This window comes from Dufourea novaeangliae, unplaced genomic scaffold (genome assembly GCF_001272555.1).
Source record: "Dufourea novaeangliae isolate 0120121106 unplaced genomic scaffold, ASM127255v1 scaffold125, whole genome shotgun sequence".
NCBI lineage: Eukaryota > Metazoa > Arthropoda > Insecta > Hymenoptera > Halictidae > Dufourea > Dufourea novaeangliae.
This window is the reverse complement of record NW_015374020.1, coordinates 2,605,305-2,677,393: the sequence shown is the minus strand read 5'-3', so window position 1 is coordinate 2,677,393 and position 72,089 is coordinate 2,605,305. Positions and strand designations below refer to the sequence as shown.

At 40.8% G+C, this 72,089-nt stretch overlaps 2 protein-coding genes across 21 annotated transcripts; one reads left to right on the top strand and one right to left on the bottom strand.

Moving 5' to 3' along the window:
- Positions 1-19,157: 19,157 nt before the first annotated feature.
- LOC107189121 (LIM and SH3 domain protein Lasp-like) lies at positions 19,158-23,976 on the top strand. The gene is made up of 4 exons (XM_015577595.1): positions 19,158-19,423; positions 21,699-21,905; positions 22,764-22,903; positions 23,080-23,976. The coding sequence occupies exons 1-4, from the start codon at positions 19,180-19,182 to the stop codon at positions 23,257-23,259; spliced, it is 771 nt and encodes a 256-aa protein (XP_015433081.1). The 5' UTR covers positions 19,158-19,179; the 3' UTR covers positions 23,260-23,976.
- Positions 23,977-29,039: 5,063 nt separating this feature from the next.
- Positions 29,040-66,142, bottom strand: LOC107189100 (tropomyosin). Of its 20 annotated transcripts, none has more exons than XM_015577547.1 (10): positions 64,332-64,498; positions 62,534-62,700; positions 62,033-62,158; positions 49,176-49,309; positions 46,156-46,273; positions 41,790-41,860; positions 39,730-39,805; positions 38,538-38,600; positions 37,188-37,257; positions 29,053-29,472 (listed from the first exon to the last, which is right to left on the bottom strand). In XM_015577547.1, exons 2-10 carry the CDS (start codon positions 62,645-62,647, stop codon positions 29,390-29,392), a joined length of 855 nt encoding a protein of 284 aa, XP_015433033.1. In that variant the 5' UTR covers positions 62,648-62,700; positions 64,332-64,498; the 3' UTR covers positions 29,053-29,389. The 20 variants fall into 20 exon arrangements, with proteins under 20 accessions (XP_015433025.1, XP_015433040.1, XP_015433038.1 ...); XM_015577542.1 differs by lacking the exons at positions 29,053-29,472; positions 64,332-64,498 and adding exons at positions 30,180-30,647; positions 66,000-66,142; XM_015577544.1 differs by lacking the exons at positions 29,053-29,472; positions 64,332-64,498 and adding exons at positions 30,180-30,647; positions 64,920-65,125.
- Between the last annotated feature and the right edge of the window lie 5,947 nt (positions 66,143-72,089).

The following is a 72,089-nucleotide window of genomic DNA, read 5'->3' as shown; positions in this document are numbered from 1 at the left end:
GTAATTGAGTAATTCGAGTCGTATTCGAAGGATCGTCGAGAGCGCGCCTCGTCGTGTAATCATTCCTCGATTGCATTATATCCGATCCAGGATTGACGCAAACGAGAAACTTTTTTTTGGGAGTGATATTGGCTGGGGCCACGTCGAATTTATAAAAAGAACTGTAGTTACCTTTATCTTCATCGCTGGACGCTCGACGATTCAATTAACCTCCCCTTAATATGATTCTACCTTTCTTTGAAAGTAAACAAATTTTATAATATTTCATTTCGAATCACAGTGTACGTGTGAGACGTGTAATTTGCGAAGAGATTGTTTCATGCCTTTAAAAACTTGCGAGTTCTTTTACGTGGAGCACGTAGTACTTTTATGATTGGTTCGCGAATTATTATTGTTACAATATGTACTTTCCATCTTTGGGATTGTGAGATAGTAACTGATTTATAGATGCTATGTAAATCCATATTTTCCTGAATTAATTTGCATCTCGTTCATTAGGTGAGTTTCGTTAGAGTGAAGATGAAAGGAAACGCTTCGATAAATTTTATTTATCCTACCGATGTTAGCTCATTACGTTCTACAGGTTCGTGCGTACTCGAGATGGCGTGAACCGCTACTTCTGAATTACGTGTGATTCGTCGATCACGTTCGTTCCCAATCGCGGTGGGTTTTTCACAGTGATTCGTGATTTTTCGTGATCGTTTCTGATTGGTGGGGAACATAACAACAGTTCTTTGCACGCGTCACATAACCTGCATATTCTATATCAACGACATCAAAACAAAAGTGCGAGTTACATCGTATAAAGTAAAGGAATGATAAAGAACAATGAAGAATAATGAATAAATTAACACTAGAACTACCAGCGTTGAATGTACATTAAATTAAATTGTACAATATCGTGACATACAGAATATATAATACAATCTGGCATAATAAACTGTAATGTAAAATTCATAGTAAATTAAAAGTCAGCATAAATACCGCCAATAGCACCATTGTAACTTCAGTAATGGTAAAATAAAAAATCTGCAATCCGTCAGTTTAACGGGTTTGGTAGTTCTAGTGTTAAGAATGATATATTACATAAAATATTTTTACAAACGCAAATAGTAATGTAGAATTCATCTTTCTTATTGAATACGTCTTTTCTTAAAGATCAAGAGTTACTATTACAGTGAGCAAATTCACTCAAGATAAAAAAATCACTGTCGCGAATGAAGTTAAATCACGACCGTGATCGTGATTCTGCGATCACCGTGTTAAATCGCTGTCAGTTAAATCTCTAGTCCATACTAATAACTGTATAGAACATTTAATTTAGCACCGACACGCGAAATAAGATATTCAATACTTCCCAAGAACCGCTCATCGAACCGTGGAAGGTCTTTAATCTTTTTCTCTATCTTTTCAATATCTAAGTAAACAACATTCACTTTGAACGAAAGAAGCTTACAAACTGGCTCATAATTATCCTCGTACATTTTTATCAAAAATCTTTATTGAGCATACTTAATCTCAGGCAATTAAACAGTAACGAGACTATACGGAGCAGTCGAGTGAATCAGAAATCGAGTTTCGCCGAACGGCCAACTGTTTCTAAGGCGACTCGAAAAGCGGGACCACGGTAATTACCGCTAATCGCGACCAGCGGCTAATTGCAACTAAATTGAAGCAACGAGAGCCACGTGCTCTCGGGTCTCGCCGTTCAGCGGCGGTGGACGTTGGATCGAAAGGAACGAACGACTTGGAGAGGAGCCGCCGCCTCGTGGCGCGATTAACATTGGCCGCACGATACAAATAAGGTACCGTTGCAACTCGTTGTACGTTGCGTTCGTTCTACGTTGCATTCCGCGCAGCCCCGACTTGACGGATTGACACTGACGACCTGCATCGTCTAGAAATCGAAACGTGCCGGGAGTGCGAAGGCTCTTGGCAACGTACAAACTGGTACACCGTGTACGCGTCCTTTGTTAATTTTCTTTCTGTGAACGACGACCATGAGTTCTTTCGATCGAGGATCTTTTCGATTCGAGTTAGATATTACTGGTTCTATTAAATGATTCGTACACCTTTGAGTCTTTTATGATTTTTATATTCTATCGGTTGGACTCTTACATGGCGAGTATTCATCTTTTGCAGCCATTGAAGTCATTTAACACTAATCGTACCGACCACCGGTCAAATGACCGGTTTTACATACGGTATAAATAGGTATATAAAAGTCTTGGTACGGTTAGTGTTAACTGTCGAAATTAGTGGTTTATTACAATTTGCAAGGGGTGTAAATTAGGGGAAGGTGGCCGAATTTGGACCATTGCCTAAGTTGGACCACTTTGTAACTTATGTGTAAGGAAGCAAAATTTACCGTATGATAGGTAATATGTAAACTCGGCTTCCATAGGGGAATAAGTAACGTAGGGGAAGGGCCTACTACCACTTTGTAAATTTATTTCAGGTACTGAAACAAATGTTAAATCGAATGTTAATTTGAAATTGTTTATTGTATCCTACGTATTCGTACAGATTATAGAATGGCGAACAGAAGTCGGTTTATATTTTTTAGTTTTAACGTAACACGTTAATTCCGAGCATTTTCAATTGCGATAAGAAATTACAACTTTCTAGTCGGGAGTCGTTACATAATAATATCGAGCCACGATACTTTCGCACGCCACTGTAAGTACACTTTAACCGCTGGTAATTATATTACTAACTACACAATTATGTCTATTCCTAATTACATACATACTCTACATTGTTTGCATTAATGTATATTACATTGGATTCGCGTTTACTGCAGGATTACACGAAACAGAGTTCCTTTTTATTTATTTTCTTAACTGTGGAAAGTTGCACGGTGAACAGGTTCATTTAAATCGACGAATATTGATCCTTTTGAACTATCAATTATCGGAAGAATGTAGTAACTGTTACCCAAGTGCATGTTTTCGAAACGATCGTTAGCGCCGATCGGCAACGCCTTTCAGTTTCCGGTCTCTTATTCGCTAGGTTTTGCAATTTCGCTGCTACTCGTAGGGAAACTGAGCCACATGATGCAATTTCGAACTGTCTTTTTTAAAGCAATCCCAGAATCACCAATTTATGTTCCGAAGTTTGTTCGCTTGAAAAATGAGCACATTGGCCTGGAAATTGATTAAAAACCAATCAAGCTCGTTCAATTTGACATCAGAATCGAAACGAAAATCCATTTCAAATCTATTTTTTCAGTAGCTAATAGACGTCCGTATTTCGTTCAGACATTGATCCAAATCCAATAAAAACCCCAACAGGTCGTTCATCGAATCCCTCTCAAACAGCTCGCAGCCATAAACGCAGTATAAATAGAAAACAGAAGTTGTTTGATACCGTAGAGCTCGGAGTACTCGTTATAAAAGTCATAAATAGAAGCAAGGGTTACGGAACGATGGGAGAGCATTTTCGCGGGAAAACACGCGATAAGACGACTTTGCGTCTGACGAGGCAAAACCATCGACTGGGGCAAACCGCTACGAATAATTATAACCCTTTGTTGACCGCGATCAAAAGTTGACTCACTCGATCGTGAGTCATTTCTCTCTTTCCGGGTGGTGTACCGTGTTCGTAGAGGAGGCCTTCGAGGGGGCCCGTTCCCTCCTCTGTTCTGGGCCCAAGATCCGTCCGCGACCTTATTCGACATCTTGACAGGCAGCCTTGCCAATTATCGAGCAACGACGCACACGACTACGATGGCCTTCGGTTATCTCTGGGTCAAACCACGAGACACCGTGTATCGATGTATCGACAGCTTCTTAGAAACGGAGCTAATTGTACATTCAAATTCTCGATCCCTCCCCCTGTGGAACGAACTGTCCCGAGGAGCTGTTGTTCAAGGTCCTCCGCCGCGGTCCCTGAAGCTGTCCCATCGAGATCGGCCCTCCGACCTTGAGCACCGGAATGAAACGATAATTGCGCTTTTCACTTGGCCGTTGATCGGTCGACGATCTTATCTGTGGTATATTAAACGATCGTGCTTCTTGTCTCGCTGTATCGTTCGAAACGGATCTATTAGCTGGTTAGTAAATCAATATTCCTTTGGTGGGATGACAGTGTATAATTTAGATTCGTAATGTCTTTCTTCGACATTTCGTTCGGTAAGAATTGACGTGAAAAATGAGAATTTTGTTTAAATAGATTCTGATTCTGATGCGTTGTAAATGTAATAACGAGAAATTTTAACTTAACCGAGGTAAATTATTATTTTTCTTAAGCAATCTATACAGCTGAGAAAAAAATGAATATTTCAAATGGTAGTGCTAAAGATGGTAGATAAACAATGTGGCGTATTGGTACGCTTACGGTCTTTAGTGGGTTAATAACACGCGGTCAGAGTGTATCTACGAAGTGCGATGGACTCTCGAAGGAAAACGTGCGATTTGAAAGGCCTGCATAAGATAAATAGATGCTGACGATGAGTAACGGTGTAACAAAGGTCGTCGAATGCTTTTGTTTCGCCATATGGTTTGGAAAGTTCGCGAATAGTCCGTACAAGAGCGATCCATTTCGAGCTGATTTTGCTAAATTTTGAGATCTTTCACTCTAACGATACTTCAAATGTCTTTTTAGTATTTTATTAATATTCTCATCGTCCATCTGTAATGTTCACATACATGCAGTTTTCAAAGATATAATATTTTTTTTTTTCGGCCATACGATTTGGTGGTTTCTGTTTTAATTGCTACTCGTACGCCAAGGTTAGGCGAGAACCGGTTGGCTGATTTTGCAGAGAGTAATTTTTAACGCTTGGTTGTTTCAGACATGGCACAAACAGTGCTTCAAGTGTCAGGGTTGCGTTCTCGTCGACTTTTTTTTTTTTTTTTTTTATTTTCCTTTCGTGCTCCTGCGTTTGCTCGGTACACAGCTACTTCATTTATTTCACTTTAAACCCGAGTCCGGGATAAAATGCTATTTGACCAATTTTTTCAGACAACGTTGAAGATTTACATAACGTTTTTGTCGACGTATAATTTTCTCCCATCATTGTGTCATTAGAAAATAGTAGTGACACATAAATGAAACTGTTCTTTCATTAACTAAAATCTAAATCGACTGTCTTGTCATGAGAATCTAGATTAGAGATTATCCTGCGACTAATTACCGTCTTATCGTGTACCTTTTTTTTTTTCTTCCGTTGCTGCGTTAAAAGTGTGCAGCCACTTTGGTGTCGTGATTACGCGAACGTTATTACGCGACATTACGATCATTAACAGACATTTACCGAGCCGACGCATCATTCGCGACGGTATAAAAACGACGGACGAGCCCACAGGGAACGAAATCTGTGACCTCGATAGCTCAATTGCTGGATCGAGTATCTAACAAACACGTCCGGGTACCCAACCGACGGGTTGTGCTCTTCTTTTTTTTTTCGCTGATAAATCATCGTCGTACGATACGCCGAAATTGATCTCGAGTTCCCGTTCAATTTCGTATCGCTGACGTAGATCAAATGGTACTTGTACATGGAGAGGGCCGAGGGAGAAGCGTGCACAGTACAACGCTACTCTGTGATTACCTCTCCACAGTAAAATTATTAAAAAAGCCAGAATATTATTTGTAGGGACGTAGAGAAACTTTATTTATTCTAGTGATGGAAATTAATCCTCAGAAAGAGAACGGTCACGATGGCCATACGGGTAGGTGGGTCCATTTTGGTCCTCTATGAATCTTTCTGTTTAACGAACTCGGAATTTGCTTCTTTTTTTTTTTTTTAGAAACAATTGTTAAATATTTCAAATTTCGAAAACGGTTCCTATGTCTAGACTACTCCTATTCTAGTTTTGTTAGATTCTTTCGAAGACTGTTAATTATAAAATGAATATTAAATATAAATTATATGACACTATACGATATAAGTAGCATATTTCGATCATTTAAAAATCGATGCCAGTCAATATGCATATTTTAATCATAAAGGTTAAGCATATTTTGAATGATGTAAATAACTGCTAACTTAAATTATTTATCATAAACCAAGGAACTTTGAAAATTTGGGTCAAAGTAGACTCCCGATGGTTAAAGACGTACATATCCTGTCCTCTTTACTAATCATATATAACTGTGTACCGACGCATAACAATGTATAGAAATTATAATAAGTTTTCTATAGATACCAATCTTGTTTTTTAAATAATAGTAGATGTTTGCATGGTGTTTATTGTTAAGTAGAAACTGGAAAGAACCGTTTCCGGTGCCTAGCAATTTCACGACAGGTAAGAACATCGTCCCAAAGCGTCGGAGTTGGTATCCCTCCTGTCCCATTCTATGACCAACTAAGGAACGCTGGTACCCCCGTACGTCGACGACTTAATTCACAAACAGGGGAATAATCAATTTATCGTGGTAAACTCGCGGGACAGGTTATCGGTATGCAGCACTGTGTTTTACCGTAAACTGGGAACGGGTGACTCGCTGAGTATTCAGAGTGAGCATCTGCGATGACGAAATCCCCTCTGTCGCGTTTCGAATCTGCATTTCTCTCCTCTTGCGTCCTCTTGTCCGCGCGCGTAATTCGCTACGTAACCGGGCCGCCATTCACGGACGGAAAGATTCCTCTTTGTAGTCCTGCGAAATTTCACGGCACATTTCGATTCTACTTCCCTAGAGATCACAGAAGAAATAGACGGCACAGACTTTGTCACATTCGCTACGTCGAAGATAAAAAAACTCGATACCTAATTTGCTGTCAGAAAAGAAAATAGACGAATTTATAATCGCTATTTTTATGCATAGCAAGTTACACTCCATGTTTCTTTATTTTGTAGGGTAGTTTTTCAATGTGTTCAGCCCTTCTTTTAATGCGTGTTGATATAATTATTTGAAAATTCATGTAATCTTCTACTGTTTCATCAAGTTTTTAAATGTTGTACAGCAAATTCGTTTGTACTTACCAGTCCTAGAAATTATGGTTTTAGAAAACCACCTAAATTTGGTAATCCGAATAAGGGTTAACACTGTAACTACCGAAGATAGACGTGTAGCTATTTCTATCGCTTCATTTTCATATTGCTATAAAAATTATGGAATATCTCCAAATCCGAGATGTGGAAATTCATTATAAAGATTTTCGAATAAAAGATCAAAAAAGCGTTTCGCCATTTGTAATCGATTAAACGTAAAAATTCAAATTTCTATCATAAAATACTACTTCTTAAGTGAGTAGACACCGAGCAAACAATTCTGCTCAACACTGCTGCGAATGCAGTGTAATAGTGCACACATTGCCTCTGTTTTTTTCGCGAGAACTCGGTTCATTGTAAGTCTGTCTTTTTTTTTTCCAAGTCTGTGGTACCGTCAATGTGGTCGTAGTATTACTAAATCCACGTTTCGAACGGTAAAAGTATTCGAGCGATTCGAAGCACTCGGCCAGCTCCGCAAATTACGCGCGCGGGGCCAGCGATCTTCGGGCTCGAGGCTTCGTGTTCCTGGACAGAAGCCCACAGCCAAGTGCATGTGTCAGCAATGCGTGTCGAATCAGACGAGATGGGCCGAATAAGCAAAGCAGAACACGTGTGAGTCGTGAGATTCATTCATTCGTCTGGTTGCCTCCCCTCCCTGCGTCCTTTACACCCTCGCCTTCATTTCCCTTGCTCTTTATCTTCCCCCTTTCTCGGGTCTGTCCATCGTTCATTTAATTTTTATAAGCCCGTATGTACGAGCCCGGTGCATGTTACTGAATGACCTCTTTCGTGTACGCATCGCTCGGACACCAAGATGAACATACAGAATCGAGAATACTTATCGAAGATTCGATTGTATCGGTAGGAAAAGTTATGAACTTTCAAAATAATCCAATAGACTCTACGGTTTCATAAAGAATCTTTGAGATTGCAAGTCAGCGATCGTAAGGGGACAGCTTTACTCCGGATTTCCTGAAACGTTTGACGGTTCGGATTATCGAGGCACAAAACGATAAGTGATTGTTCGAAGAAAAATCTTGGAACTTTCTAGAGCGATCAATAGGGAACCTTGGAAATTGCCAGTCATTAATGTATATAACAGGACAATTTTAGTTCGTATTTCCTTATCCACGGTTCCCCATGATTTGATATTCAGATCACCGAGGCTCCCAATTAAAAGGAACAAAAAATACAGATTTATAAGGTGTAACGAGAGTTTCGATTTTATTGGAAAAAAGAAATCTCCAACCGTGTAATTTATCCACTAAGGAATCTTAAAGAGGACAGTTTTGATTCAGACTTCCTGTCTCGCGTTCTCCATGATTTGATATCGAGTCCATTCGTTCTCTTCAGGCATCATCGGTGCGAACGACCCCGTTTTCCATCCACCAGATGTTTCCCACGTCGTTGACCCGCGAAAATCGCTGGAATCAAGTGAGACGTCCTTTTCGGTTGACGAACGCACGTCTGAATTAATGTCTTCAAGATCTAAACACCCGATTTACACCACTTCCGTAGATCTCTGCGTGATCCCTTGAGCTACTCGTGTCTCATATTTCTTTGCTACAACAATGTCGATTGATCTAGTTAACCCTTCATTACAGACCACTCGTTTTAGACACGATTTTTGAATTTTTCCCTACATGGGGTAATTTTAATATTTTGGGATGCAATTAACAAATCACTGACATATGTCACCTCATCGGCAAAACAGTTTTACTTATGTGTCTTTTTTATTTAAATTGCTATTAATGTTTCATTTTGTCAGAACTTTCTTGTACTAAAATAACGAAGTTTAAATATTTTATTTTACAATTACTGAAATCCTAGAGATACTTTCATCGGAATTTATGTTACCTCTAATTTCTTATACACTTTATATTATAGCATATTACGTTATATTGTATTATATATTACACAATTTAACTTAGCATACATTCAATGCTGGTAGTTCTAGTGTTAAGGGTTAATAAGTTAGTGTAGCGAATGGAAAATTGTCTTCTGTAATTTTATATACTGTACGATATAGGATAAAATCGATGACTTTAGACTTGGTTACTTCAGAATTCGTTAAGAAATTGTAACCAATTGATCAAACGGTCTTATCTCAGATGTTGCATAAATATTCACTGTTCTATGGAAGATAAATTCAGCACGTTGATATTAAATACGATATCGCTCTTATCGCAGCATGTTACGTTCCACTAACCGTTTGCTGGAAAGTGTCGCTAGACGGTATTCGCAAATTTATTATTTCCTTCCGCGCGTAATGGCGCAAGAAAAGACGCGTAATGACCGAGAGGACGTATTTTACGGTTCTCGAGTTTCCGTACGCCTGGTGGTATTTCGCTCCGAAACACCAACCGTCGTGTCTCTTGTTACGCTAATCGTCGTCACCTTTTCACCGACCCGGTCTACTATCAGCGGAAACGTAGATTCCCAGCCAGGAGAGGAAGAAGACGAAAAAAAAAAAAAAAAAAGAAAGAAAAAAATGGAGGAGCAAGGAAAAGAAGAGAGAAAAAAATCCAGTCGACAAACCGCGAAACAGTATCCAATGCCGTGGTTCTGGCGAAACGGAATTGACGAGACCCTGGGGAAGGGTTATGACGGTGTAATGACTCGCGATAATTAGAAACGTTTATCGTCGTTTGAGGTGAACCGCAATGGCGTTACGCAGCCACGGTGGTGTACATATATTCTAAATAGAGAAGAACGAGGCGAGGGGAAGTGACTCATTCGTGGCGAGAGCCGATGATGACGATCCAACGCGTGGATGACATCACCCTCCGACCCCGGGGGGGGGGGGGAGGGATTTATTAAAATTTCACGGAGATACTCGATTCCCCGGTCGACGACGGAACGAAGCAGGAAACTGATAAATAAACCGTGTGCACCGTGTTGCGGTTGCGATGGTGTCGATTCTGGCCCGAGTTGCCATGGGTAGCTACTTTTAACCATGAATTTGGCGAATTTTTTTAGAGATCTAGGGGTCTATTTCGCATAGACAGACCATCATCATGTGCCCTGCACACCGTGTGGCGCTTATTTTATTATTTATTAAATATGCAAATAACTTAATACAAATGTACACATAATAACATTAATATATAAATTTTAATATAAATTTTTATATAACTTTTTCACGACATTCCAGTATTTCCTTCGAAAATGAATAAAGAATGAAAAATATGGGTCTGGTTAGTATCGATATTTTTGACTTCAAAATAACAAGATACAATATATATATCAGTCTCATAATTTTGAAAAAACGATTAAAGGGTTAATTACGTCGTCGTGGATTAGTACTAATAAGCGCCACACGTTGTGCAGTACGCACATGGTCTGTCTACTCGAGATAAGATCCTCAGATCTCTACGAAAGTCCTACAAGTTCATGGTTAAAAGTAGCTACCCATGGCAACTCTGATACCGGCTAATGTCAGAAATCACCTGACGCGGCGAGTCGTAGAGGAGGAGGAGGAGGAGGAAAAACGGTGTCGAACGAACGGAACCAGTTGAACACGTGTCGTTACCTTTTGCCATAGGCCAAAGGTACTTAATTCAACGCACGTCGGTCAGGCTCACAACCCGGAACAAGTGTCCGTGCGCATTTGTAAGCAACAAGTTCCACCACTGTGTGCTCCGATGATTCCTGACGGGTACACGCGGGTCCGTTCGCTGGAGGAAGCCGTGGAGAATCATTGGCGAGTTCTGAAGAATTTCGAACGATGAATGAAAGATAAGACATTATCTTATCCTAGTTTGTATAAGAAATAGTTTGTATGGCAGACTATTTCTAAACGATATTGTAATCATTCTTGCGGAAAGACAGAATCTTAAAGGATACAGTAAATTCTGGATGAGTGTTCAAAGACTCCCCAGGTGTAACGCAGACTTTTTAATGAAATTTAGCACATTGATAAAACTTGGAATTCTGAAGCCAATGATATTTATTATTAGTTTAAGAAATATTTAATGTTCAGTCCCGAGGCGTCTACGAATACTCATCGAGGATTTACTGTAGTGTTGAGTCTTCTAACGTTGTGAGTGTTAACACGTTGACTAATCATTGGCTTCAGAATTCCAAGCTCTATCACTGTGAAAAAACCTCATTAAAAAGCCAGCGTTACACCTGGGGATTTATTCTTGTCACTGTCGAGGAGTCTTCAATCACTTATCGAGGATTTACTGTAGTCGAATAACGGTGATCCGTGAATAAAGCGGCATTCGCGATGTTTAACTGGCTCACATGAGAAACGCTCGGACGAAGAAGAGGGCCGGAAGCGTCGCCGTCTGTCGCGGTTGCAGTTTTAACTTGGAGCAATTTAACAGCCAGTAGTAAAAGGGGGTGGCCAGCGTACCGTGACCCGGCTCCAGCGGCTACGGCGGAGTGCCCGACCTTGTCCCACAATGCACCTCCGAACCCCACCACCACTGAGACTACCGGCGGCCTCCCAGTCGTATGTAATTTTACAACCCTGTGTGTCACACGCGCCTGCACTCGGTGTCTGCTCCGGCGGATTGCGCATTACAAGGATGCTGTTGAAGGCGGTAAACGCTCTTTTAGGTGCGCCATTCCAACACGCGTCGAGCCGACTCTTGCTTATAAGCAGGGACTTCTATCGAAACGTAAAATACTGGTATTATACCGGTATTTTCCGTTGTACCTTCGCCCTATACAAGCCCTACCCTTATTATTTATTTCGGTTTTCGGTAATATATCGGTTTCGGTGTGGTTTTACGATACTTATGCAAGACTTTTCGTAATTTTTTGACACCTTTCTGTAGGTTCGTTTCATGCTTTCGATGATAGTTGTGGTATTTATAGACATAGGAAGTATATTTCTATGAGGAAAATGAGCTGTTTTACTGAGTATGTACATATAGTTTGTGCTATTTCTATTATCTTGTATTATCTGTTCTTCAATACAGGGCAGGCAATGTTTACATTATCGGTGATTTTGTTGATACGTTTCATATTGTAATAGAGTCGTGGTAGTTATAGAAGGGGATGTAGCGCAACAAGTTGGAGAAGATTCCTCCGAGATTATCTAACATTCCGAATCTTGAACATCGTTCCAACCAGGAATTTTCCAGTAATCGTATTCTTTAATCGCGAAACATCGTCCTATCGATCTTTAACATACCCCAAACAATGCATAAAAGGGATGTTAAACGTACTATGTAACAGAAGTCAAGTGTATCAGTCGCGATGAATCGGGCTTCCACTGGGTGCGTTTCGAGATAAAAAAATGCGATACGAAATGAACGCTATAAATAGTAAATAGCGAGAGGTTTTAACCGGAATTTGTACACCAGACGTTAATTGACGTGGAATATGCAACACGACACTAGGAAGTGGCTCCCGGGGGGGGGGGGGGGGAAATTCTTGTGTTCTATCGTAGGCGTCCCGCATGAACGGGAACAAAACAGGCCCCCCGTTAATTGGTGCTCGTCCCGTGGATGAACAAAATCCTTTGTATACAAAATCGAGAAACAGCGAAACACCACGGTACCGTGGAACAAAAATTAATATAATGAAGTGATAAATAGTTAAATATGCAAATACTTTAAAGTAAAAGTCACGAAGCTTCAGCTTAATTTACTTACACATGACAGAATAACGTCATTTCTTATGAGAAAATATATGTTAGATTGACACAAGGGACGGATGAAGGTTAATACACAGAATTTCAGAAAATTGGGTACGCCATAAATGCATAAACTCCGCAGTAGTATTAGTCACCGAGTTTTCTGATCAGCCCGATCGAGGGTCCACGCGTTCGACGTTGTTGACGTCTCATGGAACGCAGATTCGTCGATATTTTTAAGCGATCGCGGGGTCAACGGGAAGAAGTCTGGAATCTCGTTTCGGCCTTCGTTGGAATTCGAGTAATGCGGTCGAAGTAGGGTTTCGTTCCGTTGGTAGGACGCGGCCGACGAGTTCCCGAAGCCATTCGCGACTTAACCGCAGTAACGGAATCCAATAAGACCAGTCACGGAAAAATTTCTCCAGCCAGAGAGAGAGAGACGTCACTGGAAAAAGGGGAGAGACCTTGTGGCTCTATGGCCGGCGAAACGATACCTGTTCTATTACGCGCGCGAGCTCACTCGCCGCTTCTAATTACGCGATTTTGCAATCGATTCCAGGGACTCCTCTTATTCGTCGTATTCAGCAGCGAACGTTTCATCTTCGAGTGAAATTCATTAATTCAAGGAAGTTTAGTATTTTCAAACAAGTAATCTGTACCGTTTCTTTTTTATAAAGACAATGTGTAAATGTGAGTCTGCTTTCAGAATGACGGCGACTTAGTTGTCTGATTTGCTCGAAAATAAGTATTGAATTTGAGAAAATATATTCGATCACTTGTTGGTATAGCTAATAGAATTCAAACATTTTTTTGAACCTATTTTTTCTTTCATCTATATTGTCGTGGTTTGTGTGGCTTCGAAGAATCATGTACAAGGGTAAACATAGCAAACAGAATCAGTCAAGTATTCGATGCGTATAATAGAAAGATTCTGAAATCCCCAACAAAATTTTAAATCATTAAAACAATTGATTCACTATGACCCTTTTGAAAAGAATCTAGAGGGTGTTCAAGAAAATCTGGAATGACGAAATTGTGGTCCCAGGCTTCGTTATCGAGTTATTAATTGTTGAAAATACAGGTGGAATACTTTTGACGTGTTGGGTTATACTACACGAATTATTTCCGCTGATACAAGTGCTCGATCGATAACCTAAAGAAACTAATGAATGAAACCAACTGTTTGTGACACATTTGGCGAACGCGCGCCTTAAGTAGAATAAGCCGTCGCGTCAGACATATTTCACGCACATCTCTCCCATATTCTCAACAATAAATTAATAACTCAGAAACGAAGTCCCGAATGGAATTTCGTCATTCTTGATTTTCGTCTTGGTCAAGCACATAGAACCCACCCAGTGAAAGTGTTCCAATTTCTTATTAACCCTAGAACTACCAACCCGGTCAAAATAACACATTACAGAGATCCTATTTTACCATTACTGAAATTACAATTTTGCTTTTGAATTTATGTTGGCTTTCAATTTACTACAGATTTTATTTTATGGTACATTATTCTCCTATATATTATTGTATCGTACAATTTAATTTAGCATACATTCAATGCTGGTAGTTCTAGTGTTAACACCCCATATATATCGTCGTGAAAATAATAAAATATAGAGTACAAACGGCCAACGACACAGAATACCGCGGGTTATCCGGTGCAGCGATATCGACCACGGAAATCCAGCAGGTTCGTTGCATATATGCATCTTCGAACGGCGGCATCTCGCGCCAGTCGACCAGCGTAGGTGAAGTTCAAACAGCAAAGCCGTGGTTGTAGTCCCCGCGAAACTCGGTCGATTTACATATGTATAGTTTCGCGTGGTGGCGTCGCATCGATTCCGAACGCTGTGCGCCGCTTTCTTGCCGCGACTATAACCAGGTGCAGTTGCACTATCACAGCGCCGTTCGGTGCACTGCTCGCTGCACGCATGTATGTATACATATACATATAATACGCGCGTCACACGATTCGATAAATCACGTGTAGGTACGCTATCGCCGGTTGTAAACAGCTTGTAATCCAAGGAAGCTTTTGTCCGCGACTATACGATACGCTCGTATCGTGACCCGATAATGACGACGATATTTGTATAAGGAAATCCGTTTAAGGTGTTATATTACGATTTTAATTCTCTTTTATTATTTGGAAATTCAACGTTTGCCAGAACGGTGAAGAAATGTTTGTAGAAAATAAGGGTAACTATCTTGAATAAGGGATGGTTGAAGTGAATGTTCGATATTAATTCTTTACAGTAAAGCATCGATTAGTGTTCCAAGGCTTTTCGGTAGGAACATTAAATATTTCATAAATTAATGATCATATGCGGCTGAAATAAATACCATTGGTTTCAGAATTCCATGCTTTACCACTGTACTAAACGTTATTAAAAAGTCAGCGTTACACCTGGGGACCTCTGGTTATCAGTGCCCAGGAGTTTTCTTTCTCTCCTTCAATTTCGTATTTTCTGTTGAACGTTCTATACTACGTGATAATCAAAAAGTAAAGCCACTTTTCCGTCAATACTTCCAAACATTTCACAGTCACTATAACTGTTCTTCTTTTTTATTTACAAACACTAAACACAGAGAATCGTCTGATACTCTGTAAGAAACCGTACGAAGTAATGGGTACAGAAGCTTCCGTGATGACTCTCTTTATCACGGAATAATCGAATAACAGATCACGTTGCCTTTTATACTATCGCAAAGAAACGACGACAGACCGGTCGGGCGTGACGGTTTTTTTCATCTCGTTTCATCTATTAGATATGCATAGTATACGCGAGCCCCCGCATAAGAATGCGGCGAGAGTTCAAGTGTATATCCGCGACCGAACGTTAACGAGCGACCAAGCGGCAGCGTGCTGATTAGTCATTGCATTACCACGCGCGGAAATAAATGATATTCAGCCGTTTCATGAATCACGGTGGCGCTGTTTCGCCGGGATACACATACCCACACACGTATAGTCCTTCAAAACCGTTCCTGGATTCAGGATCAGGGCACCCACGCCTATTTTCACGTGTGAATTCATTCAACTGATCGGATCCGATCCCCTCAAAGACTCACTTTGTATCGACCGGTGACGCGTATATGAACAGAATGAGAAATAGACAGCTGATAATCCAATTTAAACGTAATGGTATTTAATCGATCGATTGATTTTAATTTTAAGGACGTCGACCTGTGATACGTCGTTGGCTCAAATGGCACTTAACCCTTTCCGACCTGAATTATTTCTTTGAAACGAAGAAAAAATATTTTTTCACATACAGTTATTTCTTACGTGTACACATAATATATATTAATTAATACAAAGAAGAATCTTTGTAATAATACAATATTTATTTCGTTTACGTTTTTCCCATTCACAATTCAGATAACGATGCTTAGAAACAATTTTTCTCTCGCTGACACGATAGGGGGACACAGAAGAGTAAAGTATAATCGCGATAATAGTCTTAGAAAAATAATGCCTCAACAGGATTGGAGTCGACGGGTCAACGGTAACCCAGCCATCGGAATACACGAAGGTGTAGTGTCCATGTTACAGATTCTGTGGAACACCAAATCCCTATAAGACCAGTGTTCTTCTATCATATACATCGACGGTGGCGTTACGTAATACGGCTGGCACAATTACCGGTCGGTAGACAACGTTATGGTCACCGTATATGGGAAACGAACTCGTGACACAAATCTCGATTACGCCCGTGTGCGACGAAGTGACTCGCGGCCTCACCTTCGTCGTCTTCGGTTCTGCACGTCACCCCGCGTGTCGTCTTGAGAACGCGCAACAGCTTACCCGAGCATTTCCACAGCGTCGCGACTTTAATCTTCTTATGGATCGTATCGAGAACAAGAATACGATACGAACGATACGTCTACTAGAAGAAAGAATTTTCAGGTACACGGAATGATAAAGAAAAAAGGGTCTAAGGCTCATAGTACTCATTGAGGGGAGGACAAAAATGAGCAGTATACAGTAAATTTTCGATTAATGTTCTAAACTCGGGTCTGCTTTGAAACAGCTATAAAGGAACACTAATTCCACATAAATTTCAGGCTTAGTTTCAGAAGCTTGCTTTTGTATTTTGCTGGTGGCCGACAGAGATTAAAAACAGTAGTGGGGATGAAGTGGAAGCATTTAACGTAGAGATTCTTCCGGGCATTTATCGAGAATTTACTGTATATGTCCTAAAATTAATCTTTTCGGTGTAAAATTAACTTCGTATTGACGAGCGTTCGATATCGTAAGTGAGCTTCTCATTGAATGTGAACAGAAATATTTGGTTTAAAGGTACATTAATTCAGGATTGTATAACAAACGGGCGATTGAGTATTTTGAAAATATATGTCGATCTATGTTCCGTACATGTCAGTTTTGTATTGAAATGAAAGGTAGATACATTGAACATAATGTGGAAACAATCTTTTATGTTTTTCTTTGAAAGGATTGATTTTACGACGTATGTTGATTAAACAGTTTTTTTTACTCTTTTTGGTGAGTATTGTAAACTCTTAGATCCTTTGTTTTTTGTCAACTTGTATATCGTTAGACAGAAGTGTTTATACATTCTTACTCGTTCGTTTTATTAACTCACTGCGAAAATACAGTGACATTTGTTCTATGTACATGCGTTTAGTTTTGTTGCAATCAAGGTAAAATAAAAATACAAATTTGGTATGTATTTACCTAATGATTGGACTGTGGATATTTATGCACATATCTATAGATTTTCATGGAGTAATTCGAAGAAGGTTTATTACAGGATTTGTCTGATTCTAAATGAAACGAAAGCCTCTTTAAACATCGTTTTACACGATTAGGATTTAAGTAATCGTGTTAGTGATAAATGCAGAAAATCCACCATCGAATAATGATGCCCGATTAAAGAAGGTTGTTGGTCATAAAACAGCTTGTATAATCTTGAATAATGGCTCTTTTTGTTTCAAGAATGTCGTAACCATATAATAAAACTAGAGAGTAAAAACTCTAGTAGTTAAACCCTGCTATGATGATTTTACCCGTAGAAGATTGATCTAAAGTGTTAAAATTAAATTCTAGGTTAATTATGATTATCATACTGCAGATAATATTAACCCCCGTAGGGGAAGAAATTTTAGCACACTGTGGAGTCATTTGACTTGAAAAACTGGCTAAATTTCGCTGCGAATCGTCTGAAAATAATACGTAAATCTTCTTTTACAGTTACCTCAAACGCAGTCGCGATGATTTCCCCTCGATCTTCTCCCCGTTCCCTTCCGTTCTCCGGCTTGCACCGTTATCAGCTTTGCTTCGCAAAGGATGTTCGCGATAAGGAGCAGCGTCATTGACCGCTTGTCGTTGGCTCGAAACTCTTCTTCATCCCTACCATTCGCGATTTCCATATTTTCTCCACGGAGGAAGTGGTCGTTGGAAATATTTTCCTCGATCGTAACGCGTGTCTGAGCTCGCTGGATAAAACATAACGATCGTAATCGGGATAAGGGGCGATCTTTCAACCGTGAATATGGTTTATCATTATTTCACTTAACGCGTCGACGCGTGAATGTATGTATTCGAACGAGCCAATTACTCCCGTATTTTTTGCTCACGGTATTACGATTGTGTTCGATCGATCCTGCGGTAGATATGTGTTTGATAGTGATTGCTGTGAACTGGAAAAGAATGATTCGTGGAGAATCGAGATCAGATGTTTGTGATCGATGTAAAAGGCACTGAACAATCACCCGATCGAATTGATATCCTGAAAGGTGAAGAGTCATCGAGAAATCTAGTGAAAGATACGCAAGCTCATTAATCTTGCCTAAGTCTCCAACTATCGATAATTAATCATTGGTACATTAATCGCTTCGTCACTATCGATTTCTCTAATAATTAAAATTTCTTTATGTTGTGTAAGTACAATCACGTTTTCCGAGATGATCTTCGAGGTGATGTCTGTTTGATAAATATTTATTAGACACAACGAAGTCAAGGTACATTCGCATCGCTTGGAACTAGCGATAGAATTTACGATCGTTTCATTGGATGACGACTTTTTCTTATCCTCTTCCTTCGCTATACATCATCCATTAGGGGAGACTCGTAACACGGGACGAATATAACTCATAAAACAAATGACAATCGACCAACAATTGTCTTCTTCCATTTTTATATAAAACTTTTATTTGGTGTTACATTATACTTATTATACTTATTTATGTTTATATCTATAGAATCAATAAAAATATCATTTAAAAGCATCTTTTCTATTAGTTGGCTTTTTTTTTTAAATTAGATACATTGTTACAATAGCCCCTAGGGGTATGAACAAAAGTAACAAATCATTTTTCCTGTAATCGTGTACGAATTTTTAAAAAACCTTACAAAATGTAAAAGTTACCGACTCGAGAAAAATTGTTACGTTTGTCCCCCTACTCTCATTACAAGATAGAGATGACCATACCGAAAACTACGTAGATTGGAATATTTTCCATATAGACCATATAGAAATTATTTTCTACCCGCGAAAAATACCATATGAAACTAAAACAGCATAAATTGACAGACCAGGTGTGTATTATCGTATAGTTTCTGTTGGTAAGAATTTCCTCCGTGGATGTTACAGACACATACCAAAGGCGAAAGCCACCACAATGGCGGAGACGCCCGAACTGAAGCGTATCGCGGAGAACACGAAGATCCAGAGCAACGTCAAGTACCACGCGGAGTTCGAGAAGGCGAAGGGTAAGTTCACCCAGGTGGCGGACGACCCGGAGACACTGAGGATCAAGCAGAACAGCAAGATCATCTCGAACGTCGCGTACCACGGCGAGCTCCAGAAGAAGGCGATCATGGAGCAGAAAAGGACGATGACCGGCGAGAATGGCGAACAAATTGGTGAGTCAAGCCCCTCTTCTCTTTCTTTTCCCCTCCATCTCCTGGTCCTCACCCGTCTCTGACGTGAACGCACTTCTTTGTCGTTTCAATGTTTGCATCCATTCTGGCGCACTGGGTGAACGGGACCATTGAGACATTCACGATCTGTTGCTGAACGTGCTCTAGATGACACGGGTGTATCCATAGTGATGTGTTTACCCTACGTGTCGATCCTTTTCGTCGAATTGTTCGCGAGATCTTCAGACTGCTCACGTTCACGTGGAAAACACGGGTTTTGGAATTTACTACTTTTGCGGAAATTTTATGGAATCTTGATATCTGGTTTTTATTCTACTGATTCGTGGGACCCAGGTGTCGGGATTAACACTAGAACTGCCGACGAGAAACGTATATTTGTTTCTATGGGATCGATATAGAAATTTTTATAAGTCAATATATATTCTGCATTTATATATTGCAATAGACGTTGTAAAAGATCTGAGAAAACCGGAATCTTGTTACGTTTTAATTATCGTTGTAAGAGTACAGTAATGTCTCGATAAACGTTTCTTGTGCTTTAATCCCACTACTGGTGTGTTTTATGTTGAATCCAGTCAAGCTGGACGAATTTATGACGTGTAGAAATAGTGTCCCTCTACGATAACTGTTCCAAATCTGTTCCCAGTTTCGAGCATTAATAGAATATTTACTGTATACTAAAATTTTACATTTTGACGGCGTTGGTAGTTCCAGTGTTAACGGAGAAATTGGTTTGCCATAAATGAATGTGCAAATAATTTATATACCTGGTGATTCCATAAATTTGATTAAATCGTAATATCTTATTTTTTCATAAACTTTAAAACCTGGTGTCAGTTTCTTTTATTGTTAATACCATAAACGGTGAACTTTACAGTCTAGACATCGCGCAGAACCGCTTGCTTATGCTTATCGTGTTAATACATGCACGGGGTGTGGTGAAAATTGTGGTACAATTGTGTTCACAAAGGTCAGCGGTTTGTCGCGTGTATCTGGAGCAGCTTCTATCGAAAAAGAAACTTCATGCAAGGTGTGTGTGCACTCTCGGAACAACTGAGCCTACTTTCCGCGAGGGACTGGCTTGTATCACGATTTTTGCTGTACTTTTACGTATTGTGCTCTATCATAAATTAATTGCTGCTGCAGTTGTTACGCGCAAGGAATTCAAACGCGGTGACCGTGAAGCGTTCTCAGTCAAAAGTAATACAAAGTGGCAACATTATACCTATATTATCGTTAACAGTACCATCGAGAAAGGAAGTTGCGCGCAAATTCACCACTTCTATCGCGATTTATTTGAATTTTTCACACTAAAGTTTTTCAATATTCCATCAAAGTATTATTTAATTAGAAGCATTCTTTAACCCTTTCATTACTAGCGGTTACTATAACCACCCAACGTCGAGCGTTTCTTGTCTCATAAAGATGACTACAGTCATCCTTCAAAATTGCGAAATTAGTTAAGTATTCATTTAAATTCAATTAATTTAATTAATTACACGCTTTAATTAAGCACATGTTACACTGTTTCCGGTAAAATGTAGTCGACTCAATGGGCCCGTACATCGGTAGCACAAAGGCGTAACCTCGCCGTAACGAAAGGGTTAATTACAACTTGTGAACGATGAACAATATCCTGTAAATTGCAACTTTAACTGTAAAGTCTCTCAACTCTTAAGAATATTTAACCTAGTAATAATGAACGGCTCATGCATTTAAGTTTCTGCATCAGATCTAGTATTAACCTTCATCCGGATAGAAAATCCTATGAGGTTCTTTTAATATTTCATAATGAACAATACAATAATATACACAATAAATACCTAAAAATTTAATATTACCATTTTACTAAGAAAATAAACTGAACTAAAAGAAGTAAATTATTTCAAACATATTAATTTCAGTTATTCTATACTGAGAGCTTCTCCATTCTATCCTGACGAAGGTTAACCAACAATCAAACAACCCTAGAAACTCTAACTAACAAAAGTAACTTCTACAAAATCTTTTGCACGTTATCAACTTTTAACAAAAACGATCCTTCTTCGATTTCCTCGGTACAGATGCTCGATAAATGCAGTACGAATGCCTCTCTAGTCGGTCTATCGATGCTATATAGTTGCTATCCGTAGTCGTTCCCCAAAACTATTCTAAATCTCTCGTAAAAGTGTGTCGCCCAGAGTTGAATACAACTCCCAGGGCGTGGATCGTCGTCGAACGCACCACCTATCCGCAGCTTGTGCTTTGTTGGATATAGAGTACGTAGAGTTTACGGACGGTACGATCGCGCCAGCATCGGGCGTGAACGCGAACAATCCGCAGGCCGCGAGAAGCGCGGGCTCGCCGGTGCAAAGGACACCAGGTAGGATCGCCGATTACGATCCCCTTAGCGAGGCAAGACCCAGCCCCTATTCCGCCAGACAAGCGGCCACCACTGTGATTTATACGAGCGACAAGGGACCAGGTGAGTTCTCGCCGATTTTACAGGCTAGATCCCCCGAGTACACTGACGTGCAAACTCGGCTTCCTCTACGGGAAAAAGTAATGTTAGAAGAATGATAAATGTAACGATAAGGAGAATATCTAAATGGAAAATTGTATAAAAGTTTTGACACGTAATTGTTATTTCAGAAGTATGTGAACAAATGTGCGATACACTGTAGGTGTCCTCCTTCGATTTTTTTATATGCAAAAACGAAAAAAATGGAAGGAGAGCATCTACCTAAGGTATCTCCTGAGTAGAAGTTACCCCAACTTGCGGTATAATGATAGGAACAATTACACGAAGCTCATTTAGAGATGTTTATTCTGATAAAATGGAGCATCACTGAACTTAGGTATATAGATACACACTTTCGGCCGCTCCTGTTGTAACGTCAATTATTTACCCTGCCCCCGCGATAAAATTTATCGAGCCGACCCAACAAACGTCGGATGTTGCGCCTCTAATTCCCGCCGTGTGAGCATTGTCTCGTATCATTTAATTCCTGTGTGTGCAGTAAATATAATCGGGAAAGTTGTTTTGTGGTTAACGGTGGCTGGTCAGAGAGTGTATTTTTTGTTTCATGTGAAATGTGTTCCGCATATATATATATATATATATTTTTTTTTTCCATTCTGCACTCACCGCTTCCGTGGCGTGTTATCCACCATTTTGTTGTACTTCAGCCCGTGACACTTCGTTGAACACGGTTTCGAACCTGCTGACGCGATTCTCCAGAGATTGTTAACCATATCGATCGGTTTTTCATGATTGATTTCGATGTATGTAAACGTGGCGTATCGATGTTATTCTTGTATTTAATGAGACGAAACGTTCTAGTGACGAATCCACCTACCAGAAAGATCGGCTCGGTTGCGGACATAGACCCTGTGAACGAGTATTACGGATCGCTGACGCCCGCCACGAATAACAACCACGTTCCACAACATCAACCGCCGCCACCTCCACCCACTCAAGGGGTAAGTTCCTTAAATCCAAAACTTTCTTCCCTTTATATAAAAGAACACTAAAAAAGACGGATGTAGGTATAAGAAACAAAAATCATCTAGAACACTCATCGAGAATTTACTGTATCACGTCTTTATTCTTCATCGTAAATCACGACCGATCGATTGATGGTCCTTTCGTTTTCCAGAGAGTATACAGAGCGATGTACGACTACGAGGCCCAGGATCTCGACGAAGTGAGCTTCTGCGACGGCGATCTGATCGTGAACTGCACGGCCATCGACGAGGGCTGGATGACCGGTCTGGTACAGCGTACAGGCCTGCACGGCATGCTGCCCGCGAACTACGTCGAGCCGGCTCAGATTTAACGAACAAAAAAAAAAGAAAAGAACAAAAGAAAAGAAGAAAAAAGCTTTCTTCGCGTGTTACGTGTCCTCGTCGTCTTCGTTTCCACCCTTCCCTGCGGTGGTCAAGGGCACTCGATTAAAACAGAAAAAAAAAAAATGGCAAAAGCAAATGACAAAAGTGGCGCGGACCTGCAGAGACGGACAGTGAACGACGGATCGGAGAGGGTTTAAAATCGTCGTGAAAAAGCTCTCTGGGAAAGGAAGAAACAGCGAAGGAAGCGTCCTTTTTTTTTTTTTTCTAAACGACCGATCTTCTTTCCTGTTGCTCGACGTTGTTCTTTTGAACCTTCGATAACCACTACGAAGTGCGTGGAATGATCGTAAATACGTCGTCTCGAGGAGGCACGACAAAGATCTCTCGGTTTTCGCGTCGAGTAGAGATGTAAGAGCAAGAGAGATCGGATATACAAAAGAAATAGTCCGAGACTAGCCGCGTGTCGCTGTGCGTTGTTTTCGATCGAATCGTCGAGCCTCCTTCTCTTCGACTGGGCACAACGACGAACTTGAAACGGGATCGAAAACTGTTTTCCGCGCTACGGAATTGTGTTTACGAGCGAAATCAATTCACAGGTCGATCAAATCGTTCCCTTGTATGGTACACTCCGGTAGCCGAGTGCCTGTATCGTTTTTTCTTTTTTTTTTTTTTTGCATTTAAGTCAGCGGAGACTACGAAGTAATATTCCACGTTGGGACCAAATTCTTACTCGTCCTTCGTCGACGAGTAACACCTCAGAGTGCCTTTCGCTAACAGTAATATTAATATTAATACGAGGAGAACCGATCAAACTTGAGGCACCTGCATTGTTTCTTACAGTTTCTCATATAGCGAGCTTTGTTGAAATCATTCCGTTGCTTCGAGGATTCCATTCTTACATTTCTTCTGTTTTTTTTTCCTTGTAAGGACGAGTTATAACGTGACCGACAAACACCAGAATACCGAACGGTTACTGGTGTATATATCAAAGAATATCTATTTGTTTCCTTTTCTTTCCATTGACATCGTTTTAGGTTTTTTAAAGATACATATATTCTCGGTTGAATGGAATTGTTTTTATGTATTCTGCATGCGGTGTCGTGTCGATGATTCACGTTTTTAGGTGATTACCGTCCCCGCTCAGTCCTTTGTCCATCCTCGCATGCGTTGCTTACGCGTCTGCTCGGAGAACGAACGTTCGTGTTTGTCGACGTTCAGCGGAAAATTGCTATTTATTCACGGGGTTAGATAATGTTTCGAATGTTATCGTTGTCGAGAGGAAACCTCCAAGACACGAACGCTACGCCGCTACCACCCGTTCATTGTGATCTAAGAGGAACAACGATGTGCCTTATCTATACGTAGACCTCTAATTGGGGCGATCGAACGCGAGGCGCCCGGCGTCACGATCTAGGCGAGGAGAGATCGATCAAGAACGAAGATAAAAAGTTCACGAGCAATGTATGTTCGTTGAATGTGTCGCGCCGCGAGTTGAACAATTTCAGCACCTACTTTTCATATTTTTTTTTTTTATAGAAATATATTTTTCGAATGTGAAATCTAGTTAGGTTAACGATGAATATAATAATATTGTTGATACGAGAGTTTTTTTCGTTACACTTGCCTTGGTCGATTCGATGCACGAAAGAAAGTAACTTTTTTTTTTTTTTTTTTTTTTTTTTTGACTAATTAACGACATTAACCAGCATTTACCTAATAGCTGTTAAGTTTTATCACGCGAGATACGCCTGTATCGATATGCTTATTCAGCTTTCTAGAATCCTTTCGGCGTTGGACGATGCGATTCTCGAGAGTTCTCGCGGTGGGGAAGAGTATCGATTTACATTCGTATCGTTGTTTGTGAGATTAGAAATGTATATAATTCGTCGAGAAACGTGTGTCTTTCAATTGTATCTCAATAAGGAGTAAATTTTGTATCGGAAAATTTACTCTAGATTGTCGAATTAAGAAGTTAAGAATCTGAATATAAGGATCGAAACGATAAGAAATCGTTTCTATGGTCCGTAGAATTATAGAAAGTGAATTAAATAACGCCTGCAATGAAATTATTATGTAGTTAACAATTCGGACTTTACGATGTCGTTTTACCAGGCGTTGAAATCACCAGAGCCATCTTCCTGGTGACAAGTGACGCCATCTTGTTGGCGATAAAATACCGAATATCTTCACGAATTTCTTTAACAGAACTTTGATTAACTTAAACGATACTTTTTATTACGAATATAACATATAAGAAAAAATGTTTCAATAAGAAACATTATGTAACTAAATCTAAGCGAAGAAAATGGCGTCATTCTTTACACTATCACCGAGTATAATTTCAACACACAAGTCTTTTCTTGTTTAAATTTTCTTACAATTTTATTTATCATAAAAGTTTCTTTAATTAAAGGGTATACTGTCGTATAAAGTATATATATTTAAGTAAATATTCTTAATTTCGTCACCTTCAAGATGGCGGAATAATCACTTGAAACTGAAACAATTCAATTACGTACTCCAAGAATTCTATCGTACTACGCAATTTGTACAGTTGATCGAAATACATGTTCCGCGCTCTTGGTCATTTCATTCGATCTTTCGTCGTAGTAATAAGGCAGCACCGAAAGGATTCGATCGCTTCCTCAGATATATTCCCGGATCACGGGATTCTCGGCGATGTCAGATCGTTCTCCGCGATGCCGTCGATCCTTAATAGATAGCTTTATACCCGTCTGATGTCCAGTTAAATGTACAGATAAATATAACGATCGAAGGAGATTCGTCGACGACGAGAAATATCGTGTCGCCATCGCGGAGTCCGTTTTCTGGCGGCCCTTCTCGTTGTCCATTTTCTGTTCTCTATAAGCCCTATTCAAGAAATCAATTACTATACCGCTCGAAATTCGCCCCCCCCCCCCCCCCCCCGAAAAACGTATTCACATTGCATTTTTTACCTGAATAGAAGAATAGAGAATTTATAACGATGTAAAGGAACTAAACCGGACAGCAATGTTTTTACGTGAGCACGGGGACGCCGCCCCCGTTCGACTTCGTGATACAGAGCGAGAAGATATATTCATATTTTTGGAAACGTGTTAACAATGATTTTTCTTTTTCTTTCTTTTTCGTAATTACTAGACCGCCGGATAAGGACGATCTACGATTATGTTTGAGAAACATACAGAAATATATATTAGTGTTGTTTAAAGCAGATAATATTATATTATGAAATGAGATCATAAACAATGAATATGTTATGTAAGTGTCGACTAATCATTACCGTCCCCATTTTCTCCTCGAGTGTTACATATGTATACTATTTATTAAGAGCATACTCATTGATGCTCGTCAACGAGTTTATCTTTATTTACCTCTTTACCGGAGGATAAGAACGAAATGAAAACAGCGTGAAATAAAAATAATTTCTAGCGGAACAGAAACTGCGATAGCTTCGACAACATAGTGTCGAATGAAACGATTCAGCCTTCAGGTATAAAAAATGCACATTTATTGAAAGTGATATAAGTACAGTAGAAGGGTAATTGTATAAAACTGAAGTCGCAGCAATCGGTGCGCGTTTTTAAATTCTGAGCTGGGTCCGTAGGGGACAGACTTGGGCAAAATTCGATTCTAATAAATGAACTATACGTTTAAATAAAATCGTAGATCAGTTAGAATAATAATTTATTTCACTACTCATTCGTTAAAGTACGCATTGAAAAAAGTCGTCGCGAGTGTTCGAACGCTGAAGCGATCGACTCGCGGAATTTGAAATTTTTTTTATTTAAAATGTGTACACTAATAATGCCCAACTCTGGTACACAGCCTCTCGCAATTAGCTGTTAACGGATAACGCGGCGAGAATTCGAAAAATTCAGCTATAGAAAAACGTTCAAGCTCGAAGCTTTATTTTTTATCTTATCAATTCGCTATCAATTATCACGATCGTTTCGCGCATTCTATATATTCTTCCACTCGTATCGTTCGTGGTTCAGTAACGTTTAGTAGTAATTTATCTAGTTAATAACGCTTCGATTGTGACGTTAAATAATTCAGAACGGTCGAAACGATTTTGCTTAAGCAACAGAATTTCCAAGCATTCGAGGTCCAAGCGTGTTTTACTTGCAAAATAATCGTTTGGCGAGAAGAAACGAGCAACAGAGATCGCGGAATGTAATCGTCGATAAACAACAGCGAACTTAAAAATATGAATAACTTGTAACGATGGATCGCCGTTGCTTGATCGCATCGATCAAATATTACGAAGGCAAAAGCCAATTATTTTTTTATTTTTCTGGACGATGTTTCATTACGATGAAGTTTAAGAGTTTCATTGTTTTCTCTTTTTCGTTAAGCTTTAACGAACGACTAATCACTAGACCGCGGATGTGTGTGCAAATATAGTTAGATGTTCATAGAGCAATTTATAGAAACTGGTTTTAAAGAGAAATGTTTTTAATGTTTCCTATCAGACTCAAAATTGAATGTAAACCTGATTAACGTGATCCGTACCCTCTGGGTTATCGACAATTAACTTAACGTGAACTGAAGGTCACACGAAAACACGAGGGACACGGAATATATTAACCTTCTGTAACCAGATTGTCCAGGTTATCAACTTTTGTTTTTCACAAATGTCTTTTTTATTAAATTTCATCTTATAATGAATATGTACTCTTCAAAGTCACATGACGTTATAGAAAGTTGAAACTGTTCTAAGGTTTTATCTTTGTTGAATTTTCAGTAAATCGCGTGTTCTAAAAATGCATTAAATCCGCAGTCTAATTGTAAAACTTTCTTTGATCATCATCCCTAGAAATCCAGCTAACTGGAACGTTTCGTTTACGCAATATCAACATTGGTTACCCTTGTTCTCGGTACACGAAGGCCACCGTCATTTCTTGGCACGAAGTAAAACCGTATCTCAGGGCGATATTTGATGGCAGGTACGAGATGAGATTATTATAGGTGCATTGACAAGCTAAACCTTATTCTAAGCTCGGTGACGAGCGTGTAACTGTATGGACTTTGGGAGTGGTATGCAACAGAGGGACTTGCCTACACAGCGACGGAGCATCGATACTCGAATCAACAGCAATGATATGCAATCTGGGAATGATTGAAATTCGATGGAATGTATATTCGAGGAAGAATTAATATAAATCTTCTTACATTCATTACGAGAACAATAAAGACTAATTATACAACGAAAAATATTGATATAGAAGAAAAATACTAACAGCAGGATTAACAGTTTGTCATTTTTAGTTAATACGATTTGCATTATTGCAGATGGAGATTCACAAACTGAGTTATTTCTTCCTTTCCAAAGTACGCCTTAACTCCTTATAAAACGAGGAACTAACAGAATTCTTGTACCAAAATCTACAAGACAATTCGACGAAACCGATAACCAACTGTTACCAGATGCAAAATTATTCCTATCGTAAACTATATAAAAATTGTCATTCGAAATGTAAATGCATTTAGTAGAAATCAGGAAGCTCGAAAATAAATACACAAATTATTGCTGCAGTCTTGGTCAAAGTACGGGAAGAATATCATTTTGAGCTATAATTCTCTAAATCATTCCGAAGGTCTACCTTCCCAAGTATAAATCGTGTCATATCGTACGCTAGAAAACAATCAAATAGCGAATCACCCGTCGGGGTATTCTTGGAATCGAAACCATTAATTCGAATCTAAACTATCGTAGAATCCTTCGGATCATTATACCTCGATCCTTCTTCTTGCAACCATCCGACAAAAATCCCTTAGGACTTCCCGCGCAGGAATTGAACATCTTAAAGAGAGATTCTTCTCGACGATCCATCTGACACGCTGTGTAGGTGGCCAGGTAGAAGACGCCGGGCGTCCTCTTTGTGTCGATCGCTCTAGTCCGGGGATCAACAATGGGCGTCGTGCGTTGAAGGTTCCACGTGCTGGCAGTGTCTCTTTATCATATATAGCGTGATCGTTCGTTTCTTTCCCTTTTTCTTTCTTCGTTTTTTGTTCCTATATACTTGTATATATATAATATATGATTGTGGGTGTATCTGTGTGTGTGTCTCTGTGTACGTGTTACAGGCCCCGTTCGAGAATTAGCCTGGGCTGCTAATATCCGGCCAGATCGGCGAACGTCTGGTCCATCTCTTCGGCGATCGCTTTGTACTTACAGCGCTCGTTTACCACCACGTCTGCAATGCAAAAAAGGGAGGGAACGTGGTATTAGTCGGACAGTGTATGTCGTTATATCAGTCGGGATTCGCTATAGAGAGAAACGAAATCATTTAAATCAGTAAAGGAATCCAAGAGTGGTTTGGATTAATAACGTAAACATGCGAGTTGTTTAAACATTTATCACTGTGTGTACCTTCTTAATACTATAACTTATACGATCGACTATTTGGGATGGTTTAGTTTCATTAGAAAGAGAGAGAGAGAGAGAGAGAGGCGTTACTAGATAGATTAGTAGATGGACTGAGGAACAGTTGTTCAAGCTTCTGTCATTGATAGGTTTACATACTTTGTTGAATATACCCTTGGTAACTGTTAAAATTGTACATTTCAATAAACTTTCACGTTTATTCGCTGATAGGACAAGATTTACAGATTAGTTGGTATTTCTAGTAAATCCAGATTCAGGGAGGAAGAAGTTCGATGGAAATTTTCGAATAGAAGCGTCGTTATGCGATTTGTAATACTCTTTTATTATGATATAATCTCCGTTGGATCGAACAATGGGTACTCGAGGTCGGTAATCCGGTGATAGAGTAGAAAAGAAATTGTTTCTGGGCTCAATCTTTATTTGCCTGTCTGTCTGGTTACATGGATCGACGTTCGATATCCGTATGAAAATCCCGTGTCGTCGATTAAAAAGGGGGGGGGGGGGGGGGGGGGATAATAAATAAATAAACAGTGACTCGACTACGATTTTAGATCGAAGGGAATTGAGTCGATTAATTTACAAAAAAGAAAGAAAAGAAAAAAAGAACCAAGGAACATAACATATGTACTGTGAACGGAGTCGTCGTCGATGAACAAATAAAAAATACAGAACACCCGGAAATCGCGAAACGTAATTATTGTTTTTTTTTTTTTAACATAACGCAGTGATTGTTCTCTGTTCCGTTTTTAATTTACAATAATAAAGTTACACGTAGCGGGTCGGCCGGTTCGGTATTGTGACCACGATCGTGAGTGTATCCGGTAGTATAGTTTTTTTGTGACGAGCGGCCAACGATCCCTGACAGCCGCGATGGACACGTTCGATCGCCGACTATCAATTAATTCTTCTCGATCAATTCGGTGAAAGTAAGGTCCAGGTCGTCGCAGATGTATTTGTACTTTTCTTTCTCGTGTACGAGCTCGTCTGCAAGGAAAAACGTTTATGTTAACGATTTGTTCGTAAAGCGAAGATTGCCCAGATAGTCTCACTTTTACACTTAACACCGTAAGGGTAATCTGTATATCCTAGAGAAACAAATATATACATATATCCCTCCACCATATTTCTGGATCACATGGAATATGAAAATGCGAATATTAGAATGACGATGAGAAGCGGATTTCATGCCTTCGTGAACGATAAAATAGTGTGAAACAGAACTCATTAAGAGATTGTGAAGATCAAGGGTACTAGAGTAATTTAAAATATTTAATATATTTTGTGAAATATAGGAACCGAAGGCAAGAAGTCCCCACGAGAAAAATGCAAAAATGATACTCGTGAAGGTCCCGTAATGGGAAGAGTATCCGAGTAAAAATAGCTCTATCATCGTATCTATCTACAATTCGATCGTTATCGGTTGCGCGACAGCCAACGATAAGATGCTCTCGCGGATAAGGCAGTCGCGGACGCGTTAGACAAGTCATACACGGTGAGGTTTATCCTCGAGGCCTGGCCTCATGAGGTCGTTTTACATTAGGGGAGCTGGATTTCTCGAAGCCTCCTTGTAATCTGTAACAGGATGATAGGAGCTGTTCCGAACGTTCGGCACACCTCTTACCATCCTGTTACAGATTACAAGGAGGCTTCGAGAAACCCAGCTCCCCTAACGTGAGACGACCTCATGAGGCCAGGCCTCGAGATAAACCTCACCGTGTAATCCGTGTATGGCCTGCTTTAGAAAGCTTCAGTCGTTAGCGGCGAAGTAAGTGGGTTAAGAAGCTCTCGCAAGTAACTTACGGATCACGTTTGTTAAGAGCAAGCGAGACTGTGAGAAAGGTATGATTATGAAATTGTTGTCTTTTTTTTTTTTTTTTATCAATCGAAGCGTTAGAAGGGTTGGTTAGTCGGCTCGTTAGACGCCGTATAGCTCCATGAACGCCTGATCCAAGCCGTCCCCGACCTCCTTGTACTTCTCCTTCTCAACCACCATTTCATCTGCAAGCATTCGCAATTGTTATTTCGTAACCGTATCGCAAACACCCACTTCTGTTGTAACGTTTGCTCCCGTGTCCGGGCAGATTCGAGAAGTGTAGCTTTGGATATGTAGCATCGACCAAGCGGTTAAGTAAGCTCTGTTCGGAGATAAAGCGTTGTCTCGTGGACGGGAACGGGGATGCGGAGGATTTGAAGCTTTGTATGTATTCAGAGATGAAAGTTTTTAGGGATGACGTAGATATGAAGCTTGGTGTTCTTGGACGAAGTGAAGATGTAAACTGTTCGATTGTGAGACATCGATGTGATTGTTGAAAAAAAAGAAAAAAACTGATCATCGACAAGATTATTGAATAGATGGTAGATTTTTTTTATTATTTATACGACTGAAATTTGTTATCTAAAAAATAGGCTATTTGCAAAGTCATTAACCATGATAATTATCGAGGGGAGCATAAGATCTATCTGGTCATTCTTAGACTATACGATATTCCATTCGTGCATTATTCTATACAATTTAGATTGTCTACGGTGTCTAAGTTTCTCTAATTAGCTATTCAGTAATATTAAACAAGACTACTAACGTTGGTTTCTTACGACTGGCTATAAGAACTGAAACCGCCTAAGGGTTATTTCTGAAAGCATGTTGTTAAAGTTCCATCACCACGCATTGAAATCGCCAATGTGGGCGCTTAACGAACATCGTACATGACAATTCTAACATTTTACCATAAATATCTTTCCTGTATCATATATAGAAATATTATTCCATCACCAACATAATTTTCCTAAATTATGCAATTTCTCGTTTTCATATGCAATATCAAAATCTAACTTTTTAGGTGAACTAAAAAAAAAAGTTAGGGGACGGGAGAACAAAATACCGGAAGTAGAAGGACTCGTGCAAGGGACACGGGTTCACTATGAAATAGTAGCCAAGAAAAAAAAAGAACAAGCAATATTACTCACCGTTGTCTCTTCGATACGTACCACAGACGGTCCTCGGCGTTGTACGAGGGCATGCAACAACTACACACGGCTCTCTAACACAACGGGCAGCGGTTTTTTTGTTTAATTTCGCGTAGAACGCGTGTGGATCGGTTTGTTAACGTAGCCAAAGGGGGGGTTTAGGGATGGAACGTTAGTTCGTGACCGATTACAATAAAAACGCAACAACAAAAACAAACGACACACTGTTTTTTCAAAATTAAAATATATATTATAAACAGTTTTATAATAATAGCAATATATATAATAATCATTATCATTACAATGATATTAGTGTTTATTATCGTTCCATTCGTTTTTTTTATTAATATTAAGTAAATTAATAAACTAAAACTCTCGTGAACTCAAGTATCTGCGTTTACTTTTGTAGTAACAAAAAAAAAAAGATCGTGTATCGTTAACCGGTAAGACGCGTGGAAATAATATCCGTTTAATTATTGTGCTTTTACCTTTCGTTCTCGATCGTCGTGCTCGCGGCACACGTGTCCACCGTTCTCCTCCCAGTGTCTTTCGGAGATATATCTCTGTATTAACGGTAAATTAACTTTTCGACAACGATTTCGCGAAATAGCTTAAACATGATTAAATAAAATGGCTCTTGTTCTGCACGATTGGATACGAGACAGCCATATCGGTCTTCTATAAATATTGCACAAGGTGCGCTCGAAACTTTACGTTACAGTCCCGTGTCGACTGAATTTCGATGATAATCTGTCTTGCGAAACACACTGGGGGAGAATACTCGTCGCGAGGTGGGGGGAAAAAAAATCGCCACGACGAAGGATCATCGAAGGTTCGGAGAACCGCGTGGATGGGTGGCGGTCCTCGGGCAGTTTGCACGCCGCCTCTTTGAAATCGATCGTTTCGTCCCGCGATGACAAAGAGGTGGGGGGAAAAGATTCGCGCGATAAGTCACGTGGAATGGGCCAACGATAGGAATGATACTAATTAACGGCAGCGATAATGAATAATACGAGGTCGAAATTACGCTTCGCGATGTGGAAGTTCTTTCTTTCGTTTTCTTGTTCTTTCGTGTGTTCTCTTTGTCGGTGATTTTTAATATGAAATCGCGTTCCCCCATCTAGAATAAATATATACCGGGGGCACTATCGGTGAACGTCGAGCGGAGAAGACGATCGTTCGCGTCTGACGATCGTCCCTCCGATCGTTAAATGCAGATACACCGTCGCGCGTCCAGGAATGCTCCGCGATCACAGGTTTACGATCCACGCCGAGAAGCTAATCACAGCGAGACCCAGCGCTGGATCGTCTCGCAGAACGATCTTTTTTTCTCGCTTGGTACAGGTTGACGGCCTAAAAGATGGGGTTCGAACCAGACGCTAATGATTCCTCGTGAAAAATTAGAGAAAAAACGTAGCAAGAAGTTTTTTCGTACGAGCCTCCGTTCTCGAGATAATCGACTTCGAAGGTTCGAGCGATCTACGGAGCATGCGCGGTGCGCGCTGTGCACCTTCGAGATCGAGTTTCTCGAGAAGGAAGAATCGTACGAAAAATTCTGATACGACATTTTTCGTGTACTTTCTCGAGAGGAATCGAATAGCGCGCTTGTTTTTCGTCGTACCTCATCTTCTGGCGAACTCTGTACATTTATGGAGATGATTTAGAAATGTACAAAAGTTGATTATACACGATACGATGTGTTTGTAATCTCACGCCTGTCAGTATTATCAATGAAACTTCAGTACGAATTTTCGTATGCAAGCCAAGCACTACGTTTCGGCTAGCTAATGAACACACTATCTACTTTATTCTAATAGAAGAATCGTGGGATCGCCAAGAATTACTTTTATCTTGGGACTGTAACCTGCGACGAACCTTCTATATCTCGCCTAGGAATGTTGGCAGTGAGCGTATTTAAAAAAAAAAAGACAGAAAAATGGAAGATTATCAGTGATAAGGGGAAGAAGCGAGGATCCTTCTCGTGATAGTTTGAGCCGTCAAGATTGCGGAATGTAGGCGATGAGAAGCCGAAACCTCTCTTTTATTCACCGAGGAACCCACGACCACGGCTCTACGTCGGGAGAGAATTTCTTCTCAAGGTCAAATCGGTCAAATATTTTTTAACCGTAGCGTACGTTGCTGCGTGTATCGACTATTTTTTAAAATAAAATCCCTCTGAAAGTTTACACTGATTTCATCAGATTTATTACGACTGGACTGTGGACATTTATGCAAATTGTTTATCAACTGACCTATAAAAACAGGAGTAAAATAGAAAAATACTCTCTTAACGAGTGATTCTGTTAGACAAAAAAGAGAATACAATCTACGTTGAAGACAATCTCCATATTCGAGCTGTCGTTGGTCCCGCGAGGAATCAAAAAATCTTCTTAATTAATACGATTCCGTTCAATTACTACAGAACTAGACGATCACGTGGTCGAAAGCACCGAGGGCCCAACCAAGGGCTAACTAAAGGCCCAATCTTTTAGTCCCCGGCGGGGAACACCAAAGTCTCATTGTTAATCATGAAAAGCCGCGCGGCGTGTCTATCGAGGGAACAGCGATTTGCAAAAAGGAGAAACCACTCGGACGTGTTGTCGGCGACAAACACCAAAAAGAACAGAAGAAAAAAAGAGCATCGAGGGCAAAGGGAAGCAACCATCGGAATCGTCCCTTTGACGCAACCCCCTACCTCATTCCTCTTTCACTCTGAACCCGTCCGTTCCTCGACGCAATCATCATCGTCGTCATCATCATCATCATCTTCTTCGTGTCTCGTCAGAGTCTCACTTTCACGCTCGCAGAACACACACACACACTCACACACTTAGCAGGCATGCAACAATACACACACGCACACTGGAGGAGAGGCATACACACGAGAAAGAAGTGCGCAACCGGCTTGTCACTGATACAATAAGGAAATTGTGGGGGTGGGGCGGGAGATATGAGTCTAGCCTAAAAGAGGCTGCGTGTGGTTTTCATGTCCGTAAACTGTTAACGGAAGGGGGGTTCGGGTAGAGGTGTGCACCGTACACACGAAAGCGTCGCACAGCGTGTTTCTCTCGAATCGTTTTTCTCTGTCTCCGTTACTTCTCGTTTTGTGTTGTGTGTGTTTGTGTGTTTTCGTTCTGTTTTTTTTTTTTTGTTGATGTTTTATTCTCTTTTTTTCTCTCTGAGTCGTGTTTCTGTTCCGACGCGAGACACGATCTACATGTTCTGGATGTCATGCAGGGTGGCTTCCATCTCCTCCTGGAGCAATTTGTTTTTCTCTCTCTCGGCGGCAAGGTCGTCTGGAAAGATTATTTGTTAGAGGAAGCGGACACACGCCAAGCCACGCTAAATTCGCCGAGCAAAACTGCAGTCCACGGGGTTAGAGAATTGAAACAGGTGGGGTTCAGTGGAATGCGTACACACGTCACGCGGTTAAATCGTCGTTAAAGTCGGTTTCGCTGGTGATCGTTGGTGTTAGATTCTTTTGAGGGTTGTTATGGGGTTCGTGATTTCTCGCAGGAAAGATTTTATTTGTATTTTCTTTCAATTTTTCTGGAGACGACAGGGTGTGCTTTTTTTTTTGTAAAGAGAAGATGAATCAGTTGATTGGCCTGGTGCTCGAACTTTTGATTCTTAGACGAACAATTTCATAATAAATTATGAAGTTCATAGTAAATATTTGTTTTTCGCGCCACGAAAAACGCAAATATATCATCAAGTGTTACTAATACAATTAAAATGGTTAGATATAAAATATAACCAACTACCCTTAGTTGATTGATTAAAGGTGGAGGTGGTTTATATTTCACTTTTCAAATAAAACTTCAGGTACTTGGACCACCAGCTGTTTCGTTTTCTTCGAGGAGAGAACCAGATAAAACGGAAATGAATGTTTATAATCAGTTCTAGGTGAAATTCTTGATTTTGGGTGATAGTTGAAGCAACTTCCCCTTTGGAAGTACTTAAAAAAGAAACTCTTTATCTAAATAATAGACTCCGTTAGATACGGAAAATTTTTCAAGATATTAATGATAATCACTTACTTTTACGAATGTGGATGATTTGATAATAAACATTTACAACGATCCGTAACAAAATTTCACCTTTGACTCATTTAAAAATCATGTTCCTACAACTGATCCTCTCCTAGTAAGTTTGATACACAAGCTGTCGTCTAAAATGTTAGTAATTTTTGGTCCTACAAAGATGAATATTTCTATGAATTTGAAAAGGACAAATCGTTGAATGAACGTCGATGAGTCCCTAATCAATTACCATAAATGTAACTTCAGTTTTCATATACTGCTCCCTTCGATTTTGCAGTTCTCTCTCTCTTTCTTTCTGAGCTTAAAGGTAAACTGCGTTAATTTCTACTGCACGAAAATCGAACTGAAAAACTTATGAAGTAACGAATATAATGTGACCTAAACTATGTTGGAATGTTTAAAGGGTGTCTTGTGGTGGCTAAGAAAGTAAAAGTTTTCACAACTGAAAATCTGTGACGTTCAGTTGACTAACGGTGTGACAAGTGAACCGAATAAAAATAGCTGACTGAATACGCACCTTCGAGCCTGTCGACCTCCTTCTGGAGTTTCTGCACGGATCTTTCTGCGAACTCAGCACGAGCTTCAGCCTGTATCACAAAGAATATATTAGTACACGTAATGAAATCTCCTCGGTGGTGATTTGTCGTCGATTTTAAAATTCTGCGCGACAATATCTACGTGAGTTCCTCGTGCATACGTTTGTAATACATATTTCGACTGCAGATATTTACTTGATTGTACAATTTTATAGGCGTGAATGATTTTAAATGGAATTGAATCTTTATCGAATAAAAAATTCTATCGGATGAATTATCAAACAAAGGTTGCATTCTATACTTCATTAATGTTTTATTATTTCATTATATCTTATCACTTGCTTTTGTTACAAGTGCATAAAATCTGCAGTCTGGTAATAATTTACAGAACGTATTACGCATACGTAAATCGTATTCAATAAAACTAATTGTATCATATAAATTATATATATTGAAATATTCGAAATTAAAAAATGACTTTACTTTTTTTTTTAAAATCGACAGAATCAGAGTAATTTTGATAATAAATCCTTATTAGTAAACTCTTCTCGTTATGTCTTATTAGTAAGCTTCACTACATGCTTCAAACTGATTTTGTAATATAATATAAATCCGTAGTTAGTTAATTGCACACGTTATTCAAATCTATCGCCAATTCAGACTTCATGGCAAAACGAATGCTGCGATACTCGTACCTCGTGGTTACAATCTCAGACGAGATCAATATCCTTCTATCCCTCGCAAAGGTTAATTAACCGCTAATTACAAAAATACTTCTGTAATTATCCGTATACTTATGCGTAATATGTGAAAACATCGGTAACGTCACTGAAACGTGAAAAGATGTGCGAAATACGAAGAGGGAATTGTACAAAGAGGAATTTACAGACTCTAATTAAACTACCGAAAGGTCTAAAATAATACCAAATAAATAATGAACACAAACAAAAAATATAATACAAAAAGAAAACTGACAATTTTTTTAGGTTTTTTAACCGATAAATCACGACTCTATTCAAATATCGCGCCTGAAGACTCAACTTCCGTTCATCGATTACTTACCTCCCTCAATTGCCTGTGCAGTATCTTCATTTGACCCACGAAATTCTCCTCTCTTTGTGTCGCCTAGTTTTAGTCAAGCGTAAAAAAAGAGAAAAAAACGAGCTCACGTTAGGTTTGCAAAAATTTCAAAAAGAAAAAGTCTGGATTAGAAAGACAGTGAGGGGTGGGTGAGTGTAGTCGGGGTTGTTAAACGATTCATGGATCTCGCGACGACAAATCACACATTTTGCAAAAACAGGATGCAGAAAACACTCTCAAAGGATCTGTACCTCCTTTAGACGAGTGGTGAGAGTCTTAATTTGATTCTTGTACTCCTCCTCGCGCTGGTTTGCCTATGTACAGTAACGTGACCATTATGAATCTCGAAATTATGGTTACATCCACCAATTATGGTTGTCTACACGCGTGATTATTCTACGATATTATCTGTACTTATTTACTGTAAGGGGAATAATACAAAACCTCTACCCTTCTCGTTACCAAGAGGAGTCACACGATAGGGTTTTACGTGTTACGTTAAAATAGGACACGCGTTTTCCCTCCGATTTCATTGTTTCGTGTAATAAGTCTAACAGCATGTAATTTTTTTCGAAGACAGGTTTCGCTGCATCGCGACCAGTGGGAACGAAATGCTAATTGACGCAACATGATGGAGGGAATTGTTTGAGGAAACCAGTCATGAAATGATGGGTCGTGAATAGTTCTGAAGCTTTAAGGGCTTGACTGTATCGTGGAGTTTATGGATTAAGAGCAATTCACAATTGACAGAATAATCTTGAAATATTATGTAACAACTTTATATAGTTAAGTTTGCGATACTTTCGAGTGTAAATAGATATTCAAACGTTCGTATAAAAACAATTCTTGTGTATTTTTGATTACCCAAATTTATCAACGTTTCCTGATTAAAGAATGAAACAAGCAATGAAAGTGGAACGTTTGTATCTAATGATTATGACCATTACATATCCCGATTGTTTTAGTAATAGTATATCTTTGGAATTACGTAATTTAGAACTGTATATTTGTGCATATTGTTTACAGGGCACATTTGATTGTAATTCTGTTTAACGTAATTGTGAAATTACAATACAGGATGATTTCAAATTTAAATAATCATACTTTATCGGTACATTTCGCGGGTAAAAAGAAGGAGAAACATCCCCTTGAATTTGTTTCTATTCCAAACCGCAGAAGATACCGACAAAGTTTGACCGTTTATTTTCGCGACACCCTGTATAGTAGAACCTCCGCGTTTATATCTTATCCAAACTGTGTGTTTTCTTTTTATTGGCTGATACGCCGGAGGTTCAGCACGTTCGTTAAACACAGCCCGACAAAAACGAGTTGCCCGAGAGCACGGGTGTATTTGTCGCTATTCTGTCGAAAGTGAATTCGAAAGGAGGAGAAAGTGAATAGAACATTTTTGTATACTGTGTATCGTTTCGTGGTGGTACTTACCTTCTCCTCGGAGACCTCGAGGGACTTCAGATTGTTGCCAACCACACGCAGTTCCTCCTCCAGCTCGACGATCTTCCTGTAAAATGAAATCGACGGTTAGTGTATCGTGTTCCCCGATCGTCGGTCGGTTCCTACCTGAGCGTGTTTTCTTTATTCGGGACGAACACCTTGGTTTTTTGCATTTCATACAACGTTTACTACCGATTCAAATAATCGCTAATAAGTATAATTTCTCACCGTGAAAATTTATGTATACTCTCGAGACTGATCGGAATTTCAAAAATAAAACGTTCCACGAATCAGTGCGTTTTTTCACTACAAATTAGTCAACCTGGAGTTATCTGTACTACTTTCTTATTTAATATATACGATCCGGAGAAAAGTAGCAAAAGGGGACGTTATAAATGCATAGAATCTGCATGGTTAATGGTCAGTGTTTAAAGTAATTTTTCAGTCTGCACTTTCTTACTATTAGGGGTCACAGCGTTTAATAATTTCGTAGTTACTGATCCGTGAAGCTTGGCGAATTTGAAATATAGAAATGTTCAAAAAAGCTATTTTTTTTATGGTACCGCGTACTTTTAGTATCACTCAGTAAAAATTATTCTCTCGATCGAAAACTATTTCCGATACTACTTGACAGTATTGTTATATTTGTTTATTTTTGACGATAGTTTGTTTCGCGACCAGTGTTCGTCCCTGTAAGAAAAAAGCATGGAGTCGGACAGAAAAGGAGACAAAGGGTCAACGAGGCATGCGCAAACTGAACCACCTACCCTTCCGAAAGTTCCGCCTTCTCCTCGGCGCGCTCGAGATCCTGTTCCATCATGACTAGTTTTCTGGCGACCTGTGATCAACAGCCACACACGTGTCATGCGAAAAAAAAACGAAGCAAGGATACGGGAACATAAAACAAACGAAACAGAGATGTACAAAAAATAAAAATCGTTTCGTGACGCATGCAAACGTCGTGGAGTCTCCATTATCCCTCTCGGTCCCCAAGAATTCTGCTGAAAAATTTGTACAATCTGGAAACCTGTTTCGGCTATCCAAGAGAATCACTACTATGGTGACTAATGGAAATACAAACAACTATGGATATTAAATAATACATCTTCATACGTACAAACTACTCCCTTTAGTCTACTCTATATCTAAGTTCTATTCTCTTGGATGTGGAGCCAAAGGGAAATCTACTTGTCCTATGACTTAGCTAAATACAGTGAATCCTTGATGAGTGTTTGAAGGCTGAACATGAAATATTTCATAAACTAATTACCATATGCGACTGAAACAAATATCATTGGCTTTAGAATTCCAAGCTCTATCACTGTGCTAAACCTTATTAAAAAGTCAGCGTTACACCTGGGAAGTTCTCTATGTCAGTAGCAAGGAGCCTTTGAACACTCATCAAGGATTAACTGTATACTGATCTTCTTAGCCCTTTGAATCAAGAGTCAGCCAATAATTCATGACTGTTCACACATCATTGACATTCAAATGGGTAAATCATTGAAATAGATCTTTAAACAATCATCCTATTAACCCTCTGTACACCGTTCAAGCAACTAATTATACTACCCTTCAAACTATAATTCCATAAAATCATTTTATACATTCCCAAATACCCCTCAATTCATGGTTCTAATCGTCCCAAACAATGTACAAAGGTTAAAAAATAACATATATAGCAGATTACCTCATCTGCAATTTCCCTTTAGCCAATAAATAACAAAAGTACCAAGTTCGATCGAGGTGGCAATCGCTTGCGTCCGCGATCGATCGTGATTCTCGTTAGCAACTCAGGAGCATCGGCACCGCAACGGAAAATAAACAAAATCACGCAGATTTTAGACACTCTTCCACACCTGGAGGGTTCGTTAATGTCGCTGCAAGGGTGGAAAAGGGGTGATGGTGACGCGTCGCGTGGTGCGACTTGATACAAAATTAAATGGGGTCTCTCGCATGACAATCGGGGGAGGGGTGCTGGTGGACAGCGAATGCTCAAAGAAAGGAACTCTTTTTTCTTGTTCTTTTTTTTTTTTAAAAACAATGCTTACGACTCTCCAGCCTCGGCACGTTCCTCGGCGCGTTCTAGATCAGCCTCAACCATGGCCAATTTACGGGCGACCTGTATTAAACGACACATACAGAAAACTGTTTCTCCTTTATGTTCTACGGGTTTCGTCTCTCCCTCTCGCGCTCTCGGTCTCCCCCCGCCAGGCCTCTTTCTCACATTTCTTTGGCTCGCCGTCTGGCCCCAGTATCTGGGCCAAGATCGACGATCTAGCCTTTGGATCCCCCCAGTCGGCTAAGTTCGCCGATTCCATCTCCTCGACTGGAAGAATTCGCGTCTCTTGGAATACCACGGTGTGTCTCCTTATGCGTACGATTCGTTGGATGATTCGAGTTTTTTTCCTGGTCGAGTCACCTTTATCGCGGTTCTGACTGACGATTTCTGAACGAGACTCGGAAAACTCGCGAGTTTGGTGGAAACTGGGGACTCGATCGCGCGGAAGTTCGCGGTGCAAAGTGGAAGGTGCAGTCTGTTGCTCGGAACATTGTTCGATAAATGATTAAATGTGGGTGTAAAGGCTGCTAGAAACAGAGGCGATATAGAAACGTGAATAAACGAAAATGAAATAAGGAATTGAACAAGATCAATATTTAATTACTTGTTTATTTTAAGAACTTAATTTACCCCGTTTTATATATAATGTTTATTCACCGGTATATGTTCATTTAGTGGTACATCTATCCTATTAAATCTTACTGAAGTAGATATTTCAGATGTATGTCCGTATCTATTATGAATAACAAAATCTGTACTTCCATGAAAAATGATATTTCTAGAGTAGAGAATTATTTTGCCTATATTCAATTTTGTCTTGTTAAGAAATAACAACCTTGCTAATGAAGATCGTAAATTTTCAAGAATTGTTTTTTTTTTTTGTAAAATATTAGATGAGTCACGTCGACAGTCTCTCGATCTCCCACATTCCATCGCAAAAGTCTCCAGCGACGAACGAGTCAGCTCGCGTCGGTTAAGGGGTTAATAGTATTCCACGTCCTTACGCATCCCATTGCGCGATGGAATCGCAAATATTGAACCAGTGAAACACTAACCGCGAAACGTGCTTCGCACGACCATTCTCTGCTCGAGGAGCAAGGGAACCGTGTTTCGTGTCCACCTCCGCGATAAAGGCTCGAGTGCATAAAACTTGCATTCCTCCGCCGAGAGTAATCGATTCGATGGGTGGCCAATGTGCCGTGCAGACCCAATGAGGGTCCCTTTCCGCGCACAAAGTCCCAAAATAGAATAATATTGAGTCGTTCGGTGAGTGCACAACTTTACGAACGCCGTGTCTTCATCTTTTTACCGAAGGTATAAAGAAACGACTGATCCAGTGAGCATTGTTTTATGAAATTTATATACTGGGTGTCCGATAAATCGAAAATGTAAAATAATCTTTCATAGTTTTTACTATCCTCTAATTTTGGGTTTCCATCGAAATACTCTGAAAACACATAAGATGCAAGTTCGAAACCATGAACCGTAGTTCCACTATTGGAAATGCAACGAGCACACTCCGAACGGACTCGATATATTCTGTGGTTCTTCTGTTGAACTTACGAGCACGAAACGAGGATGATCCTTATCGAAATGGTCTTCCAGTCGCGGAGCGGAGCCTGCGAGGAGGACCGTCGAGCGGATAAGTACGAACGCGATGATCTCCGTTTATTCCTCAGAGATCGGCACGTACGAATGGAAATCGTCGGTCGAGCACGACCGGCGGTGGTGTAGTGGTCGTAAAAAAATCGAAGAATTCACGTCGTCCTCGAAATCAATAGCAAAAACGAATAACATAAGCCGTTTGGTTCGTGTCGATCGAAAACGACCCTTCCATTTGTCTACGACGACCTTCCCACGCATGCAACCGGTTCTGGACGAGCGTTGACGCAACCCCCCCGTCGGAAAAATGGCTTTCCACGTGCAATTTCACTCGATAATGAATTTCCATATACGCTGCCACGGACACGTGAATGGATGGACAGAAGGTATCGCTGAAAGGGGGTTTCAATTGACTACGGTGAAATGAAATTTATCGAGCTTTGGAGAACGACCCTTTGAGGAAGGACGTCGAGCTATTATCGATAATATGCTTCGACTGTCGCGGAGTGTATCTGATTTCGTTTGTGAAGCGATGATATATCGTTGTTCCAAGTATCTGGAATTGTTTTCATTAAACGATGTTGACGAGAAAATTGTTCACTAAAGGTATAGAATCTTTCTGAAATAAGTGGTACAACTGTAGGGGTGCAATATTTGCTATAAAGTTTACATGAAGAAATTGTTGGGAATAGTAGTACAAATCTTTTGGTTATAGTGATGGAGAAAGAAGAAATAATTACGTAGTAAAAAAGGAAAATTTCCAGATACTCATGAACACCTTTTATCCATGTAGTGACTTGTCAGCTACACGCTACACTTAAGAATGTAAGATACAGAAAAGGTTAAGGAAATTAAAAATTAAAAGTAGGAACGTTAATCGACACTCACTCCTTGATTTCGTTCATCTAAATCGACTATACTCAGACACTTCCATTCCCAAAGATTCGAAAGATTGATCGATTCTTCTCGAATGGCTCAAGAGCCACACTCAAAGTGAATGTTTTCACCGATCGTCCATCCCGATGATGTAACCCGAATAAATTTGCCGCTTAACGAGTGATTTGCGTAACGCTCGCGCATCTCCAGCGAACGATAAGCGATTATCGAGAGAAGTAAAACGAAAGGAAAGGAATGATCACACTCGGTTGCTGTTAAATCTCGCCTCCGGTGATCTAAGCTGCAAGAATTTTTGTTAGATCGTTAGGACAAGCAAACGAGATTTTTGTCGGTATTCCCGACACTCCACTGCAATCGAAACGTTAATTAACAGCACACAGGATTAGTTATAAATTCCTACGATTAATTAACAAACAAATTGACTAGATGCTCCTAATTGACTGTTAAGAGCAGAAATTCGTACGCGGGGATCGGTTTCTGGAGCCGCGTCGACGTTACAACGATTTTTGATATTTCGTGAAAACACGAGAACTAGATAATCATTCGTGTATCGATCGTAGTGAAACCGCGAGGCGGCAAGTGGCACGAAACGACGAACAATTCTGTTTTCACGTTGTCTCGAACTTTCTTTTCTGCCCGTCTAACGCCACCAACTGTGTTAACATTACGTGTACCAAAGCTGTAATCCATTCGTGCTTATCGTTCCGTTTCCCCACGTAAGTTACGTTCGGTATTATAATTTTATTCCATGAAACGGAAATCGAATTTCTATGGAAAAAAAATATTGGGTCACGATAATATATATATATATTCGAATTTTTAGACATGGTAGAAGAAAAATCTATAGAAAATGAGGTTGCAATTAAATTTCGATGGATATGGGCTGAATTGTAATCGAAATAATCAACTCTAAATTACAAATTCTAATGATTTAAAGTGTTAATATTTTATAATCGTTGTAACATCGACGTGACCACGCGGTTGACACCTACCATAACGGATGGATTTGGGTTCGAACATATCAGAGCTACGTTCCGAGTTCCAGCAAAGCGTAAAAGAGGAAATCTTTGGACAAAAGCAGCACCATTATTGTAACAAGACCTCAAACGGGTCCTGTTCTCGTATCACAACACAGAGTTAACCATATCTCGGGGCCAGTTTCTATTAAACCGAACCGAACACGCGGACCAACAACATCAGCGATATTAACGAACGATCGAGGGATGATTTTGCACGGCGTAAAAACTTTTAATAATTTTTTCCATTCTCTATCTTATTTTTCATTATTTTCTTTTTTACGAAACTGGCACTTGAGAAACTTATTTCGATTTTTTTTCCGTCTCGTCTGTCGCTCCTCTTATTTCAACAATATTTTATCCCCCGAATCTAAATCCCGTGAACACTGCACTTGTTTTTGCTATCGAACAATCGTCACACTGCTCGACGAAATCACAGACGATCGATATATTTATACTCACGATTTCCCTCGTTTCTTTCGAACACTTTCTCTCCTTTTTTTTTTTAAATCGATGGCCGGTGATATATTGTTGGATACTCGAAAAAAAAAAAGATCGGTTCACCAGTAATTTTGTTTTTGTACGATTGAATGGTATCGAGTAATTTCGGGAACGAATTACGATCGATCGTTGATGGAACTTCGATCGATCGGGACGCGCGCGCACGGTTGAATATGTACAGGGCCACGGCGGTTTCGAACACACAGAGAGAAGACAGAGAGTTACGGGGTTAGACACTATCTCGACTATCAACTAGAAACCATCATCGTCATGATCGTTATGTTTATCATTATCATTTTCACTGCAGCCATCACGCTTGAGATTCGTGGGCTCGCGAACCTCATCGTATTTCTTGTCAGCTTCTTCAGCTAGGAACCTGGCCTCCTTCAGCTGATTCTCAAGGGCGTCCATACGCTCTTCGTCGGCCAAGCTGCGATTCTCGAGAATCTTGCGGGCTCTTTAATAATTACCACAAAGAATCGGGATTAACATTACGATAATAGATGGCTGTGAAGAATAACGAGTGTCTTATACTAATATCGTGGCCGGTGACGATGACTGGGACGCTGTTCGCCTGCTACACCTGCTAAATATACCTGTACAAAGTACCTGGCGGGAGCAAATGGGTGATTGATTTTGACGAACCTTGGTCCATTTCAAAAACAGGGAACTGGTCCAATAATTGCCTGATTATTTTCTAATGATAAGTGCAATGTAAGCTGTTGAGAAATTTAAAAAAAAAAAAAGAGAAAATTCAAAAGCTGTTAGAAGTTAATCGAAGAGAATATAGAAAGTTGTGAAAGAATGTGTGTTTGTGAATTTATACGTTAATTATATTTACAGTTGCTAGACGTTATCTAGAGGTAAGATTAATTTCATGCATTTCTACGAATAACTGTGGATGAATCATTCCACGTATGTTATTTCTTCTGTGTCTCGAGAATTCAAAACAGGATCCTGGTTCGTCAAAATGATCAGCGATTCGTTCCCGACGGTGACAAACGGACAACTAAATGTCCAGTTTCGCAGTTACGTGACCCACCTCCTCGTATTTTTTATCCGCCTCCTCGGCGATCAGTTTAGCCTGTGCTAGCTGCTGCTCCAGCAAGGATACCCGGTCATCTTCCATATTGGTACGGTTTTCGAGTGCCTTGCGTATCCTAGCGATCGATTATCATTCGACATTTAGCATCTATTTAGTCGCCGTTGAAAGAATCGACATACGAATCTAGAGTCCATCGACTCTGAGCGACTAAGTTTCCGATAGAGTTCTTTGAACGTCACTTAACTTTAAGTCAAATTTTATAAAAAAAAAACTTATTTCTTATGAAAAATAATATGAACATCTCTGTCACACAGAACTGTAAAAACGGAATCGATTTTGTAGAACTAATCACGAAGTTTCCGACAGATTTATCGTAGATTTTTTATCAAAAAAACAAACTCAGTCTTCAATAAGTAGAACTTCGACGAAGTCGAATATGTCAGTGCAAGAATCACAGAGTTGACCGGCAACTATCAAGCCCCTTCGCGACAATAAACCACAAACACGTCATTCGGTTATCAACCACGATAAATCGTTTCTCAGTTACTCTATATATTCCGCGTGCAATCGCGTCCGATTTCGAACAGATTCAGCTACACTGGATATCCAAAGTCACGGCGCCGATAATCGACGTTTCTTATCAATATGACTATAATAATTGAAACGGAAAATTCTGGACAGGTAATCACGCGTGTTCTTTCAACGTCGAATTGTTAGTCCGATCGACAGCAATGTTACGTGTGTTCGATCGAAGTCGGAACGAAAGAGCCGTTAAACTGATCGAATTTACAGTTTGGAATATCACTTCGACGCGGTAATTAAAACATGACCAAGAACGTTGCTTTTCCATCGAGATTGTGACTCGAAGAAGTGAAATTCTAGCCAGCCGTACAATAGAATCGAGATTATTGAATTTACTGGTGTAACATTTGCATCATTTTCTAATTAAACACCCACTTCGCGGTATATGGAAACGCATGCTTTGTGAAATCGGTAATTACCGCTTTGATCACGGCCTCACGTCCCACCCCCTATAATCACGCCTGTGCGTGTATTCGATTATTGGATAAGTGTAACTCGTCCGCGTGGCTATATTCGACGGAATATTAGTCGCGACGTGATTATAATGCGTTATTGTGCGTCAACTTATTAATAGATCCGAGCGGAAGTACTTAACTTCGAGGAAACTCGCTCTTTCGACTCGACATCTTTGAACGTCCGACGTTAGTTTCGATTTTCTGGTGTTTCGTTCGTGTAAACGAACGCTGCTTTTTGTTAAAGTTATTGTAAAAGGAATCGTATACGTAGCAGTTATTAAGACATAAAGCAAAACAATTGAGGATGGACTCAAAACAATTTTGTGGGGTCTAAAAGCTTCCAAAATGTATAATTCATCGAAATTTTACTGTGTGAATTGCAATTCGTTTCTTCTTTGATGTTTCGATTTTACTGACGATCTTTACCATAACCCTTTTAGTATGTTAGAGCCGATATATTGACATTGTGGGTTTTTTTGAAAAATACCTTGAGTCGATATATCAGCTTTCCATTTTTTAATATAGTTTAAACAGATATAATGACACGTTATTTTCATTAAATAAATTTACATAGCTGAACATATGTTTACTGGATAAGGAATAATAACATTTTTGAAAAAGTGAAAATATCTTCATTTTTAAGAGAAATATGTGAATTTTAATAGATACCTTAAAAATCGCATAGTTTTCAAGGTATTTTTGAAAGGTACCCGCAAAACTTATAGAATATTCTAAGGGTTAAAGTAACATTTTGTTTGTCATACTGTAGTAGAACAAAGTAGATTCCTTTTACAATAGCCTTAGCCGAACTATCTGAAACCAATGTTCGATTTACCCTCCTACAAGGTTCAACTGTTTTATCGATCAAGGTAGATAATAGATATCTGCTATAACATCGAGGACAATTTCACCATTTATGAATCACGGAAAACAAACTTGGATCTACGATTTCCTCGATGCCACACATCTGTTTCAATATAGAACTCGAAATGAACTTACAACTTTTTCAGTATAAAATTTGGTCCATGAAGTGAACATCGATAAAAGTGCAAGAACTGGAGACTTTTCCAGTCTATTATCTGCCCATTCAGTAAAACAGCAACCGCACGTCGGCGACGTAAGTAGCCTCTTTATAAATATCCATTCAAGAGACGCTCATTAACGGTGCGACTGTCGAGCCGGGGCGTCATTAGACGGATATTTATAAAAATTACGTGGCCGCGAGCGCGCAACGGTCGTCATCGAGGAGAAATGAAAATAATGGTGGCGTCGTTTACCGTTCGCTCTCATCTGCGGCCTGCGACGCCTCTGCCAATTTAGCAGTGGCGGTTGCAAGGCGTTCCTCGGATCTCTCGAGGTCCTCCTCCAACAGTTGGATGCGACGATTCAGGGCGGCGACTTCGGACTCAGCCTGCAATAGACGAAAGAGATGGATTAATTAATTTCATTCGGAATGGATACGCTTCGACTGATTAGAGGGAGGATGAATTAAATCGTGGTTTTTACTCGACTGCATTTATCAAAGATCATTCGTGGTCTTTTATTGTCTGTTATTGTCTTAAGATTTTGTACAAAAGTCGCTGCTATGGCGACAAACAAAAGACGATAAGATAATAGATATTCTTCATTCCTAATATTTCAATTCTCGTCACGTAGTCTAATTTTATATGGAAAATACCCTCGATATATTTGAAACATTTTTTTAATACAGAAGTTAATAAGGTGACAGTGTAGTCAAGAGATTAGTTAAGAATTGCAAAAAATTTATGAAGATTCATACATAACGAACGTGTGCTTTTGAGTTTCTTATAAAACTGATACTGTATTGGTAAAGAATAATAAATCAGACATTGACCTCTACTTAGTATTTATGTATTTGACTAAGGATTTTTCCATTTGATTGGAAAATTCTGTTGACACATTATAATTTCAAGACTCGACGACCTTCAATTTTGAGCTGATATTGACGATAATGATTCGAAATGTAATACTGATACTGTATCAGTGCGTCATTAAATACTCGATGAAGATATCTGCAATGCTGACGTAATAACAGTTCAGTTCTGAAAGGACTTTATATCAGTAAGTATTGAATGCTATCAGCTGTAGGTGTTTGTCTAAGTTTCTGACTGAAATACAGTTCCTTTTATAAGATTCAACATAGAATTATACCTTACAATAAAAAAATCTCAAATAAATCCATTGAAAGTACCCCTTTCTGGTGTTTCAAAATTTTTTCCAAGGTACTTTCAGATTCGAACCGGACAAATGGATACAACTTTACACGCAGTCGAGTACAATGCAATTTTTCCAGCATCGTCGGTGCAACGATAATTCATAACGCATCGGTATAAGGTAACAATTATAATCCGAGCTAAGAACAAGCATACTCTTCCCCGTAAGATCGTACATCTGGTCATGTTCCTGAGCAGGATGTTACGTTCGAGTTATCATCGAAGAATTCCTCAGCTGGCAAACTGCAAGGCAGCATTTGCTGGCACATAAACGACCTAACAACGTTAAGATAAAAAGAAAGATACGGTATCTACGTTGACACAGACCGACCGCTTATTTTTTAAGTGATTCAGCCTCGTCGGATGCGACGATCTCGTTGGCACTAAACAAAGTACATACACTTCTTAACCCTCCCTATTGCTTTCGTGTCTCTTTGGAAATTGGACTCCAACTGGTGTTCCCATGTTTTTCCAGTTTCTTCTAATCTCCTTCCGTTCCTATTTCCTTAACCCATCGTTACAACCCCACCGTGATACTCCACTTCTTCCCAACCTAACTCTGTCCTTATTTCTTTAATCTTTCGCTACAATAACACTTCTTTTCCCACAGACTCGCCCTTATTTGTTATTAACACTTAATTGTAAAGTAAAATGTATGCCCTCAACTGAAGGCTGCGAGCCACATTCAATTCTCCCTCGGCCCATTGAATTAAGAATTCATCGTCAATTATTTTCTAACAATAAAAAAAAGAAGATAATTCAGTACGTAAACGTGCAACACGTGATTGAGATTCGTCAGAACGGAACACAGCCGTGACGAGAGAGATCGTCCAAGGTCTTCGCTCCGTTCGCATATCAATGACCCACGGCTTCCTTGAGCTCGTGCCTCGTCGCTCTCCAACCAGGTCTAATTGAATGGGTCACCGAGACCGCGTCACCAATTTTCACAGCATCCACGCGCCGTTCTTTGCATACAGAGAATCGTGTGCGCGTGGAAAACGGCGTCGTGATCGACGCAAAATTAGAGATCGTTTCTCGACGCGCGAATCACGTTCGTCGGGACTAACCGCGTCTATCCTGTTCAATTAAAACCAACGTAGTATATTTAACGCTCCGTGGATCCGATGTTTCGTTTGAGAGCAGATTCGGAATAATCTCGGTTAATTAAATGCAGGACGGTTTCTATTCTCTTTCATGACGCGATCCGCTGGAGGAACGCTCGCGATTTAATGCCGCTTTCCGCGGAAATCTAACGGGTGTACGTTTCTCTACCTTCCGGCGACTGTAGGAAGACGAAAAAGATTTCCTTAATTTTAAAGATTTGTTGGATGCATTCGTGCAAAACATCTACCCACTGGAGTATTTTATAAGATATATTCACGGGTGCAGTTTAATCAGTTAGAGTCAAAAATATTAGAAAGGATGGGTCTGGAAATTAAGCCTGAGAAATAGAATATTGTCATAGAAATAATTCACACATCGATTAAAAGAGATCATAAATATTAACTTCTAATACATTCAAAATGGAGTTACTTATACACAAATTGCGGAATTTATGTATTTCTGGTCTAAATAACAAAGATTACAAGCGTCTATATTTTATATCCAGCTTACTTTTCAATGATGAAATAATTTTTTTTTTGTAAAACAGTCATAAATGCAAATTCAATTCTTCCCCTTTTTTCGTTTACCTGAATCTATATATATTAAAAGAAATTTTAATACTACACAGTCAATTAATTGGAGAATGTTTCTACTAACACGAAAACACAATTTAATCCACGATAGAATCCAGAAACACGATTGCCTCGGCAATTAAACCATCACGAGTTCGGAGCAGTTACTCAAGGGACAATTTGGCCAGCGTTACGTCATCACGAAGCGAACCACGGGCCCTATTACAAATGTAAATTGCTTAACGCTCGATTACACGTGTATTGGTAGTAAGCAATTCGAGGCCCTTGTCCCCGTTAGCCGGGCTGCACCTGCGACGATTGTGTACCGAGCGAGTTCAATCCTAATTCATCGCGCGCGTTACCGAGCGTTACGCGCGCTTTTATGCACGTGTTACCGTTTCCCGGCCATGTATGAACCATGCATCCGGATCATTTGACACGCCTGCTTTTCCCATCCCAACGACACACGGGAAAATTAATCGAAAAGCATCGACCTGGATCGATTTAACGCGATCATATCTGGGGTGGGTCTGTAAAGATCGAAAGTAAATTAACTGGCACAGTGAATTGCTTTATGAAAAATTAGAATATTCATCGAAAAAATTAGTTATTTCTAGTAATGATCGTTCCGTATCATGAACTTGGTCCAAATTCAGTAGGGAGCTGCTAGTAGGGAAACTGCGAGAAATTAAGTCTCAAGCCACGAACTTATAGAATAAAGATATCATTTAGTTTTCGGAGTTACTGAAATTTATGCCAAATTAACATTCAATTTAACATTTATTTCAGTACTTGAAATAAATTTACTAAGTGGTAGGAGACTTTTCTTCTACGCCACTTTTTCCTTTACTGGAAGCAGAGTTTGCTCGAGAGGGTACCTATACATCATTGATACTTCGAGTTAAACGGCATGATAATTCAGTCACGGAAATTCAATCGCTACGTAGCACGATCTATTCCTGTGATTCCTGATTTACTGGACAATTAGTTGGTCAAAGCTGCGCCGCCGACTTTCCGCTCGATGGTAACCGACACGCCCACGCGCGCATTGCTGTACCCGAACAGGTCTCTCTCGTCGATAATATCCGCGGTAATGTTGGTAAGTGTGCCAAACTTCCGCACACGGATCACCCTCCGTTGCCTTCTATTACGTTCTGTTAATTCGACGCGATACACAACTGTTGTTGCTCGCGAATTACTGGGAACAACGGAGCGGATCGACTTGGAGAAATTTAAAAAAAAAAAAAAAAAAAAATAAAAAAACATTACGTAAATTAGTTCCTTCTTTTCTAGAAGTAAAAAATTAATGTTTCATGAATAATTTCAAGTTTTTTAGCCAGGGAGGACGAACTAGGTGGTCATTCGAGTTCGACTATAAGCACGAACGATATTTGCTTTATATTTGTTGGGAGACTAAATAGACGTGTCAAGTTAGTTTCATTCAATGAATTTCAATGATCGATAACTTCTAATGTTGTATCTGATGGTACCATTCCTAATATTCAATTTCCTTTACCCCCAGCATTTTCATGGTGCTTTGGCACATTAACTTCATTTGCATACAATTTCCATTAATCCTGAACCATCAAACACAGTACTCTACTTCATGGAATAAATTACATCCACCACGATGAAGGAAATCTTTCGCGTGTTTCACCTTTGTATACCCTCTATCCAATACAAGAATCTATGAAGAAAAAAACAATTTATTTCTATAAATCAATCGAACTTTCGCACGATCGCCACTGAGAAACATTGTTTATCTATAATTCTACCTCCACAGACGATTACCGCGAAAATCATCACGTGGTGAACGGATCAACGGTAGGATTGTTTCTAGTGAATCCTCAACTCGCCGGAAAATAGATCCAAAAGTGTCGATCGATCGGTTACGACGATTACCACGGACTTAAATAAACAAGTTTGTCGGCATTAACGCGGCCGGTTTCTTTATTAATAAATTCGCTCTCACGATGGAGTCAATCGAAGTACTCGATTATGTAAAACGGTCAATAAAGCCGCCGCCACGTGTCTCTGGCTCTCGGACGTAACACATCACTTTCACGATTCGCGCTAAATCCGTCGACGTCGGGGGCGAATCAATGGATCAGGAGGGGAACATTGTGTCTCGCCGGTGAGACAATAAACGCGATACGGGGCCGTGTGTCGGCTGGTTATCACGTTCTATTAGAGAGGAAAGGGAACGAAAAAGGAGTCCGCGACGGCAGTGCACTTCATTGCACGACGACAAAAGCTTGTTAGTGAAGCTTCACCGATCGCCTCTGTCCGCTGGCCTTTTAGGACCGACCGCGCGCCATAAGCTGGACGTCGTCATCGTCACGGAGGGATATATGTTGACATTTTTTTTTGGAACGTATCCAAGGTTAATCTCTATGACATAATCGGAAGCAACGTGTCCGTTATTGCTCCAGTTTCCTTCCAATGTTCCCTTTGTACACCCGAGATAGGTGCTCGCAATTGGAGCTTTTTGATAGCTGTTTCATGGAAGATCTAACCCAGACCTAGCTCCACGGGAGGAGAACCAACGGGAATCTGGGCGTTTCTGCGTGAACAGCTTTGATTTCATTCGATTACATATGGGTGGTTATGAGAAGATAAATAATAACAAGAAAGTAGGTAAATTGGATAATATGTACACCCGCGAGCAAACTCAAATTTATTCCAAGTACTGAAATACATGTTAAATTGAATGTTAATTTGACATACATTTTAATAATTCCCGAAACCAAATGGCAGAAGGTCATTCCTCCACGTCACTTTTTTCCATAGTGGAAGCCGAGTTTGCTCATAAGTGTACATAGCAAAAGTGATGTTTACCACACGAAGTAGAGGAACTTATGATTGATTTATGGAAGTTCGAAGATATACAGGTGGTACCAACTTGAACTGAACTTTGCGTCCTGTTGTTTTTGAAGATTCTAGTCGTCGAGAACATATGTTATAGGGAAACATTCTAGGGAAATTCGAAACAATTTCTTGCTGTGAATTTATGCTTTCCCAAGCTTTGACAGCAGTTCCAAGAAGTACGTATATGTAAAGTAATACATGCAGAAAGAAGTCTGCCTCGGTTACTAACTTCAATCAATAATTTTGTACGGGGGAGGCCGTTGTAGACAGGATATCGAAGTCAACGAGAGGTTTCTTCGACACGACCGAAAAGGTCGCCATGGGAAAATAAATTTTCCGCTCATAACCATTGACCGGTTAAATGTCAATCTGGTAAATAGGCTTGTGGAACGTCAGCACGTCAAAATAGGCAGCAGTTCGTCGATAAAAAAAAAAGAAACACCGATTTCGGATACGTGAGCATGTACCGTCACATCGTCATCCTACTCGAATTTCTCCTGGGCTAGTGTTCGACCCTAGAATATCAACGAGTCACGCCGTTCCTCGAACATACACGTTGGTCGGTGAATCAACCGGTTGAGACTACGGTGTTGTTTGAGTACTTAGGAAAGAAAACAGAGGCAAGGTTGATTCGAATATTTGAAACTGAGCTGAATATTCGAAGATATCTGATATTATGCAAAACTACTTTTCTAACACGTTGAAACAGTTTGTACGGTATAAATATGGGTATAAGACTGTTTACGTTGATTACTCAAGTAATAGGACCAGTTCTGATATGAAGATTTACTTTGATCCAGTCGAACTTTTTAATAATACGTTTGTATTCGATTACCTCGAGTGTAATGTGTACTTCATTTAACTGAACAGTAAAAAATACAGAGCTGTTTAAATGCTACTCCAATAATTATTTTCAACTGAAAGTCAAACAAAGTTCACAAAAATTACGTTTCCCCTGTTAAGTACTCCAATAAATCAGAAGTGTTATTGGAATCTTCACTGAATATTACGCGATGCTCCCATTTTATTGCATTTCACAGATTCACAAACGCTACGAATTCGCAAAATCCGCAATGCGGTCATTATCAAGCAAAGTCCAACATCGTACGAGACGGTTGACATTACACGCGTTTCCGTACACTTTCCTTGGCCAAGTTTAGCATACAACAAAACCCAAGTGTGATTTTCCTCGGAACAAGTGGTTAGACTAGTGCGCGGTTGGGTTTTACGGTAACCGTTCGCGTGCACGAGGATCGTATGCGTACACAGAAATCGACCGGCAAATCTCGCTCTCCATGGCGAACGATCGGGTCGGAGCCACGGTGGAACCGTTTAGGTCATTACGTGGGGGCCTATCGGTTTCCCGAGTTATTGTTACAATATTTTCATATGCACGGAGGATTGTTGGCAGACGGTGGGTTAGGGTAGCTTGATAAATTTTCAAGCCGGTCCTTGTTGTATCAAGAATGTCTCGAGTGCCGCGAGTCGGGTCGGTGTGTCCCTACCATGGCCACCCTCCCCCACCCCGCTGGCCCTTTCCAGAGAGCCACAACCCAGCCTGACGACGACGTGCCTGACACTCACGATCGATTCCTATATACACCCGTGTTGAACGCCGGTTCTGATGTTTCGTGTGTGTACCACGCTGGAAATGATCCTATCGAGAGGTTAACGAATATCCCAGTAATCCCCTAGCAGAAACTACCAATTCACAGGGTTCGATCGATCCCCTGAGGGCTCCTTAACAACCTCACCGCCAGCCGCGGATCGATACTTTTCCCGAACCGTATGTCCTGCCAGGTTGAGCACCATATTTCCGGTAAAGACACGCCGCGGTGTACGTTCGGTGCGTATACGGAGGGGATCAAACTGACCGCAGAAACCGTCCTCGCCACGAGACGAATCAATCTGCGGTAAAATCGACACGAATGCCCCGGTACGGAACCAGCGGTTTCTAGACGCACTGGTATTTACTCGCGTCCGACCCGATCAACGAATCCTTCCTTCTCGTCCCGTGTGTGTGTGTGTGTGTGTGTGTGTGTTTGGTTCACACACACGTTCGTTGTCGCGAGGCGTCGCGGAACAACCGAGTATGTACACAGAGAAATCATTGTACAGGTTATACAGAGGAACGTAGATCGAATAGTCGAAGCAGACTGTAACCGGAGGAGGATTCTCACGATGGAACATAACAGCAGCGTAGCTCTCTTTCTCTGTCTCTCTAAACTCGAGCTGTTCACAGAGGGAACGAAGAAGAAGGTGGTCATAATGCGGTTTCTCACTCACTTCCTCGCGGCGTATCACTTCCACCTGCAGCCGTTTCTGGTAATCTTCGCACTCGTCCCTGTGCTTCTCCATCTCCTCCTTGGTCTGTCTCATCTTCTTCTTGAGCAAGTCGAGAAGGGTGCCCTGCACTTGGGTGGTCGACATGCTGGCGGAATAGTCGCGTGTAAGCGTTCCCTCACTGATTTAAAACGCCGCGGATTACGAGTCTCGTACGGCGGATCGAAATCGAGACGGAGCTCGACTAACGGCGGAAGGGAAGGTAAACGGACGGTCCGGAAATGATAACCGGTGAACACGACGTAACGAGAACCAATGTATGTCGGGGGGGTTACAAGAAGCGACCGGCACACTCTTTGCGAGAGAGAGAGTTTCGTAGCCTCCGAGCTGTCGTGCACTGACGACCACTGGCTGCTGTGACTGGAAAGCAAGATGGCCGCCCCCGGCCATCAAGCGCATGCGTACTACTCCTCTGCGGACGTCAAATAGTCCCTTGCCCTTACTACAATGTTTTCTCGACGATATTACGGTGAAAGTTTTGTTCCACTAATTGTAACGGGGATGTTGATTCGATCTTTCGCTTCCGATAATGCTCGACGTTCGAAGGATTCGGTCTGACCGCTGTACGATGGTTTTTTGCTTTCGTGACCGCGTTACGAATCGTGATGCGCACGCCGAGTATCGCTACGCCGATCGACGTGTCGTCGCGCGCAAAGCCCCGGAAATACCGCGCCCGTCCCGAGCGCGCCCAACCGTTCGAATGGACGCTCGACAACAATCCCTGCGTTGTTTCGCGACGCATCTTCAGCTTTTCCATTCGCGTCGAGGGTCAGCGCGTCTCGGTGTTCAGGGCATCGATGACACGTCCGAACACAATCGATAACTCTCTTCAAAGAGCGGATCGCTTCGAGTGACTGAAGCATTGTTTTCCAGATTTTTCTGGAAATTGGAGCATTGTCGGTTTACTTCGAGGACTTTCATTTATTCCGATGCATCCTCGCTTTGATTCACGTGGATGATACCCTTCGCGATTTTTTATGCAGCAGTTGATAAAATTATGTAAAATAGGAGGTTTATACTGATATAAGAAATAAAATGAAATAGAATGTACTATAATTTGTATAAAGATAATAAAATACATTTCTTGATCCTGTAAGTTGATATCGCGTAAACTTGTAACTATATGAATTAAAAGACGAATGTGCATATGTATAGAGGTACCCAATAATAGATGGTATTTGATAATGCAACGGTTCTGTAATTGTTCGATCGGTTCTGGTATAGAGTGTATCGAGACAAAAGATATGCACGCGCCATCTACGAACACCTTCGTGTAATCGGTATGCGTTGGTACGTTTTACTTCGTTTACACGTAGAAACGTTAAAATGAATGGTGACGTAAATGCAAAGTTATTAAAAAAAAACTACAAGTGTTTAAAGTAATATCCCATCTAATTAAAAATATACGAGGGGCAGGAACATTTGTGAAGCAAGAATATGAAAGTACAAGAAGGAATTATATTTGCCATATTGGTAATCACAATGAATGTGTAGAATGGTAGATTGTACACATAAGTTAATAACACTAAGTATATAGTACCAGATAATAATTCGTTATAGGTACTTAGTATTCAGTGTATACTTAAAAATAAGGCTTCAAAATTACTTGACAGTCGGGTTCGAAGCCTAGTCACCGTACATACAATTTGAATCAGGCAGTCTGACATGCGCATTTACTCTACGGATAATTTCGACTACCGTAGCGCCATCTTCCATTCTCCGATTCTACTTCAAATTTAAATTGCCCCTAAAGTTTGGCCATCATCGAATTAAGAGCAATCAAGAGAGTTTCAATTGAATTTCCAGAAGAACCTGTAGCTCGCTGTACGCTAACAATACCAGCACAGATGGCAGCAGATTCGCGAGAAATCACGGAATGCGGTGTATAAACATTGTAGATAAGATCCAAGGGAACTGATCCACCGTTCTAAAGGTCATCGGCGTACGTGCTACACGAAACGTGTACCAAATTCGTGGCAATGCAGAACGGACGTTTTGCAATGGCGTTTGTGATACCGTAACACATCGTTGGGTTTAAACGCTTCTAACGAGGCGGGATTTGTGGGAGTGCGTTCCGGGAGCGATGCTTACGCAATGCCCGCTCCAAGTGCCGAATAAAAGGCTGCTGGATTCGTGTACAGCCGCCACGTATTTTTAGAATGTTGACGAATGCTACTCGGTGTATGGTTTACACCAGGGTTTCAAAGGGTTTCGACTCAAAAGAAAGTCTTTCGTTCTCCTGGAACGTTTCAAACGGATCTTTCTTTGCTTTAAATTGCTTTAAAGTCCACATTCTGCTCCGAAGCAAACTTTTAAAGAATCACAAAGAATTTAAAAATATTTTGTAAAGTATCATTCAGTTATAAGGTTCGATATTTTATACAATATTTTCTACCACAAGAATGTGATACTTTTGAACCAAAGTGTACGTTCGACAAACTGATAACAATTCCACGTTTGGTAGTATTGCATCCGGTGTACGAACACGTCATGTTCCATCGAAAGGCGCGTCAGTACTGTGCCAAAAATGAATCAGTAAAAAAATTGCGTCGATGCATGTCTACGTGCTCGTTAAGAAATGAAAAATTTGCATCATTCGATCCGCGGATCGACAGGCCGTCTATATAAGAATACCGTTCATCGTGACAGGCGCGAGAATCACGCTTAACCCATTGTCCCCGTTCACTAACCCTAACAATAAGTGTTCTTTGTCGGGCGATCGTGCGTTGTTAAGCTCGACAAGAAGTCCTTTGGCTCTCGATACGCTCATAATGGCCTCTTAATTATTATTACACGATCGCGACAAGTGGTGCATTATTCATCGGAACGCGATAACGCGAGCTCGCGATTTCGATTTTCAGTTGGCAACCAAGAAACGAAAGCCTTGGACAGGGCTTTCTCTAAACATTATTCGAAGCGGTTCGGTAATTTTTCAACATGAAAGCGTAGTAGAAAACTATATATTCGATTAGAATAAAGGCGCAATAAATAATCATGTTATCTGGACTTTAAACAGCGTTCGATTTAATGGTCTGTAACGTCATCGCGGCTAACCGCTGGATCACCTAACTCAACTGAGTGTATTTTTACCCGTTCTCCTCCTTATAAGGTATCGAATTCACGAAGATTTACCATGCTCCGAGGAGAAGACAGCCGGTAGCGATAACGAAGAGAAACGATCGACGACCCGAAGTAAAGAGAAAGAGAAAGCGAGACCTTTAACCGATGACTCGTTTCGTTATCAAGGGCCGGATGACCCCAGGGGACCCATTGACCGACGTTACCGGTGTATACGTCAAGGTCACGTCACGCGGTGACCTTCCATCTCACACGCAACGCGTCTATATACCGGCCCCGCGCATCACCGATGGCATTATGCGATACTGACCCGTTTCAGCTGGTTTCCCATAGTGTTCTGCAATTCGTTCTTTATCAGCCGGAACTTTATCATCGTTTCGCTGGAGAATATGGATGAACCGAATGCCAATCCAGGATAATCGGCGCATCTTCTCCTTCGTCTAGCCTCTCTTTCGGCCTGTACTTCTGCCCTTTCGCTGGGACATCGCAGCTTGGCCAATTCGACCAGCTCGGGATCCTCGTCGTCGTCGGAGTTCCCGTCACCGCGAGCCCTCGCGACCGCGTGCTCAGGCTCCGGTGATGTGTCTTTGCTCCTCGTGTCGAGGAACTCGTCATCGGACATCTCCTTGCCATGTGGTCCCGTCCGGGACCCGTCAAACGGTTCAATATCGAAGCTGTCATAGCTCTCCTCGTTTTCGTGTTTCTCACGAACTTGCTGTTCGTGTCGTTCGTCGAGGACATCCGGGCTACACTGCGCGAGCCTCTGTCGGATGTTCGTGTTTACTGTCGTTATTGTTCTTGGATCTTTTTTCGTGGATGGTACCACCGTCGGGTTGTTACGTAGCCACCTCGCGCCGACGGTCGCGGCTCGTCTCACCGCGGTGGAACAGTCCGTCGTATCGATGACACTGCTCTTTTCGTCGAGTCTCGGTGACGTAGCGTTCGACGATGTCTCATTAAAACCAATCGTTGTCTCTTTAACAATACCAGCAGGGCCACACTGCGCGGGTCCTCTGCTGGAGGTGTCGAGACGTCGGCGGGTAGCGTGTCGCGGATGATGCTGATGACCGCGACGTCTCGTGGTCGATGTGAGAGGTGGCTCCATACCACGTTATCCAGCTGCCAACCCTGTTCTAACCCCTTTCGTTCCACCGTTGTGTTGTTGTTGTTTTTTTTTTTCAACGTGCCACACGCACCACCGTTACTACCACCGCACAAGGTACACCGCCATCTTGTCTGTCACTGTTCGTAACACGTTTCTCACCGCGCCACGCATACGTCCTTCTGTCTGTCCCTCCTCTGTGTGGTGGCACGCACACACCGTGCCGTACAGGCGAACGCATGCACGAGAGGAGACACGCTGGTCTTCCGCTCTCTGCACCGTCCTGCTCTGATTTCTGTCTTGCTTTCTCTCTCTCTCTCTTTCTCGGTCTATCGCTCTATGCGCGGAACCAGGTTACCCCCACCATACGCGTACCTACTAACACACCGAGCGCCACCGGACCAATGAAACGGCGGCTCCGCGTACTAACGCCCGACTGGACGTTCATTTCGCGACGAACCCACTGTATCGTCGCCCCAGCGAATGCGCACGACCGACGCGACATCTTCCGATTCCTAAACGTCACTTCACCGTCGGTAACAACGCGGCGGTGGCTGATAAGGGACACCTGGTCACAGTTTTGGAATTGATTTCGACTACCCTTTTGTTATTACAACTTGTTTGGTTTATTGCACTTTTGAATTACATTCGCGTGAAATAAAGGTTCTGTTCTTTTAACTGTCAAGTATACAGTTCTCTAGGGGAATAAGTTTAAGAATAAAATCTAAAATTTGAAATTTAAATTCGATGCTCGTTATGAATTATCGTTGATACGTTATCGACGGTTGATTCTTTGGAATTTTTGCGCGATAAGGTAGTTTCTGGGTACTTACGTTCTGCAGAGCCTTGTCCTTCTCTTCCAACTTCGCATTGACCTGCATGAGCGCCTCCTGAGTCTGGTCGAGTTCATTTTCAATGGTCTGGATCTTCTTTTGTAGGGCACGAGCCTCTTCTTCAGCCTTTACAACAGCGCAAATACTCGAATCAATTAATTTTACTCGACGGGACTGTAATATACTAAATTTCCTGTGGAGAATATTGTAGCAAAACTGAGAGAACACGAAAGTTCCAGGTCTATAATTGAAATTCTTGACGAGTTGCCAATCCTATATTGCATTTTTATTACGACGCGGTTATTTCATCGCTATTTTTACCTTCACCGCCCCGATGTCATAGAAAAGGTAAACAGCCAAATTTTGGAACTCCGTTACGTATATCGAATTACTATTTCAGTTAGTCCACGCGGAACTTCATTTACCCACGCGGTTTTCGAACCAATACATTTAATCGAAGCGATTTGACATCGACTAATAGTCAATTTTCTCTCAAATTACCTTTTCGGCTCGCGCGTTCGCGTCGCGAGCTTGTTGTTCGCAGAGCAACGCGCGATCCATCGCGTTGTCCTTCTCCAGCTTCATTCCCTGCATCTTCTTCTTGATCGCGTCCATGGTGGCGGTTTTGTTCCTTCACTCGTTCACGTGAAAAAAAAATGGGGGGATATCTGGAACATCAACGTGTCAGCCTTATTACCCTTCCGTGTATCCCCTCGAGTCAGCATCCAACTGTTTTTCCCATATAACCGGGGTTATCTACATCGATAAATTGTACTTTTTAATTCTCGATGGTTCCCCCGTTCGCTACGCGGAGTAGGATCGATTCCCAAGGAATCTCGACCTCGCTTATCTCGCCGCCGTACCCCCTCTACCCCACAGGTGATTTCAACGACCGTGAGACAATATCGTGGCCGCGATTAACGACCTGTTTTAATTAGATAGGATTTTCGTTCCTTTCTTTTTTTCTGCTTCTCGCGGCCACGCTTCTTAGGGACGCGGGGCATAATTGCCGTGGAAATTCTGGGATCGCGTTCGGGGATTCGCGGCTGTTCACGATACCGACGGCCATTGCATCGAAGTATAATTATATAAAATCAAACGTCTTCAGTGGCGCGCGTCCTTCTTCCTCTCTCGTGACGTCAGCCGCTCAGGTATGCGATCCTCCAGGATGAACCGAGGCGAACCGAGAAGATCCTTCGCCGGCACTGTTCGCATTTTATGCGCTCGTTTCTCTCCGTTCGCTCGCTCGCTCGTAACGTTGCGAGAGAAACAGGGAGCAAACCCGGGGAGGAACGGGTTAATTTTCTTCGCGGAAACATTCCTCGCGTTGTTTCCTATACGGGTGTTCTCATCGACTGGGAATTTTTATGCTGTTTTCTTTATCGCAGAGAAGCCTTTGCTCGTAGAGGATTTTAAACATTTCGAGCGAGAAGTTGAACGTCTTTTGCGATGACAGTTCCACTTAGGTGGAACGAGATGTCTGATTTTGTAGAGGGTACTTTGGTGAAATAAACAGAGGATTAATCCTCATCCGTCTCTTGTGTCAATTTGACAGATTTCTCTCGTAAGAAATAACGTTGTTCTATCATCTGTTGGTAAATTTGACCGAGTCTCCGTGACTTTTGTTTTAAAAAATTTGCAGATTTAACTATTTATCTAATTATCATATTAATTTTTTATCACTGTGTCAATTTGACACCGACAGATAAATTAAGCTGCGAAAGCGAGAGGCGGATGAGGATTAATTATCTCTGTTTAGGTTATCATCTGTATAGCTGATAAATCGAGGAAGACGTAAATGCATATTTTAGCGATCTCTAGCTTTTAGCGATACTACTGTAGAGTCAGGAAGAAAATTTTAGTTCTGCAAAGTTTGAAGCACTTTCTGACATTAGAATTGTGTCATAGATTTTGTAAAAGGATTATTAAATGCCGGTCGCATCTACGCCACTGCAAAGGCACTGCAACCACATCATTAGCATCCATGTGAGCGAATGCGCACGATCCCGTGCTCGCTTGGTAATCAGAGATGCCGGTCAGGAATGGAGAGGAAAACGGACTTCCAATGGAGATCGGAGAAACCGGAAATCCTAGACGCCGTGTACCAAGGAACCGAACAATCAACCGTGAATTCTTCTCTATCCTGTTTACAAATCCAGAACCGGAATGCTACGATTAATTCCTGAATTAATGAACGGTTAAACGTGCACAAGATTGAATTCTCGAGAGGTCAAGAAAAACGAAAACCCAAAAGAAAGTAGAAGGGTAGACCAAAAATGGAGGTCAGGATCACCTTTACCTCTCGACGTCGAGAACTGAAATGATTCCTCGTGGATGGCGATCCAAGATGGAGTTCCGAATGGAGGTCGAAGATAGACCAAAATGGAGGTCAAAGCACTTTTATTTCACGATGTCGAGAGAATGATAGATGACTAGGCGTTTCAACGGGGTCATCGAGAACTGTTCGATCGCGTGGTCGAAATAGCGTTAGATATATATATATAAAAAAAAAAAGTATAAGCAGAACCGGCCCCACGGACTCTGAAGACGCCTGAGAGGGTTATTTTTACACGCGAGAGGAGAGGGTGGAATCGTCGTCGCTAGTCGCCTGGCATCGAACCTTTTCGGGTTACGCGATGCCTCGAGTGCCTCGTTACTCCATTCGGATCGGTATCTTGTTACGTGCTCTCAACGAAACGATTTTATACCACCCTTGTCAGTAAATCTACCGATAATTTCCGTCATTTCGATCTAGAAGATTTTTTAGCGATCCTCGATTCACGGAAGGTCCTTTCCGCACGTCGTTCCACGGAGGATATATCAATTGTTTACCGACGACGACATCGCGATCACGATCTCGAAAATGTTCACGTTTCATCGAACTTACTGTAATTAATTGCGTGATGAATTAATAGGGTGGAAAACAATACGAGGAACGCGATACCGATCGTTTTACCGTCGACGTAAAAATAGAAATGGTCGGTTTCTAATGAGACAAGATCTATTCTAGGATCACTCCTCGGTCGTTCTCCGTATTAAGCCGCCGTCGAAAAACTCGCTTACGAGGAACTCCGAACGGGAGCGCAACGTTTGCAATGTTTCGCGTTCTTTCGAGAATCGGTTATCAGTTTAAATATCCGGGCCGCGCGAACATTGGCGGGAGGGAGGAACGCGATGCTATCCGATCGCTTTTGCGACTGTGAAATTCCCCGTCTCTGCGCGAGGAAAGGAGATCCGGACAATGTTGTCACAGCGGTTACGCGTGAATGCCTGAAATTTTTTCGTGAGTCACACACAACTTTTCTGGCGGTATCCGCGCGCTGCCTGGGTGACTGGCTGCTCGAATGCCCGTTGGGGGGCTTTACGCAAGCGCGAAACGATGTTCGAAATTTGCATACGTAGAAATCCAAATAGAGACCCGTTTAAAGATTGATAATATCCCCCACCAGCTGTCGAAATCAGTTCGTATACAAATAAAAGAAGAATAAGAAGACTAATGTTATCTATAACACGATCTTCGTAAAGGATTCCCTAATAAAAATCGGTCGCAACTTCGAGCAGATATTGAACTATGTCACCAATGCAGAAGCAAAAAAAAATTGACCAAGAAACCTTCTTTTCTCGAGAACGGTACCATTCGTTCTCGTGGATCAAGTTCTATCTTCCTCGATACCTTGTTCGCCAGCCCCCCCCCCCCTAGATCTCTGAGCCCCAAGAGTCTTGGGATCGATGCAATCGATCTGTTCACTCTTTCGTGACCACGAAAACACCGTCCATCCACACGTCACTTTCGTTCACTCACTCTCGTCGAACCCGTCTCCGCGTATGGCGTCCCACGAGGGGCAGAAGAAGAAGACTCGCGGTCGAATACCTCGAGTTACGGTCGGCCTCACGGAGCGATGCAACAGATCAGAACGGAACGGAGCGGAGAATAAAAAAAAAAAAAATAGTGCACATGCTTACTCACGGGGCAAGTGCTCTGGTTCGTTCGTCGTCCGGGGGATCCGTCTGACTCGCAGGCCAAGTCTCGACTGGCCGTTGAAAGCCACGGGCTACACCGTTCGCGGCTCCCACCTTTTCTCCGCGGGCTTCTCTTCGTGATCGTAAAAGACGACGATGACGTCGCGGGGAGGACGCGGTTCTCTCTTTCTCCCCCGTCGCTGGGTATGCCCCTACCACACGACGCCAGAAAGGCCCCCGGTGCAGTTTTCCTACGTACGGGCCTGTGAAAACGTACACCGCCCGCGGAATTTATCTTTAGAATCGGCGGATCCCGTCCCGCGACAGGAACGATTCTCTATTTCGATGGGCTGGAACGGCCAACGCGGTGCTGTCGCGAAACAGGAGAGACAGAACGGGAGGACAATGAGGAGGGATCCACACGATCTGGTGTAGGTATTGGTTTAGGAGATTCTTGCGGGGTACTTGGTTTTATGGGTTATTTTATGTGATGTAATTATGTGATACGAACGTTGATAAGGGAGGTGAAGTGCTCTTGGACGGGTGAGAATCTTTGGGGGATAGAATGGAGATTGTTGGAACTGACGTGGGGATTGAGGTAGATGGATGTAATTGATGTTGGAATCATGTGAGATTAGGAGTACTTTTTGAACGACTTCGAAAAGGAGGAGCTAGGGTGAATACAGCAATGAATGAACAATTAAGAGAGTTTGTAATTATTAAAGTCGAATTTTAAATCATGATAGTATTAATAAATATTTGCTACATGAAAAGTTGGAGTTCGAATATCTATACCCCTTTGTAAACATTGTGCAAAATTAAAAATACTTTTTTTTCAATATGATGGAATTTTCAGTGTTAATTTTGAACTATGACAATATAATCTATAATGTTCGAACTTCATCTTAGAAATTTTTGTGATTCAATTCAACAAATAGTAGACAAGACGTACCTTTTCGAAGTTGTTTTCGCAGACGGGATTGTGGGTGAAGCAAACACTGGAATCGGACTGCAGCCTTTTCTTCTCTCTTTTTTTTTTCTTGAAGTGTTGAAGTTAAAAGAACGGTTGCACTCTTTCTTTCAACGTGTAGGTTCACTCTCGACTGCGATAAATCGAATTGCCCCATTATTTAGCGGCGGACAGTCATGGCCGAACACCGCCCCGTTCGCGATTAAGAATCCGTAGTAATTACGAAACAGTAGTAAAAGTGGAATCAGGCTGGCCAAGTTCAGGTATCGACTCGGGGATACCGCAATTCGATAGGGAAAGTGAATAGTTTCGCACGTCGAATAAAAGAGATCCTATCCGAGATTCCGTTCCGCGATCCCTTGATCTAGTTTCTCTGGCAAAGTCAAAGTCACCGAGAACACGAGGTTGTCATCCGACTTATCCAGCAAATGATCGTCTGTGTCAGCGTTTTCAACAATTTTGTAAAATGACCTAATGGCTTCTTGGATCCATCGGAATCATAAATAAATTACATTTGCGAAGTAAGTACATGAAAAACACGATCGAAACAAGATTCATCGTGACTATTCGCCTGGAACAGACTGAATCGATGATTCATAGCAAGATGTGGTCGCGTCCAATAGACACGTGAAATCTGTGCTTCGATGATTGCCCATAACCAGGAAGTGTAACCCCGGTAAAATCCGAAATTAAATCGTTGAAAACGGAACCGTCGACGAATCCAGCAGGAAAGTCCTAATATTAGGCGATGGTAATTCTGGCATTGGGGTTATAGGCACCTCACTCTCCTTGAGTCAACTCTCGTGTCATGGTCAATTCGCAATGAGTCGGACAACGCTTTTAGCCTGCTCGGTTGCGCAATTATTTCCTTGGATTTATCGGAAATAATGCGAGCACTTTAAAAAATTATGACGTTTCTCGTAACTGTACGTTGGGGATTCTTCGAATTCCATGCTGTCGCCCGTTATCGTCTCTCGATTACTACAGGGCGTTGACGTAACGTGTCTGTAGAAAGGACAATTCGATGATCAATGGGCAGGGTAGGTACGTGTTTACGATACGAGTGATGAAAATTTCGCACTGCGGCAATTTGCACGTTGTATGAAGTCCTTTGCGTAAGATCGGTCGTCACATCCCATGCATTCATCGGGTCCGATTCGCTACCATAAAAGGAAAAAGTAGGTAAGGGTCCCTGCGCAGCCTTGACTCATATATACACCGTCTGTTTAAGTACCGGCCGGCGCGCGTCTACGAGCATGCTTTTTAAATACCGATCGTTCGCCAAAAGCCGATGAATATGATTCGTATGCTCGCCACCAGTGAACACGGTGATCTAGGAAACTGGAACGAACTCTAGCAGGATTTTCGCTATCTGTCTGCGATCTTTCCGAGGTGTTAATAGAGGAACTTTCGCGAATTGCAGGAATTTAATATGACGATCTATGAAACGAGAAAAGATTTAGGACATTAAAAATCATTGTGAACCTTTAGGATTAATATAGAATCACCTCTACGAATCCGAAAAATGGGGCCACGTTCAAGTAATCGTAACTTTAGAAAAAATGGTTGTATTGATGTCGTTAAAAAATAGTTTGAAAACCAAAAGATCCAGTTTTTCAAACGATTTTTTAACGCTCCAATACGACCATTTTTACCGGAGTTACGATCATTTGAATTTGACCCCATTTTTCGGGTTTTTAGATGTGATCTCTTAATTTTCTTGCGGAGGGTAGATACTTATCGCAATATTATTTTCAGTCGCTTTGGGGACAGACTGGAAGGAAGATTCAATCGTATTAAATAAAAATTGCATTGAAACTTAATGGTATAATAGATTGTTATTGACATAATAAATCATTAGGTGATTCCATAAATTTTTCGAGATCACGAAGGATTTTTATAATCTGAACTAATACAACAGAGTGGCAAAGTTGTTATTTCTGCAATTATACTGCGCCCAATTAATGCAATTAAGAGAAGGAATACAAGGAAGGGGAGTAAACGTTGCGATCCTGAACATCGTTTCAATTTGAAATTCGAAAGGTAACACGATAAGCCACGGCAAGTCTGTAATGTCGGGATAATGACTGTATCGAGCAAAATTTCGAGACTCAGTATGTACAAGGTGTATTAAAGTGTTTTTACAGAATCTGAAATCACTCATTAAGTATGGATCTGTACGAAAATCGGAATGAATTCATGAGGCGACCTAATATTTCCGTGTTTTGCACAATTAACGAGACGGGCATCCTTGACGGAACAATTAGGATGCTTATTATAACACTGTACGCGGTTACTTTACCGTACGCGTGTGCACGCGTCCTTAGTTAGTACTTACCTTATGCAGGATATATTGCACCGGCGAGGTCGGTCCACCTTCTGTCCTAATTCTACTTCATCGACATAAGCCTTTATAAGTAAGTTGAGTCACCTCCTCACGTTAGCCCCTACTTTGTCATACAATTTCATTTCTTCGTTAGAATTCACGCGTCTGAATCAGTGTCTCTAATCGAATCGTTAAGAATCTGAAAAAAAAATCCTTAAACCATTTGAATCTATCCAGGTTGAATCGTTAAATGTCCTTCGGTTAAAATTTCCTTCGGTCCAAGACACTTCGCAAGTAACATTATATAATTAATATATTAATTAGTAGAATTCTGTAGAGCTGTCACGGTGCTCACGACTCAACCCAATAATTCCAGAAAATCCCAATTCCGTACTAAAAGACTGTACGTAATAAAATATCAAGACCGTCATGCTTGGCGAGTGCACGAAACAGAGTGCATTTGGTCAACGGTCATGCTACACTTACCTCGTAACACGTCGAAAGGATTAAAAACCTACGAAAAACGGGGAACGAAAGAAGCAACAGAACAAAGGGTAATTATACATACAGAAGACCCGTTTCTCCACTGAACGATTCGTCTTCCGAAAAAACTTTATTTGTTACAACAATTAATTCGCCCAGGAAGATCTCCCTCGGGGATGGGCCCCTAGCGAGATCTTTCGACCGCGAGTGTTTTTTTTTTTTTATTTGCCTCGCAGGAGGACCAGCTCCTCCCGTTTGAAATAAATAGAACGCAAACAATAACTTAGTCTCCGTTTTGTCCGTACATCGGTGCTGCGATCGTTTGCACACGCGCCAGAATGAGGTATCGGGACGAGAGAATCGTCGCGAGGAAAATGCAGGAACGCGCGCGCGCTATAAATGCATCGACGTACATGAACAAGTCCACTTATGTGGTGTGTGTCTGTGTACATATTCATATAAACATATGTATATATATATATTTTTTTCTTCTTCTTCATTTATACATGCACGTGAACAACGTCTAATAAATTATATACAAGCGGAGAACGTCCCGTTGAGACGCTTGAACATCGCCAAGCGTAACCGAGTTCTCGTGCGAATCGATGCAATTCGACGCCGGTGATTCCGTTTGTTTCGATGCACGCTCGCAATACAGCGTATTGCGAATGACATCGACCTTCGACGACCGCTTTTTGAACTCTACAACGCGGCTTTGCACAGGATGCTTCATGAAATGGGATCGTGACGTCGAGAATTGATAAGGAAACTGACTGTTCACGAAACCGCATTAGTAATATATTTTATCTGTCTATCCAGTTTCCTTGTCATTTTATATTTTTCTAATGTGAATTTCGTTCTTTGTTATCTTGTAGACTAGTTGCATTATAATTAATATTGATGTATAATAACGTGTAAAAATTAGGGTATAATTTGTTCTAATTTTATAATTCACTTATGTATTAAAAGACTTACGAATTTTTAAAACAATGAAACAAAAGATGTTATTTTTCGTTTAATAGAATACTTAATAATGAAAAGAAGTTTATTTAACTTCCGACATGATGCAGGAAAAGTTGCTACTATAGGAACAGGATTGATTATCAATTTAAGGTGACTGTTCCCACTATTATCCATAAAAATTCATTTTTTATCATTTCTTTGGATTTCAGATTGAAAACGTCCACATTTTATGGAACACCCTGTACAGACATTATTTCGCAACGAAATACCGAATTCGAAGGGGACTACCACGAAACTTCATTTAAACTAAGGAATGAATCGAACACGTAATATCACGTACGAGTCTCGCTGGTATCTCAGGAAACTTCTCGACGATTTATACTTGCTTCATGGGATCATGATCGACGCAGTAACAGCTAATTTAAATGACAATTGCTGTAGTTGCTCAATTACGAACACGAACACAGCGCAAAAATATCGTCAACATTTACTTAACGATTCCAATTATTAAACGAATCGTTAAATTAATCGTTAAATATTTCGTGAGGCAGTGTGTACCACCGAAGCAAGAACAATTTTCGGAAAATGCCCGATTAATAGAAACAATGAAATATCTATAGCTACGGCGTCGACGTTATTTCACGAATATTATTCCATTTTGAGATTCCATGACGAGTTAATATCTGGCTCTGGGGACACGAAAAGTATCGTCTATTCTACGGTGTCGATATCACCTATCGACGGCCGTTTTCGTCGTCAGACGAACGACGAGAAGAGAAACAAGGGAGAGAAACAATAAACGCATTGCAGTCTATCCAAAAGTGGATCTCAGAAATGTTGCGTTTACACGGGACGTGCTGTGTATATACTACGCGTGAGCCAGACCGTGAGTCTAGCGGGTAGGAAATAAAAAATTCCTGGCGTTGCACGACGAATAAAGTGGGTAATGAATTAAATAGTTAAATTGCCTAATATCGGCCCGAGACGATCGTATTGGTCATTCTACTCAATTCTATCGAATTCTTCTCGAAGGAAGTCAAACCGTGCCGAGAAGACGATGAACGGTACCAAAATGGCCGTCTCGGTTCGATCTCTTATTCGCTAATATAAAATGTTCCGAAAATATCCATGAAATTTTATCCTATTACATCTATTGCTCTGTGCTTTCACAGAATACATCAGAACATTTTAATTTTTTAATATAAATTATACTGAAGCCGTGCAGGAAATTTGGACTACTGCCTTTTATGCCGAACAAAATAATTCAAATGAGTGTCGATCGAAGTTTGCGTTCTTCAGATTGACAATCGACAGTTACGAATTTTCATTTATTTTAAGAATACAGAGGACTAAAT

Bases quoted from the DNA above. Each gene is read 5' to 3' on its own strand.
- LOC107189121 (XM_015577595.1), top strand. From the start codon at position 19,180: ATGGCGGAGACGCCCGAACTGAAGCGTATCGCGGAGAACACGAAGATC. The intron at 19,424-21,698 runs GTGAGTCAAGCC...TGTTGGATATAG, and splicing joins CGAGAATGGCGAACAAATTG to AGTACGTAGAGTTTACGGAC. The intron at 22,904-23,079 runs GTAAGTTCCTTA...TTCGTTTTCCAG, and splicing joins CACCTCCACCCACTCAAGGG to AGAGTATACAGAGCGATGTA.
- LOC107189100 (XM_015577536.1), bottom strand. From the start codon at position 61,202: ATGGAGCCACCTCTCACATCGACCACGAGACGTCGCGGTCATCAGCAT. The intron at 49,310-60,407 runs GTCAGTATCGCA...CGTCTATTGCAG, and splicing joins TGGGAAACCAGCTGAAACGG to GCTGAGTCCGAAGTCGCCGC. The intron at 46,977-49,175 runs GTAAACGACGCC...ATCGATCGCTAG, and splicing joins GCCGCAGATGAGAGCGAACG to GATACGCAAGGCACTCGAAA.